Raw genomic sequence first — 69,314 nt, 5'->3', positions numbered from 1 at the left:
TGTGTTTGCTATTGCTTCTGTAAAGCGCTTAGAGGCCTTTTTAATGTATTTCTGCGCTATACAAGCGCCTCATTATTATTATTATTATTATTATTAATATAAAACATGGAAATATTAAGGGGTACAGGAAATACAAACCACCATAACTCAACTTTTACTCATAATAATGAATTCCTTTTGGTATCAACATGTAGCTAATTGATTGTTCTAAATTTTAATATTATTTTAAACAAACTAAACAAGTTTTAAGGTAGATAGACAAATGTGAGAAAAATATTAATTTTCATGTAGTATCAATATGAAGCTTATTCTTTGAGCATGTGCGCAATATTATTGATAAATACAGTGTAGGGGGTCACACAATTTTGGGTGGTGATTTCAACACTGTCCTGAACCCACTGTTCGACAAAATAGGTGGTAATATTCCAAATCGTGCTTGTTCTGATATTATTAAAACAATATTGGATGATTATGAGTTAAATGATATTTGGAGGCTAAGAAATGGTGATAAAAAAAGATTCACCTGGACACAAAAATCTCCTCCAGTTAAGTGCACACTTGACTATTGGTTTATTCCTAATGCTATTGAGCACACAGTGAGAAAAATTGATATCATATCTGCACCTAGATCAGACCATTTAGCTGTATTTTTAACTATTTGTCACAATGATATTGTGAAAGGTAATGGTTATTGGAAACTGAACAATACATGGTTACAAAATGCTGATTACGACCATGGCATTAACAAACTTATTGATGAATGTGTTGTTGATTATGGTGATGTATTGTCCCCTAAACATTTCTGGGACTTATGTAAAACTAAAATCCGGTGTTTTACAATTGATTTTGCAAAAGGCTCACAAAAGCAGAGGATGAGTGCGCTAAAGCAAATTGAATGTAAACTACAAAAGCTTTATGAAAATTGCATCAATCAGACGGATGATGAGAACCTGAAATTGCAGTATAATGCTTGTAAACTGGAGTATGAAGTTATGTACAGTCATTTTATGAAAGGGTTACAAATAAGATCTAAAGAGAAATGGATTGAAGAAGGTGAGAAATGTACTAAATATTTTCTGAATTTGGAGGAAAAAAATGCTTCTAAGAAGTCAATCAACAAACTTCGGTGTAGTAATGGTGTGATGACAACTGATCAATCTGTTATTTTAAATGAAGAGGTTGTCTATTTTTCTGATTTGTTTAAAAGCAAAGTTGATGTGTCTGAAATAGAATTGGATGAGGTTTTTCGAGATACAATTTTTCCTACTCTGACTAATGAACAGAGTGAAAGCTGTGAGGGTATCTTGACAGCAGAAGAATGTGTAGGAGCGCTCAATTCTATGGCAAAAAATAAAAGCCCTGGCTATGATGGTCTCACGGTAGAGTTCTATCGGCACTTTTGGCCAAAGATTGGTCCCATTGTTGTTACAGCGCTTAATGATGCGTATCTTTCTGGGTCACTTACCACCTGTCAGAACCGTGGCATAATCTCCCTCATTCATAAAGGTAAAGGGCTTCCCCGGGATTCCCTTAATAACTGGCGTCCAATTGCTTTGTTGAATATTGATTATAAGATAGCCACTAAAGCATTGGCTGCTCGTATTAAAAACATTCTTCAGTCTGTTGTGGATACTGATCAGAATGGTTCTGTTAAGGGTAGAAGTATACACGAAAATATCCGCCTTATTGAAGATGTTTTAAGATATGTTGATAATAATAATTTACCTGGTGTTATGATGTGTATTGATTTTAAAAAGCATTCGACAGTATAGAACGTGACTTTATATTTTATGCGCTCAGAAAATTGAATTTTGGTTCAATGTTCAGAAAATGGATTTCAGTTATTTTTTCCAATACCACTAATTGTATTATTAATAATGGTCACATCTCAAGTTCCTTTGATGTAAATTGTGGCGTACGTCAGGGTTGTCCGATTTCGCCTTTGATCTTCGTCCTTAGTGTGGAGTTGCTCGCTTGTAAAATTCGTCAATCCAAGCAAATCCAGGGTATTACTTTACCATTTGAGAACTATGAGCGTAAAGAAATTCGCATCTCTACTTTTGCAGATGATACTACCATTTTTGTAAAAGACCCTGAATGTGTTAAAACGGTTATGGATGTATTTGATAACTTTTCAAGATTATCTGGTCTTTCAGTAAATCATGCCAAAAGTGATGCCGTATGGATTGGGTCCTTGAAGAATAATAATTTTGGCATCGGAAATGTTAACTGGAAATTAGTGCCAAATAACACTGTTAAAATCCTTGGTGTGTATTTCTCCCCAAGTATCTCAATAAATCATTTGTCTTGTAATTGGGAGGATAAAATGAATAAGATCGAGTGTTCAATCCGTGCATGGAAGATGCGAGGCCTATCAATGGTTGGTAGAAACGTGATCGTGAAAACATTGTTGGCTTCACAACTTTCATACATTGCTCCAGTTGTAGACCTTCCTGAGAGAGTTGTAAAGAAATTAAACACTATGTTTTTAAAATTTATTTGGAATAGAGTGGAAGCGGTGAAGCGGAACACCATTATTGCAGATTATGAAAGAGGTGGTATAAACATATTTCAGGTTGAGATGTTTTTCAATGCTTTAAAGATGTCTTGGATCAAAAACTAAACAATTCTAGTCCTGCTTGCTGGAAGAACATTCCACTTTACTATGTCAACAAGTTTGGTTTGGGTATGAATGTGTTTAATTGTAATTGTAGCTTCAACCAAATCAACACTGTATGCAAGAATGTTATTGACACCTTTCCTGTTTTTTATAACAACATGTTTAAAGTCTGGTTCAATACTAAATGTACTTCAAATAAAGCTGACATATCTGATTACTACAATCAAATCATTTGGAACAATGATGCTGTAACTGTTAACAAGAAAACACTTTTCTATAGAGACTGGATTGAAGCTGGCTTTATTTTGATAAAAGATCTTTTTGATGATGATGGTTCAATCTACTCACTTGAGTATTTTAGGCACCGCATTCCGCGCACTGGCAACATTCTTTTTCAGTACTTCGCTCTTTGCAATGCTCTGCCGAATGATTGGAAGAATGCACCAATTCTAGACCAAATTAAGACTGAATCAATTATCTTTAATGCAGTCCCTATAGAAGCCTGTTCTTCAAAGTTTTTTAGACATGCCATGGTTGATAAGATTTATGTTCCACCAATTTGTATGAACTATTGGTGTAGAAGATTCCCCAATTACAATTTTGATTGGGAAAAGATTTGGGGTTCAATACCATGTTGTACCAGTGAGGCCAGACTTATTTCACTTAATTGGAAAATTATTCATAACATTTATCCTACAAAAGTTTTATTATGTAAAATGGGGAAAGAAGATACAAATCTGTGCAATTCCTGTAATGCTGTTGATCATCCAGAGCACTTCTTTTTTCATTGTAATAAGACCACTCCTATTTGGGAATTTGCGAACAGGGTTATTACACAAAGGCTTGGTAAGAACTTTAGGCTTTCTGTTGAAAATGTTTTATTTAATTATCATAATGACATTACCAGTGATCGGTCAAAATATATCAATTATGTTATATGTGTTGGCAAAATGTGCATCGGCAAATACAGATACGGGGATCATCCTTGTCTTTTGTTCCTCTTTAGGCAGGAACTTCGTATGAGAAGTTTGGTCTGCGATGACTTTAGCTAGTTGATCGCAGATGAACAGTTACTTGGATGACTTCCGTGTCTGTTCTTGGCTCTGTCATTTTGCTTAAATTATTTGTTTGATTTTCTTATTATATACATGTATGTAAATTTGTTTTATAACATCTACTATTATATATGGATTATGTGCAGTGCAATAACTTTTGTTGTTATAATATTTATAGTGTATTTAATGTGAATAAAAGGCATTTTGCCTGACATACTATGTCAAAAGATAAAAAAAAAAAATATGAAGCTAATTAATTGTTGTATTATTTTAAAGCAAAACAATTATTGGCAACTCATCACATCAGACTGACCGGAAGTAACGTAGAGTGCATGATGAGTTGTCTCCGATCTCTCCTGAGACTTGTGAACAATAGATTGCTTTAATAGTGCATGGCGACCAATAGGAAAGCCGATACTTCCGCAAAGACATCGACATGTGCATTTGCGTTGGTCTCTACAGATAAGAGAGACATTGCGATTTCCAAACGTAGACATCGGACATACGTTGGTCTATTCAAAACCACTCTCCTGTATCGAAGTGAGGTCACGTATTTTATAGCTATTTTTGAAGATATTCCACGTGCAAAATCGACGTAGATACATCGTTGAAACTGCACAAAATTTCACAATATGTTAAAGACAGTTAAAGATAATGAACATACGAACGAAAGTCTAATTATTATTATAATAATAAAGGTACAGCGATGTGTTAAAAATGGACTAAATTTAAACGCAATATTCATACGCAGAGATTGCCCATTGAAATGTGTGTGATACTTTGCGTACAAAAAATGACATTAGAGAGGTTGCGATTTCCAAACGTAGACATCGGACGTACGTTGATCTATTCAAAACCACTCTCCTGTATCGAAGCGAGGTCACGTATTTAGCTATTTTTGAAGATATTCCACGTGCGAAATCGACGTAGATACATCGTTGAAAATGCACAAAATTTGTCCATTTCACAATATGTTAAAGACATTCAAGGATAATGAACATACGAAGGAAAGTCTAATTATTATTATGATCCTTTTTGTTTGTAACAAATCATTATAATAAAGGTACAGCGATGTGTTAAAATGGACTAAATTTAAACGCAATATTCATACGCAGAGATTGTCTATTGAAATGTGTGTGATACTTTGCGTATAAAAAATTAGCTTGCGATTTGACATTTTGGACTCAACGTAGCATTAAAACGTACGTTCCACCATGGTTCTACGTGGAAATAGGCTGATTTTACCTCGAGTCTAGGTAAAGGAAACGTAGAGAACGAGTGTTTCTCTACGAATGTTATAGTCAAAATATCATGTGTTTTTTGTACAGCTGAGGGGTGGTGCAATAACTTTGTGTATCCCCGAGGTGGTGAAGTATTATAGGGGGGGGGGGGGGGGTCAAAGATTGGTTGGCAGGTCAAAGGGGGGGGGGGGCAAGCATTTTTTGCAGGTCGAAAGTTGGGTGGGGGAGGGCAAGGAAAGTTTGGCTCAGATATTTTAGGAACATTAGGAACACGTTCAAATATGCACAATTCCTGATCGGTTATTTATTTATTTATTTATTTATTTATTTATTTATTTATTTATTTATTTATTTATTTATTTATTTATTTATTTATTTATTTATTTACACACAAATTCAAAGTATAGACCTCTGGCAAGGCAACGGTTCACTCACACCTATAAGATTAGTATTTTTGAAAAGAGCTGTATTGTATTCAGTCTATGTTTGCAGACATACACAGGTGATTAGTGCAATCTGCTTGTGTTGGCATGGTTGGGCGATCTATTCAAACATTGTATTCATCTATTGCGATTATTACGTCACTTCTTAACTTATAGAGGCCCTGCATTCTTTTATTGATTGGCTCCAAACAAAGGATTTGAACCGGTGTCCTTCACCGTAGTTATGGCGGAGTACAGTTCAACAAAAGCATGATTGCAATCTACCACGACATTTCGGCTCACACACATAAGAAATGCACTACGATAAAATAGGTTGATGAAAACAGTGCAACAGAGCATTAATGCCCAAAATTGAAAAGCTTTATAATTTATAAACAATATACACTACACATAAAAAATACTACTACAAGGGATTTTCAACATATAAGAATCCAAACAATCAAGTACCAACATGCACAGTTTTGTCCTTATATCACTTTTGGGTTTATAACAAAATGTTTTCAAGCCTCTATCGTGATTGGCAGCTGCATAAGACATCTCTTTGACAGTTGATAATGCCCATCTATTCACCAAGTGGCTATTAACTGATGAGTACTGTCATTATGCTAATATGAAATCATTGTTTATCAACAAAGGCGAGGGACTCGTCTGTCGATATGCTCAAACAAGCCGCTACACTGTTCAATGGCTTTCTTGTACTATATGAAATATGGTGGGCGATTTGAAATGCACGTGCCCTGAGCAAACTACGATGCGTACGCACACTGCAGGGCAAAGAACAATGGAAATTGTCATAATTCGCGCGCATACTGCCGGGCAATGACGTCACATGTCAAGTGGTCTATACCCGATCAATGTTGGAGTTGCCTATAGCCTATATGTTTAAAATTCAAACTGGCTACCGAACTGTCATGTGGTCCAGTGGATTAGTGCGCTGGACTTCTGTATTCTGTATGTAGTAGCGGCGTGGGTTCGAGGCCCACCTGTGCCGAACTGAAATTCCATTTTTAAAAAAAATTTAATATTAGGGAAATGAGACTGGGCGAATTTATGTATGACGTAGAGAGGATTAAGATCCCTTTATTGATCCCTAACCCCACCGACTACCACGGGCTGATTTCATGCAAAACAAATCACCAGATGACTGACTATAGGACATAGCGCCACAACACGAGCGTTGGTAAAGTATGTGGCCTCACTGCAATACATAGCTACGTAAAACGTACGTGTTAACGTACGTAAAAACGTACGTCCTACGTCTACGTTTGGAAAATCGCAACCTCTCTATTGCGATTTCCCATTTTGGATTCCAACGTAGAATAAAACGCAGATGCTACGTTGAAATATGCTGATTTTACCTCATGTTTAAGTCCATGCAACGCACCCAATTTTCAGGACGAAAAAGTCTCGTTTTGAACGTAAGGTCATGATGTATGGATGTAGTGATCTTTAATCTACAAAAATATATGTTTTTGGGCAACTATAATATTTGGGGAGCACAAAAAAATAATTAAGTTTAATCAGCATTTTAAGTCAAAATTTTAGTCAAAATCAAAAGTGGCATATTTGAATTAGGCAGAGACTCAGCTTACTGTTAAATTTTCAATCACTATGCCCTCTATCGACCTAGATTAGATTAGATCAAATATTATAGTATTTATTCCAGCTGACTTGTTCTCCTTCGTGACGAATGACCACAATCCATTTTGGAACCGAGACTAGCAATATTTAACACCGTATTAACGTACGTAAGAACGTACGTGAAAACGTACGTTCCACGTGCTGCGTTTGGAACATCGCATTCTCTCTAGTATGGCAGATTCAAGGTCCGACACAGGTTGGTCTCAAACCCTGCTTGAGGATTGTATCCTGCCTAGAGTCCAGGGAGATCGTGGTGGAATCACAGTATTGGGAGCATTTCGCAGAAGGTCGAAATCACGCCTCTACATGCTAGAAGGACACATGAACCAGGACCAATACCTGCATGATCTTGATTCAGTTATGCTTCCGTTTGCAAGAAGAGGCTACTTCGCAGGTTAGGTAACATGGACAACCAACCAACCAACAACCCTGCAGGAACTTAGACATGCCCTCGTTGCTTGCTGGCGATCTAGATGTTCTACAAGGAACCTTGGCAACCCTGGTCGTTGAAATGCCACGTCGCGTACGTGACATTGAGCTGGCAAGGGGTGGACACACCAAATATTGAGTTGTATTTTCTCAAGCAAATGACCTATCTGAACATGTCACAGTGAGAGATTAAGTTTTTGTTTAAACAATAAAGTTTGCAAGTGTCTTTACGCTCATTTTGTGATACAAAGAGACCGCCAAAAAGTGTTGCAATTGTGTGATCCTTCCATTATAATGCGCTTCCTCAAGTAATTCTTTGTTTAATTAACAAAGTGTGATGTAAACATCGAAGGAAATGTGTATCTTTCAATTAAATTCAACTGAGCACTACTCCAGAACACACCGGTTCCTCATAATGATTGAAAACTGCATTTGCTACAAAAATAAATATGTTCCAAACTTTTGTCCATGACTGCCTATATTACTATACCATGCAGACTACATAAGACGTTTGAGGAAAGTTTTTAATGTCCTTCTTAGCAATAACATAAAAATATGGAAAATTTTGCAACTTCTTACAATATCACATATTCTGCGATAGTCGATAAATATAAATATAAATATCCGACACTTATAATGTGCCTTAACCGGAAGATTCAAAGCGAAGACAAACAAACATATAAACATCATAATAAAAGCAAATTTAGAATACAAAAGAAAATCAGGCAAAAAAAGTGAGTCTTAACAAGACTCACTTATGTATTTCATGACATATGCCAAAATGTTTGGTTCTCGTTTAAAATAACGTTCTAATGTTATCTGCGGTTGAATTGCAGTATAAGGAGAGAATGTGACTAGTTGCCCAAAAAGCGATGCTTTTACAAATATCAGGATTAACGCAGGCAATCCTTACGGTATGTAAAAGACGTTGCTCCCATAACTTAATATCACTTCTCGTTTTTGTCAAAGGGAAAAGAAAGAAGGAAGAAAGAGAGGAAATGAAAAAAAAATCTGTTTGCTCAAGTTTGGCCTGGTTTCAAACCATGGAACCTGTGAGTGCCAAGGGCAAGACTGTGGGTCAGGCTAGCCATGTGTAGTTTGATGGCCCGGCCAGCGTTTTCGTGCGTAATGTGCTTGGATGATTATTGCCCAATCACATTATGAATGATTGCGCTTGCCGTCGATTCATACCGTGGGGGGATTTTGAGGAATTTTGTTAGTTTATAAGGTTAACATGAGCACCACATGTACATTTATTCAAGACCCCCTTCTCAACTGAAACTGGTTTACCTTTTTAAAGGGAGCTTTTATTCATGTTGTTTATCTTGCTCCTTATTTGTGCCTATCTCAATTTCCTTATTGCCAACTTTGGTCTGATTGGATCATAATGTTGTCACATATTACCTATTTTGATATTACTAGAATATCACATTCAGTATCAAAGTAATATTTATCACCACCTTGATCACTTTTCTTGACAAGTGTATTACGTTTGATAAAATCCATGACTTCATTGAAGGTTTCGTCTGATACTGATTCCTGAAACTTCACTGTCATTGTGATGAAATCAAGAACAAGCTTGGTGGCAGGTGTCATCTCATCTTGGGTGAAACAGGTGGTTACATCTGCTGATAGTGTGTAAGAAGATTGAGTATAAGCCATCTGGTACTTGCTGAGAACAGATTTCACATCTGTAGAGGTGATGAAACAGTTTGTCTTCACCTTATACGATTCAGCAGTAGTTGTTGGAGTCTGCTCTTCCACGGCTAGCTGTGGGAATGTCTTTGCAAGCAATGCCATACCGGAGTCTACGATAGAAAGATGAAGGGATATACTGTTTATGGTCTTGCTATAAGATCATAATGTTTCATTCCTTAAACACATATTCAACAACTCTTCCTATACCTTTGTACAAGAGCCAACCGTTGTTAATCCGTTATGAATCAACTGTCCAGTAGCGTATACGCGAACGCAAGGTTACGCGTAGGCGTAACGCATGAGCGCGTAAAATTCGTCATGCCTGGAACGTATCCGTAAACATGTATTTATACATACTCGCTATATAACAGCATGCGTGATTGGTCGATAGGCGCCCAGACAAACAAGTATGTCTATGGATAGGCGGGCATAAACAACGTTTCGTTTATACCCGGCGTTCCGGTCATAAACAAGCCGCGCGAGAACTGATGGACGCTCGCGAGTAGGATATTACGCGTCTATGTTCGCGAGCTATTTACGCAAAGCGCGAGTGATGTACGCGATGTTCGCCCGCGTCCAAGCACGATGGACTGAGCAAGAAAACGTTTTCTTACAATTAGCGATGGAGAAACTGTTAAAAATGTTAAGGAACTGGTAGTTTTAGTTTAAAATGATGGTATTTTTAGTTTTGGAGGGAAATAACAGCAAGCAGAATGTTGCGTATGCATGAACGGGGTTCATTCATATATTTTCATGACTAAACGTTGTTTATGCCCTTGGGCTAAAGCCTTCGGGCATAAACAATCGTTTAGTCATGAAAATATATGAATGCACCCCTAACTCTCTTATGTTGACGGTAGCAGCTAATTATTACCGTTTTATTCTTATTTATTGCCGATATCAACAGAGAAATACCGCGATCGTCTCGAGTGGCAATGACAAATGGACATTCCGAATGAAAGAATCATGTGAATTAGACATCTTTAGCTTGTTTCGTTGTTGAAATGGATTCAATCATGTTTCACCGTTAAAGCTGACCTCGCGAAGTAAACCACTCAGACGACGCGGACGCATCGTTGTTAATCGGTGAAGAACAACGGTGAAACATAATTGAATCCCTAAATGCAACAGCTCTGGAATTGCTTGAAATGCATAATGTCCAGGCATAATGAATTAGTATTTGTCTCATGAAAACATTTTTAAAACATTTTGTATGAAAACAAAACACCACAAAAACATTTAAACATGTAATCAAAATGTTATTGCTAAATATTTTGTCAACATTATGGTAGAACATTTTGCATCAAGTATTCACAATAATTTCCTTTATGTTATTAAAACATTTTATACTCTTTATATAACCTGACATTTCATGTAAAACGTTTTGTGTTTGATGCGTTAACTGATACTCCTTTGTGATTAAATGTTGGTGTTCTTTCTATTACATGCACACTTTCTACACCATGTTAGTGTATTATAATTATATCGGCATAAAATTACTATGTCTTCTCAAAATTTCTCAAAACAGAAAAATCGAGTAACCTTGGGTATTTTACCCACCTGTTTTTAGTATCATTAATATTATCCCTCCAGGTTCCAATAACTCATAGAACGTTTGGACTTTTTCTTCTACTTCACCAACATAATACATGGAATGGACAATGGTGATGAATTGGTACTTCTGCTCTGGTTCCATAGATCTCTCAAACTCTTGGAAGGTTTGGTTATGCCACTTGAATTCAATGCCTGTAATGTCGCTGCTTTTCTAACGCACGGTTTCTTGGTATTTGGAGATCTGCTCGGTGTTTGGTTCAATGACGGTTGCAGATATTCGAGAGAATCTGGTTTCCAATTTCTTCAGCTGTAATGTTTCTTGATAACCTATTGGAAGAAAAATCATATTAGCTGTTAAAGTTCCAAGATATATTTACTCAATTTGACAGAAAATGGATGGTTTTAGTTTAGTTTAGATTTTATTTGTACATATAGGCCCTTGGCCCTTTGCACTACAAATATAATAATTACATATGAGGAAGACATATAAATAACATGAAGAAATAATTACATAAATTCAATCATTTCACGAAGTTTCATAGCGTGAAAAACAAATAATGAGAGACCACTGATGTCAGATGGTGTATCTGAACTCATGAGTGATATGAATTTTGGGGGACTCGGTTCCGATCCATACCTGAATGGGAGATATTTTTGACGAATCTTATCAAAAACTTGCAGACCATGACAAAATGATATTCATCTTCAATATTCCCATCCCTGCACAGATCACAAACCCGGTCCTCCAAATCCAATTTCAGTCTTCTACCTGTTTCAATCTTGAGAATATGACTGGAACACCTTAATTTAGCTAAAAACGCCTATATGAGGCGTGTTTTTACATCAAAAAGATATTTTTCAGGAGTCAATTGACACTTGAAAGTGCAATACGTGCGTAGCTTATCAAGTGAAGTTACATCAGAATACCAGTTTTGTTTTGCAACATCTTCAAGTCTTTGTTTAAATATGTACATAAAAAGACATTTATTTTCAACACCTTGATTGTACCAAACGTGGCCAAAGCCATGCATTAAAAGAATGTTTTTAACATGCATTACCCAGGTTGATTTACCTCTGTCATCAAGATACAATAACATAAGGTAGCATTTTTTTGGATACCTGTTATTGTCCATATTTAGAGTTGGAACCAAAATTTAACACAACGAATCATACAAGTAACATAAATTGGAAGTCTACCACATTCATCAACAGCAGCATTATTGGGAGTGTTTTGAGATATCTGTAAAAAATGTTTACATGCTTTGAAATGAATTTTTTCAATGCAATCATATTTTTTGTAACCCCAGATTTCAGAGCCGTATGTAAGAATAGGCAAAATTGTTGTATCAAATATCTTGAAGTATGAGTCATAAGAAATATTTCCAACGGCAGACATCGTTTTTCTAAGTGCGTTCAACGCCTTACTCGCCTGATCAGCCAATGCTCGTGTCGCTCTGCCCCATGCATTACCAGTACCAGACAATGATACCCAGGTAACGGTACGATTTAACAACATCAAGGCGATTGTTTTGATAAAACCAAGCTTCGTCTCTTCGAATGCGCCCTCCTTTCCGGAAAATCATGATTTGAGTTTTATTGATGTTAACCTTCATTTCCCAGTTCAAACAAAATTCTTGGAGAGAGGCTATGTGTTTCTTGAGTCCACCGACTGTATCAGCCATAATAACAATGTCATCCGCATAATAAAGTGAGTTGATCTCTGTGATATCAGGGTACAATTGAAATCCATGAGCACCGTTATTATCAAGAAAGTTTGACAGTTCAGAAATAAAAAGAGCAAATTGTAATGGGCTAAGTAGACAGCCTTGCTTGAGTCCAGTAGTACATGTTAAAAATTCAGAGATTGTATTTCCTTTGCGAATACAGGCTTTGACGGTTTTGTTTAAGCCTGTCAAAATGTTCTTCATTTTACCTCTGATTCCAACGGAGATTAATTTCGCCATAAGTTTTTCTCTTGAGACGCAGTCAAAAGCTTGTTTGAAGTCAACAAATAAACAATAACATTTCCCTCTTGATCGGAGAAGTTTCTTTTGAATGACACTGTATAATGTGAAAATGTTATGCACAGTCGAATATCCTTTACGGAAGCCAGCTTGATTTTCCGGAATTTTATTATTTTGATCACACCAATCAGCGAGTCTTGTATGCAGAATAGAGGTGAAAATTTTCCCAAATACATCAAGCAATGTTATTGGTCTATAGTTACCAGGTTCTTCCATAGAACCTTTTTTTATGTATGGGTACAATAATTCCTCTACTCCACGCAGTTGGAAAAACACCGTTATTAAACAAATGATTTAACAATGTATGAATAAGTTCTAGAACATCACTAGAAACATGTTTAAAAATTTCACTAGGTAGGCCATCTAGCCCAGGTGCCTTATTTGGCTTCAAAGAAGAAATGGCATTTGTTATTTCTTCCATACTTAAAGGTGAATTCAAATCAATATCACATTCCTGGTCATCATCAACTTGAATCTCCATTAAATCATTGTATGAGTTCTCATTGTTTTCAGCACCATTTAGGTGGATGTCATTTTCAACATGGTCATTGTGACTAAAAAACACACTTGAAATGGTGATACCAATCACCCATACTCAACGAGGATTGAGCAACAGTCTTATGTGGATTCAGGATACTTTTCACAGTATTCCAGAATAGCTTTGGATTAGAAATTACATTCTCTAACTTCTGCAGGAGATTTTATTTGTACTGAAATTTCTTGTTTTTACACAAACTTTTATACACACTTTTAACATGTTTATATCTGGTAAAATCACTCATGTTATTTGTTCTTCTAAATTTACGGAGCAAAGAAAATTTCATAGCTTTCGTTTTCGTACATTCATTATCAAACCATGTATTTTTGTTCAAACCGACTCTCTGAGGGTTTTCTTTATTTACAAGCATGTTTTGAGCAGCAGACTGGAGCGCCTGCGTAATCAATTCAACGGCCAAATCAATATTTGTTACAATACAACCTTTAGCCGCTGCAAGTATTTCTTGACAAATGTTTGACTCAAGATTTCTACTAAATTGAGCACCGTGGTGATCATCCCATTTGTATTTTGTATAGTGATGTGTAGTATTAATGTCCTTGTCCTGATGTGACCTGGCAAGATTATAAACATTAGTCTCAGTAGACCAACAGATTGGTAAATGACACGATTCAACTCTTGCTACTACCTCAAAATAACAAATGTCATTGAACATATTAGTAGATACAATTGCATAATCAATAACACTAGATCCATTCGCACCAATAAAGGTGTATTCACCCATAGCATCGGCTTCACTTCGCCCGTTCAGGATGTGGATATTAAACAGTTTACATCAAGAGAGCAACTTACGGCCGTATGTGTTAACAATAGAATCTTTAGATTCACGGGGTATAGCAAAAACATCTTCATCATAGACATCATTGGTGTCAACAATAAAGTCAATAGAATCATTTTCAATATAATCCAGTTCATGACCTGTACGAGCATTAAAATCACCACAAAGCATAATATTTACATCAGGGTAGTCAACAAGAATAGTGTTCAAAGCATCTTCTAAGGTATCAATACTAGTTTTGGAATTAATTGAATGACGAGTGGAATTTACAGGAGGAATATACACAGTTCCCAAAATGATATCTTTATCTATACCAAAAAAGGTTTTACATAACACAAGAAAAATGCATTCCTCTTGATTAGTAGAAATTCTACTAATACCTTTAGCAATATCATTTTTGACATAAACCATAACACCACCAGATGTACGACCAAAACGAGGTTTCTTACCAGGGGTATCGTATAATGTATAACCAGGCAAAAAAATCACATAATCTTTTACATCAGTGGTCCATGTCTCCACGAAACAAATAATATCATAATTCAAGCAATTTTCAATAAAGTCAGCATTATCAAGTTTTGAGAACAGTCCATCTACATTCCAAGCAATGAAGTTCAGTGTTTTTTTTTCACAAAGCTAGTTTTACCAGTTAAAGGGCCATGGGCAGACCCCTATTTGGAAACGACCTCTTTACTTTCTTCATCATAATGAAATGAAGCAACATTTCCTGCATGATCAGTAACAACTAGTTTTTTGTATTTGATATCAGCTTTCTTGACATCGTTTTTGATTTCATTTCTTTTTTCACGAAGGATTTTATGAACATCACGGGTATTTTTGCAATAATCCTGATTTACATAGATATTTGACCCTTTCAACTTATATGTGTTACTCAAGACCCTTTCTTTATCTTTGTACTTTGAGAACATGACAATAATTGGTTTAGATCCATTCTGAGTAGGCCCATTTGGGATACGGTGAGCGCGTTCAATATCAATGCCAGTTGGATCGATCTTCATTTGGGAACGTATTACATCTCTTACTTTTTCTCACTCGTTTCCCATGATTCATTATTTTGGTCTTGTGGTATACCTGCGAATATAAGATTGTTTCTTTTGTTTCTATCTTCTAGGGAATTAACTTGGTTTTGTAGTGTCTTTGTATTTTCTTGGGCTTTTGCCAGCTCCTCCCTTGTACTGCTCAATTTAGACTCCAGGGCTCCAACTCGATCTGTTAAGCGTTAAACCATAGATGAACTCCTGGATGGGGCAGCTTTAATTAGCATGAGGCCACATTGATATGTAAATAGCGTATTGTTATTTAAATTTGCGCCCAGACGTATTGAGGGCGACAGTCAGGTTATCCAGACGGAGAATGGCTGCATATGCCGGGCATGTCAATTTGCTGAGTGAAGGCTGATAATCACCTTTCTGTATAGGTAATAAGCTAGTATATTTCGTGTACCAGTTGGTTATGACAAAAAATTAGTATCATATTAAATATATTAAATGTATAAACTTTGAAATTTACATGAATTTGAAGAGCAGAGCTTCAAATGTAGCTAAGTCAGGTGATGTGAAATTCTGCTGCGTGACCCCCTCTGCGTGGTAGAATTATATTCATAAAACATTGAATTTAACAGATATCATGGGTAGCCAACCACGATTTATCAGCATTTAAAATATATGTTAATTAACAAAGATAAATAATAAAGAGTACAAATGGCAATTAACTAGTAAACAAGCCTGAAATCTTAAAATGTTGCCACGTGATTTCCCGAACACATGATATGTTAACATGTGACCACTATTCAGATTTACCGTAAATATTTGGAGTATGCTTGCACATCATGCACATACACTGTGCATTTCTTTACTTCCGTATAAAATCAATAATTCGTGCTGGGAGCCAAGTAACATTGTCTGCTCAGAGCAGATTGGTATTTTATTTTACTTGAGAGCATAATAGAAATACATAAAGACGAATAAGGCGCCATGATGGAAGGTCAGGTCGGGTATCAAAGGTTATTATAACTTAAATACTACTTGTATTTCTCACCTTGCCTCTGTCACATATTTCCTTCATATTATTGACAGCAAGTCCTAATTTTGACTTTGCTATTGCAAAATGTCATTTCATATCAAATTAGTAGACTTTCTTTGAAAAAACATATAACTGGTGCCTGATGGGAATACCCGTCCGCCATTTCATTAAACTGGATCGTTTTCGCCTGTTTTGCGCCCAGATGTATTGGGGGCGCGCTATACTCTCATTGAACAGGCAAAGTTCGCAAAACTAACAACGTTGTTATTTGCCAAACTCAATTAACATGATCCAAGGGGTCGAACATGAATTATTCATAACGAGCTATAACGGATCGATAACTGGCCTCACTTTCTAGCTAGTAAAGGCCGGTTTACACGATGCAATTTTCCATGCAATTGCCTGTTGCACAGACCTTGGAAAAAGATTGCACCGTGTATTTTGGATTTGCAAGGAATTAATCCCCCAAGCATCAGGCAAATTAATCCCCCAAGCATCAGGCAAAAAGGTAGAGACATGCTCTACTTTGAAGGTTGTTGCATGCAATCTAACCTCCTTCAGCCAATCAGCTGAATGAACACCAGCTGGTCGCTGCATTCATTTGGGAAATGTAGGGACCAACTTGATTCACCAACATTGTAGGCTACATTGTAGGCCTATGCTGTTGCTGTCAAATAAAACATCATGGCCAATTCCAAAGCAACACCTATGGCACGGAAATTCCTTCTCCGCCTCTTCTTCAGGATAAGTTGTATAGATATACACAGGACGGCGATCTTTTGCTGTCTGGACAGCACAGGTGCCATTTTGATATGATTATGAAAATTTAACCACTAAATATGTTTTGAGTATATCCCCAAATCTATGACCACGCTCATGGAATTGCATGGCCACATATTGCTTCGTGTATTTCGATCAATTGCACAGCTTCATGGTCAGTGAGCACATAATCAAGGGGTGACACTAGATTCACGGTTGTTCTATTATCAACGCAAACCTATGACATATCCCGCTGGCTTGCTACTTAGAAAATGAGGCCAGTTATCGATCGGTTATGAATAATTAATTTCGATCCCTTGATCATGTTAATTAGGGTTGGCAAATAACGACGCCGTTAGTTTTGCGAACTCTGCCTGTTGAATGCGAGTAGCAAGCTTAAAGAGCGCCAGCTAGCAGAGCTGAGAGCAATCCGGTGATGGCGTACTAGTATTTCCCATCAGGCACCAATGATTTGTTTTTTACAGAAAGTCTACTAATTTGATAATGGAATAACCTTTCGCAATAGTAATGTCGAAATTAGAAATTGGTGTCAATAATACGACGGTAGTGTATCACTTGAATTTGATACGATATCCAGCCAGCGATTTAGCGATAAAAAACCTTTGACCACTGACCTGACCTACCGTCACGTGAAGCGCCATATTCGTTTGTTTTTATTTCCTCGTGTGATAATAAATATCATTCAAACTATAGTTGTCGGCCGTAAACGTAGTTTATTACTGGCCTAAGAAGTTTATTTTTAAAAACAAGTAAATAATCATTACTCACCGTTCCATTTGATCTTGTGGATTTCTAAACAAGTAATAAATTGAAACGCCGCCACCGGATTGCTCTCAGGTAGTAAAGCGGGCGCACTTTCAAGCTTTGAAGCTTGCTGTTCACTACCGGTAGTAATATTAATTAAGTGATGTCACTGATGTGCAGAGTTTCTGGAATACCACTTGTATCGTGCATGTATAATTTGAATGCAGCTTGCTGTATTTAATATGTGTAGGCCTATTACAAGAGTTTAGGCCCATCGAAAAAAGCAATTGAATAATTTTGGAGATTATCAGGGGCTGTGCAATAGTTTTGAGTCCTGGGGAGGGTAAAATGGGGGGGTGCGATTTTAAACGCTTTATAAAAGGCTTAGGATAACCTGGGGGGGGTACTTGGATTATTTTTCGCCGGGGATGTGCGGCCCGAGCTTCCGAACCCATAACCATTTCTAAGGGTCACGATTTTACCGAAAATAGGTACCCATATCTAAGGATTGTCAGGAAAGTAAGGACCCATATCTAAGGATTTGAGCTTGAAAATAGTAAAAGCAACATGTTTTTCCCGCATGTTTTTCCTTTTCACACATAGCACGGAAAAAGGGAGACCCATGTATAAGGATTTTTTCTTCAGTAGACCCATGTTTTAGGATTTTTCGTGGGAAACCTTGTACGTGAGTACCCCGGGGGGGGGGGACGCTTATGATATGGAAATTTTATTTTGAACAAAAATTCTTTAATCACTATTGATGATTTCGCCTACCATGGTCAATAATGAGTAAAATATCGGTTTAGTTTGTTTTTTTTAAGTTTTCTTATTGTAGGCCTACATCTACAAATCTGATGTATTTAATCATTATTTGGAATCCCAATAATTTGAATGTCCAACAGGGGGGTGGTCACAATATTTTGGCAGGCTGAGAGGGGGAAGCTATTTAGTTAGTTAGTTAGTTAGTTAGTTAGTTAGTTAGTTAGTTAGTTAGTTAGTTAGTTAGTTAGTTAATTAGTTAATTAGTTAGTTAGTTAGTTAGTTAGTTAGTTAGTGAGTTAGTTAGTTAGTTAGTTAGTTAGTTAGTTAGTTAGTTAGTTAGTTAGTTAGTTATTAATTAATTATAATTATTAAGGCTTGTTCAAGTAACTCGCCTCTACGCACTCACTTGCACCGGCTCAACAAATCAATCAATCAGTTAATCAATCAATCAATCAATCAATCAATCAATCAATTCACAAACAATGAATATGAATAAATTATATGATATTCAATTTCGATCAACAGACGTATCACAACCATCAAACAATGAATAAATGAACTGATCGACCAAGAGCCCTCTTTGAGTGTGAGTGAGTGATTAAACAAAATAAATACATAATTATTTACATTAAAAAACAACAACAAATAAACAAATAAATAAATAAATAAATAAATAAAAAAAATTAACAAATGGTATCGTAGCATTGCATTCACAAAAATAAACATTGCTGACAGGAAGACTCGAACCAACAATCTTGGCATCATCAGTCTGATGCTCTACCACTGACCTACGACGGCGGGTAGTGGTGAGTATCTAGTTTTTAGCCTATACAGTGTTCGTCTGTGATAATGCCGCCTCGTGAAATAAATATGAAATAGACAAGTTATTTTGATATCAATCTTTTTTTTTTTCAATAGAGCCGTAACATTTTGTTTAAAGATCTCAATTTTTATTTTCTTTAGAGCAGGGAAAAACATTTCCCCTTTTCTACAATTTGAATCTACTTCTTTTATTACTGATTTAATGTTACACATTTCACAACAGATATTTAGCTGGCTTAATGGTGTTGCACTGCGCTTTTTAACCGGGAGGTACCGAGATCGATTCCCACCTCTGCCTACAATTTTTTTTCAAGCCTGGGAAATAATAAGTTTATTTGGCTTCACAACGCTAAATTATTCATGACTTGCCCGATCTGGTGGTGTAAAGTGCTCTCCATAACATATGAATATTAAGCAATAACACAGTGGCTAATTTAAATAAGAATGCGGCACATGCAAATGAGGGATTGCCCTCTCCAGGAATTGCTTCATGACATAATCTCACCCACTAAGTAATGGGCCTTGCAATGGAAATTTCATCGTGTAAAGCCACCTTAAACCAGCTGAATTTTTCATAGATTTTGCGTTGCTAATAGAACAACCGTGAATTTAGTGTCACCCCCTTGGTTAAACTCTTCATGGTCAGTAGCCACGCTTTGTTCGTTTGCCACTACGCGGTCCTCTATATCATTCACTCTTTCATTCATAGCAGCCCATTGTTTATTTCCTTTATCAATCCCCTGTAGAACTTTGTCTAACCGGTTGTTAATTTCTTTGATATCGTCTTTAGTTGCATAATCGTTGGTATTGGTCCTAGTATAAGGATGGGATATCTTTATGTTGTTGAACATGTTGAAGAAATTGATTTGAACCTGCCGGCTCATGATATCAATGCTAAATTGCCTATAATTCAATTAAGAACTGTATATCGGATGTGCGTCAAGTTATACTTTTCTGACTCATTATGATGAGAGGAATACATTGGTATAATTTCATGATCACGATCGTGATGAAAACAGCATTATTGTGCGCAGCGCGCAAATATTTTGTATTTTACACTCTTTTGGCCCATGATCGGGGTGAATTTTGGTTGAAAAGGGGTTTCTTGACCCTTTTCTTTTCCTTTGCCCTCTAGATTTTCTCCTTCATTTGTTGTTAGAGGGGCAATTACATTTTATTGCCCCACCCCTCCCCCGCGCTGGCTACGCTACTGCCACGAACCACCCCAATAATGGTCCAGGCAAGTTTTCATCCATTTCGGACACTTATCATTTACAATTGGTACATTCTATACTGTCTGTGATTACAGCATTGGAATCAGCAGTGTAAAGTAGCCACATATATACACCAACTTTCATAGTTCTAGAGGGTGTACTTCCCATAGCAAAAAGAAAAGTTTCCCGGTGACCACCCGATGACCATTCGGTGGTCATCAAAAACCTTTCGGGTACCTTTTCCAGAGTTATCCGAAAGTGCCCGCTGGATACCTTGTGGATACCTAATTAAGTTATCCAAAAGTTTTCGGGTAGACATCCGGAAGTCTCCCAAAAAAAATTTCAAATGAGTTACCCAGAAGGTTCCCAGAAACTTCTTTGCAGGAATTACCCGGTGGTTATCCGCTTTTAATTTGACCTTGAAATAGCATAAAGCATCTTAAGAATGCATTGTGGGTGGGTATATGGTCAAAGGTCACTGAATGAATTCAAAATGGAGTAGCTAGCTGTTGGCAGTTGGAATATAGTTGTGCAGAATATTCAAGTTATTTGTGGTCCAAAATGTATGGATTTACATGTAGGACATTACTAGATGTTTACTAATTAATCTAATCTGGAACATGCTGTGCTTGATTTCATATGACAATGCAGGTAGGAACATTTGAATGAAATGATTTGTATATTGATTCAGTCTTTATACAAGTACATGCACCTAATATGTGACACAATTGAATGTTTTAGTTTATATTTATCTAGTAAATCATACATGATTTTGACAGTAAATTAATGTTAATTAAATTACTAATCATCAGCTAATGTGTCCATTAACTGATAAGTTTGATGTTAAGCTTTTTGTTGCAAATAAATTATAATATTTGATATAAATATTATAGGCTGTGTCAGTGATGTGGTCACATTTAGGTACTGTAATATATGTATATATGGTGATATCATAACAATTTGGTTGTACATTAAGTGAAAGGTATGCACCTTATAAAGGTGTGTACCAAATTAATCAGAAGAATATTTTTGTACAATAACTATAATTAGCATTTTTAAAATATTTTCTGGCAAACATGCTTGCAAATATTTTGTCAACACTGACATTTTTTATCAAAACCTGATATTTTTGCTTGCTACACTTGTACGTTTTGTGGAGACTTTTTATACTTCTGCAAATTAGGCCAGCTCCCCCCCATATCCCCTACCCCTGCGTAAAGGCCTGCCTGTAACCCTCCGCACATCATCGGAAGGAATAAAGCTGGGGTATAGTGTGATGGTATGGATATCAATGAAAACAGGTGATCGCGAAAGTATGGGCACCCATCCCATCCCGCGATCAGCCTTTGCCCTTACCATCTTTGCCTAAATGTCCCATTATTCCTTCAACAACAACATTTTTGAGCCTATAGTTCTAGGCCTACTTTTAGTAAAAAGTAGTTAGAAAAGTATAATTGTAATCATTATCATTAAATATCACATATTTTGCCTTACCTTCACCGCTGCCCACACCAAGCACACTCAATGGCTGATCATCAAGTTTATCACCAAATTTTTCAGATAAAACCTTCACTACATTTGATTCAAATTCTTCTTCTATCCATTTTGCCATAATATCATGACGTCGTGTTTGTTGATAATATTCATTGAGAGCCAATAAATACCAGTCATGGTTACAGTATAATGGTTGTGGGATTTTCTGTTGGAAATTTGATGTAGCCATGTTGCAGTGTAGTAAGGGCCATATGTCCTGTGAGTTAGGACAAAATCTCCCAGGTTGACCAATTCGGCTGTAGTAAGGTTTTACAGGTCATCTTATAATGCTATGATTTAATGACCTCTTGCCCTCTCCACTCACTGTCTGCATCATCCTACAGGGTTGTTTTAATAATAAATTCAATTTTGACAGCAATTTTTCCCAACTTCCCAAAGATTTATATTTCAATGTAATCAAATTTATGGATACAGACTTGATGAATCAGGAATCAAATACTAGTATATGTATTCTAAATGGCGTTTTAGTAGACATAAAAATAAATGTAGTTGATGGTAAGGGGTGCCCATATCAAAAAATGAGACCTTTGCGGATAACTTCCGATAGTCACCGGGTAGACACCGGCAAATATCACATGCAAATTAGATAGGTAGCGGGTGACTACCCGATAAATTTTTCGGAAACCATAGTGGATACCTATCAAGTAATAGGTACCGGAAGACTACCCGATGACTTTTTTGGGAAACTAGCGGGTAACTACCCGATGACTTTTTTTGGGAACTAGCGGATAACTTTTGGTGACGATATACCTGGTGACCTCTTTGGAGACTTCCTGGTGACCTTTTGGAGAATGCAGAAAAACAAATTCATGAGTATGCACAAATTTATTAGGCAATTTAAAGGAGTATTTCGTGATCCTAGCATCCTCTTTTTATGACATTTTTCAGTACATATCCACGAAAAAGCATATTCCCAAAATTTCAGTTGATTCCGATTTTGCGTTTGCGAGTTATGCATGATTATGTGTATTACACTGCTCCATAGACAATACGTTGTAATTTCGTTCTGGTGCACCAGAACGAAATTCAAATTTCGCGATATCTTTGCTAAACGAATTAATCTGCAAGAAATATTTTGTACATAAACATTATGTAGCCAGAGTATTCCAGTGATATAAAAATCTCAACTTTTTTTTGAGAAAAGTGGGGGATGAGGCTGTGGATCACGAAATGCCCTTTTAACTTATTATTTGAATTGTAGTTTTTGGAGAAATACAACTCTGCAGTCATGGCAGTTGAGCTAGTGCTATCTTGCTATAAGAAACTTGAAAGTGTATAATGTAATTGTAGTTATTGTACAAAAATATTCTTCTGATTTAATTTGGTACACACCTTTATTAAGGGACATACCTTTCAATTAATGTACAACCAAATTGTTATGAATATGTTATCAGCATATATGCACGTATTACAGTACCTAAATGTGATTGATCACATATGACACAGCCTATAATTTTTATATAAAAAATTGTAATTTGTTTACAACAAATAGCTTAACATAAAGCTTATCAGTTAATTGATACATCAGCTGATGATTAGTTATTTAATTGCCATTAATTTACTGTCAAAATCATCTATGATATACTAGAAAAATATAAACTAAAACATTCAAATGTGTCATATATTAGGTAATTGTATAAAGACCGCATCAATAATACAAATCATTTAGTACAAAATTTCCTACCTGCATTGTCATATGAAATCAAGTATCCAATGCTTTATAATTCCTACAGCATGTTCCAGATTAATTAGTAAACATCTTGTAATGTCCTACATGTAAATCCATACATTTTGGACCACAAATAACTTGAATATTCTGCACAGCTATATTGCAACTGCTAACAGCTACCTACTCCATTTTGAATTCATTCAGTGACCTTTAACCATATACCCACCCACAATGCATTCTTAAGATGCTTTATGCTATTTCAAGGTCAAATTAAAAGCGGATAACCACCGGGTAACTCCTGCAAAGAATCCAGGTAACTCATTTGAAATATTTGAGTTTTTGGGAGACTTCCGGATGTCTACCCGAAAACTTTTGCATAACATAATTAGGTATCCGCAAGGTATCCGCTAACGGGCACTTTTGGATAACTCTGGAAAAGGTATCCGAAAGGTTTCTGATGACCACCGAATGGTCATCGGGTGGTCACCGGAAAACTTTTCTTTTTGCTATGGGTGGTGCAATAATTATGTGTACACCTGGTCTGGTGAATTATAGGGGCGGGGGGCAAAGGATTTTTTGGCAGACCAAAAGAGGGAAGCATTTTTTGGCAGGACGAAAGGGTCGAAAGGTGGGGGGGGGCAAACGATTTTTGGCACAGATATTTTGGGCACCATTTCTAAATTTATATTACGCCCTAAAAAGGTGTAGGAAAACGTTAGGAACACATTCAAATATGCACAATTTCCTGCTCGCTGCGCTCGCATTATATGATAAAACAATTTAAGGTTTTAAGTTCCCAAAAATCTTTCATGTGTAAGGGGGGGGGGGCAAAGAATTTTTGGCAGGTCAAAATGGGGGTTGGAAAAGGTTTAGTTTGGAACGTCAAATGGGGGGGGGCAAAGATTTTTAGGCACAGACCATTTTGAAAATTCACCACCCCGGGTGTACACATAATTATTACACAGCCCCTAATGAAATATAAAAATGGTAAGAAAGTTTTGATATCTTGACAATTTTTAGTTTTTATTGTTGATGGGATTAGAAACACAAGTTGTGCTAAAGTTATGTCTGAACGATTATGACTTTAGTGCAAAAGGGCAGATTGTATTACTGTTTCAATAGTTAGCTCAATCTATTAGAAAGTTGCCAATATATATGTGCTGCTGGAGCAGCGATCGTCCGGTGTTTTCTCTAATTTGATAGATACTTTTTGACCCCAATATCACCCACATGACCTTGGACCCCGGATGACCTCGGTTTGATGACCTCTGACCTCGACCTTATTCGTGACATGTTCCCTCATTTAACTATTTCAAGCAAATATAGTTTATAACACACCTACCTCTATCTCCCATGTGAATTTTGCGAGATTTGGGACTGAAAAACTGAACATTTGGTATTTAATTCAAATTTATTATTATAAGGGACCGTTCACAAACACTTGTTAGGGGGCCTGATTCTATGCTTTTCTATGGGTTGACCCGTAATTTTCATGTCAAAAAAAGGGGGGCTGAAATTTTTGAGGTCTGAAAAGGGGGCCCCGAAAGACGGTCCCTAATTTTATTTATTTTACCAAGTTTAAGCCTAGAGGGGCAGCAGCATGTTAGCGACATTGTTTCATCCCGTTGACCCTATATGACCCGACCCCGGATAACATCTGTTAATGACGTTTGCCTTTGGATGACTGACTACTCTTACTGTCTTGTTCCATTTGAAAGGGTTACTATATACAGTAATGCAACCCTGGTACAAAACGGTAAAATTCTAGTTGCAGCATGAGAATGAAACTTTGACCCCGGATGACCTCTAATTGGTGACCTTTGTTCTCATATTTAATTAATTAATATATTACGCCCGTAAAGGTATAGGAGACCGTGAGCCAACTATTTTCCCTCGACCTGGCGGTCTCGGGGAAAATAGTAGGCCCACGGTCTCCAGTTCACCTCTGGAGAGCAATAGATTCCACCAGATCCCTCATGAGCAGTAAATATTGTATATGATTGCGCCTTACACTGATGCTTTGCATCAAAGTGTTCTTATCTTATTTAGAATTGCAAATTTTGTTTGCTTTACATGCACTTGCACTGTGAAAGTCACTTTAAGTGAGGGTTAAATGGAGTCAATTCTCGCGCTTCATATAACAATGCGCGTGCCAGTCCAATCTTTGACCTCAAGAGTTGACGTCACCATTCTTGCCAACGTATTCGATTTTCCTGCTAGTATGATGCACGCCTACCTACGCCAAAATTAACTTAGGCTAGCCATATTTTCCTAATCCGTTACCATAAAAACAAAAACAATAAAGTTTGGTGGGATACTATGGGATTTTGATATAGACGTATAACCATCTGTTCACAAAATTATTTCAAAAAAAATAATAAAATGAATACTCCGCCTCCTAAACCAGATCAATTGTACCATCACGATTGGGTACAACGAATTTCGTATATGAATATGATGTATATTCATGATATTCCTTAATACATACATTTGTACATACAAATATTTCATTAAAAACCCTCCCACTCGGTTATTTCTAAAAGGTAGTTAGGCTTTCCAAGCCAGTGCATTGAATTAGCATATTATTCTATTTATTCTAAAAACATTTTAGAAACTAATTTATTCGGCGTATACTGCTGTGAGCATGGTGGGTATGATATTAAAATACTAATGTTAAAAACAGCTCCATGAAGTAGTCCGTGTGATCAAAAGACAGAATAGGGATTTACTAAAATGGTAAATTACTTCTTGAATATGCATTTACATGTATCATCATTATATAAACTACATTTAAACACACAATGACATTAATAAGAAACTAAAATGAAAAAAACAAAACAAAACAAAACATGAATTTTAAATGTCTTAAAATATCCTGAAATGCATTTAGTATTTGAAAGAATGAAGAGGTAAGATTTAAAATACAATAGTGTGATAAAAATACAATATCCCGACCAGGTGGAGCATCGTGTCACACTGGTTAAGGTCTTTGCTTTTGGTGTGAGAGGTCCTAGGTCCAATTCCCTGCAGCCACCCCCCTCCAAAAAAACCGCTCTGCTCGTGGCTGATGACCCATGATAAAAGACCTCGTTACAGTCGGTTCCGATCAGGGTAATAAGCCCCTGTTGGCTATATGCTTGCCTGTCCTTTAAAAAAATTGCCCCGACCAGCTATCACACACACCCACTTTCACCAGGTCACTTCTGGTGCCTGGTCGAAGTTTCGTCAGCTTCATCTCCTAGATTTCAGCTGTTGTTGGATATAGATATGCTTGACATTAAAAATTTAATAAAATACCTACCCTAATATTTTCTCAAGTCTTAGTTATTTGACGATGTTATTTGTTGATTTATTTTATATTACCTATTTTGATATTACTAGAATATCACATGCAGTATCAAAATAATATTTATCACCACCTTGATCACTTTTCTGGACACGCGTATTACGTTTGATAAAATCCATGACTTCATTGAATGTTTTGTCTGATACTGATTCCTGAAACTTCACTGTCATTGTGATGAAATCAAGTACAAGCTTGGTGGCAGGTGTCATTTCATCTTGGGTGAAACATGTCGTTAGATCTGCTGATAGTGTGTAAGAAGATTGAGTATAAGCCATCTGGTACTTGCTGAGAACAGATTTCACATCTGTTGATGTGATAAGACAGTTTGTCTTCGCCTCATTTGATTCAGTAGTTGCTGTTGGAGTCTGCTCTTCCACAGCTAGCTGAGGGAATGTCTTCGCAAGCAATGCCATACCGGAGTCTACGATAGAAAGATGAAGGGATATACTAGCTGTTTGGTCTTGCTATAAGGTTATAATTTTTCATTCCTTAAACACATAAGGGGTGGTGCAATAATTATGTGTACCCCGGGGGTGAATTATAGGGGGGGGGCAAAGATTTTTGGCAAGCCAGAAGGGGGGGCAAGCATTTTTGGCAGGTCAAAAGGGGGGTCAAGCGATTTTTGGCAGGTCAAAAGGGGGGGCAAGCAATTTTTGGCACAGATATTTTGGGTACCGTTTCTACATTACGCCCTAAAAAGGCATAGGAAAACGTTAGGAACACATTCAAATATGCAAAATTTCCTGCACGCTGCGCTCGCATTATATGATAAGACAATTTAAGGTTTTAAATTCGGGTTCCCCAAAATATTGCATGTGTAAGGGGGGGGGCAAAGATTTTTTGGCACGTCAAAAGGGGGGAGCAAAGGTTTTTGGCACGTCGAAAGGGGGGGCAAAGATTTTTTGGCATGAGAATTCACCCCCCGGGGTACACATAATTATTGCACCACCCCTAATGCTGGAATTGCTTGGAATTCATAATGCCCAGGCAAAAGGAATTAATATTTGTCCCTCTTTACATTCCTTGAAGGGTAATTCTTCGCTGACTCCATTAGTAAATTTGCCAAGTACAAAAAACAATATTTGGATGATGGATAATAAATCCTATTCTTAATTCTCGTTACCATACATAACTTTTGGCTTTCCAAATCTATGTATTTCTGAAAACAACCAGGAATCCGCGCAGCAGTTTTTTATGTACAGTTATCTTATAACATTTGACCCCATTCAAACTTTCTTAGTACGCATCACTTTTATGAGCCATATTTTAAGCTCCTCCCATTTTCAAAACAATTGGTACATTGCAAGTGCATTTCAGCTCTGACGAATGCCAATTGCTGACGAAATTTAGGAATACCACCTAAATTCCCAATAAATTTAAAAATAACAGAGCAATGTTGCATAAAGTCCTAAATTGTGTCCCCACAAAGCTCAAATTCAGCCTCCATAAATCCGCCATTTTAGGCAAATGCACTACATTGTGAGAATCATAATGTAAACTCATAGAAAGGACATTTTTATCAAACAATTATTTTACACCATCTCCCGACACACTCCAATTAATACACGATTTATGCAGACCCCTTCCAGACTAGTCTTGGCAGATCGTGCAGAACATGATTCCATACTTCATGTCAAACCTGTACAAACTGACATTTCATGTAAAACGTTTTGTGTTTGATGGGTTACTGATACTCCTTTATGATTAATCACTGTTTTCTCAAAAGTTCTCAAAATAGAAAAATTGTCAACAAAACGCGAGTACCCCTGTGTATTTTACCTACCCGTTACTAGCATTATTAATATTTTCCCGCCAGGTTCCAATAACTCATAGAACGTTTTGACTGCCTCTTCTACTTCACCCATATAATACATGGCATGGACAATGGTGATAAAATGGTACTTCTGCTCTGCTTCTATAGATGTCATAAACTCTTGGAAGGTTTGGTTGTGCCATTTGTGTTTAATCCCTGTAATGTCGCTGCTATTCTGCCGCACGGTTATCTGATATTTGCAGATCTGCTTTGTGTTTGGTTCAATGACGGTTGCAGATATTCGAGAGAATTTGGTTTTCAATTTCTTTAGTTGTAACGTTTCTTGATAACCTATTGGAAGAAAAATCATATTAGCTGTTGAAGTTCCAAGATATACTTACTCAATTCTTGGGAAAACTTGTTTGACAGAACAATTTCACCCACGCATAAGCAGCCATGTTGGTTTTATGAATATGCAAATTACTGTTCCACTAGTTACATTTTTGGAGATTTAATTTCTTGAAAACAATAAAATGAACTCTAATTCATTATGCAGATTAAAATGAGCAAAATGCTAAACTTAATATACTGATATTTTACTTGTACTACGTATGTACCAAGTCTCATCTAGATAGTCCTTGCAATTTAATTTTTGGCCTCGCTTTCAGTTTTCTGCTCGGCCAAATTGGAGTCAGCAGAGCCAAACGCCGCCAACGGCAACGAAGTGGTCAATTACAAAAAACGTCTGTTATACGAGGGGGTATCAAAAAGTTTTAGAAATCGCCCAGAAGTGAAAGAGCTATATCAATGAAATTTTGTCAGTGCAATCACTGGTCCATATGTACACTATGGTGCAAACATGTGACTATCCATCTCAAACCGCTCGTAAAGTCGGCAAATTATATTTAGAGTTACAGTCCAAAATGTGAATAAAGCTTGTATTCATAATGTACCTAATAATTGTCCTACAAGTGTCTCATTTCAGTCCAGTCATTTAATACCAATCTTTAATCCTATTGTTGAAGAGGATAATAAGCTTATACTTATAGTAAATAGCTTTAGTCTTTGTTTGCTTTGGCTAAATCCTGTTCAAGTGGTGAGTTAACCAACAATTAACAATGAGAGGACATTCCTGAACCTCGTTGACTTGGGGATGATTTGAAGTGACCGCCAATTTTGACAATTTGATATTTAATACCAGCAATGTAGAAAAAGAGATATATTGTAGCACCAAAATAATGTACCTTTTTACTGAAGTAGCAAAGTTTAACAAGCCATAACCCCGCTTCTGGATATTGTTTGAAGTCAAATGATATATCATTGTAAAGCTTATGATATATATTTTCTAAATACGCAAGAAAACAAAATTGACCAGAGGCCGACTTTACGAGCGTTTCGATGTGGATGGTCACAAATGGTCTCATAAGTATGTTTACTTTTTTTACAGGCGACGCTAGATGCTAATAACCTGCTGCCCCAGTTACTGCGCATAAACTGCAAGATTGAGAAAATTGAGACAAGCAGCGTTATTAGGGGTGGTGCAATAATTATGTGTACCCCTAAGGGGGGTGAATTCTCAAAATGTTCTGCCAAAAACGCTTGCCCCCCCTTTGGCCATGCCAAAAAACTTTGCCCCCCTTTCGACGTGCCAAAAACCTTTGCCCCCTTTTGACGTGCCAAAAAATCTTGCCCCCCCTTACACATGCAAGATTTTGGGGAACCCGAATTTAAAACCTTAAATTGTCTTATCATACGATGCGAGCGCAGCGAGCAGGAAATTTTGCATATTTGAATGTGTTCCTAACGTTTTCCTATGCCTTTATAGGGCGTAATTTAGAAACGGTACCCAAAATATCTGTGCCAAAAATTGCTTGCTCCCCCTTTCGACCTGCCAAAAATCGCTTGACCCCCCCTCTTATGACCTGCCAAAAATGCTTGCCCCCCCCTTCTGGCCTGCCAAAAATCTTTGCCCCCCTATAATTCACCCCCGGGGGTACACATAATTATTGCACCACCCCTTAAGATCCTGCATTTGAAGCTAGGGTTGCAGTGCCTAGAAAATCGATGATGAAATGAAAGTTATCTTCGCTGGTGATTGTGATATTGTCACTGTTGCTTTTTGGAAAATGAATTTTTATTTCATCACAGATTTTTTGGGCACTGTAACCCTTAAAATGGAACTTAATCATTCTACATGCCTCAATTTTTTCCATTTTGCTGGTTATGCGGTTACATAGGCAGGTACTGACATCTAGCGCCTGTAAAAAAGTAAACATTCTTATGAGACCATTTTGCATCATAGTGTACATCGGGACCAGTGATTGCACTGACAAAATTTCATTGATATAGCTCTTTCACTTCTGGGCGATTTCTAAAACTTTTTGATACCCCTCGTTAATATATGATTGCCTTACCGTCACCGCTGCCTACACCAAGCACACTCAATGTCTGATCATTAAGTTTATCACCAAACCTTTCAGATAAATTCTTCACTACATTTGATTCAAATTCTTCCTCTGTCCATTTTGCAATAATTTCCTGACGTCTTGTTTGTTGATAATATTCATTGAGAGCCAACAAATACCAGTCATGGTTACAGTATAAGGGTTGTGGGGTTTTCTTTTCGAAATTTGGTGTACCCATGTCGCAGTGTAGTATCGATATAGGCCAACAGATCATCTTATAATGGTATGATTTAATGACATTTGCCCTCTCCACTGCATCAACCTACAGGGTGGTTTTAAAAAAGTAAACACAATTTTGCACTGCAAAAAATATTTTACTCAACATTGAGTAAAAAGGTCACAACTCAACAGTTGAGTAAAAAATTACTCAACATTGAGCATATATAGGTCACAACTCAACAAATGAGTAAACAATTACTCAACATTGAGCTCATGGTAAGTAATGTTTTACTCATTTGTTGAGTTGTGACCTATGTGAGCGCAATGTTGAGTAATTTTTTAGTTGAGTTGAGTTGTGACCTTTTTATTCAATGTTGAGTAAAATATTTTTTGCAGTGTGACAGCAACTTTTCCCAACTTCCCAAAGTTATTTCAATGTTTTATATGTCATGTATAATTAAATGCACACCTTAAATTCAGTATGGTTATTTGAATATAAATCCATCTGGTAAACTGGTAATAAGATAAGATAAGACAGGCAAAATAGGTCTACTATACATTTTCTGAATCCTTGTGACTATAGGAATACATTGGAATGGTTTGTAGCACAATTCGAGCAACTTTGACATTTTAACCCTTTCTCAGGTTAGCTACAACAGGACCGTTTAGGATTACACGCCGTCGGGATTACCCGCCCATCCCCTACTGTAGGTCCTAACTTACGCAATATTGAACACGATAATACGATTGATTTTCTGATGCGAAAAAAATTGACGAAAATCATGTTTATCGAACAGGGACTACACACTCAATTTTGTGTTTGACGCTCAACTATTTTTTCCCATTTATGTGTATTGTTTTGATATTATGGGCATGTAGGCCTTTGAATAAAAGAACTTACTTCATAATGAGATTCTAAGATATGTTGATTGAATGAAGACGATTTATTTGTAATTTAAATTGATTTCATGGTAACTAATACTAACTATTATTAGAGTCACGCGGTAGCCGTGACCAGCAAGTTTAAAAAAAAAAAGACTGATAAAGAAGACTAATAACAGATGCTCCCGCGAGACTATATTTACACCTAGACTGCGGAACTCAGTCCTCAATGATAGTCAGTCATTTATCTTTTGGTCGTTATATGACTATCATTTGAGGACTGAGTTGTTATAATATATCTTCCGAGGTGCAATTTCAGACAATAGCTGGGGATTAGTGGGGCAGAGGTTATCTATTGAATCCTTTCATGACCACTGAAGCATAGTCAAGTCTGCCAAGGACACTCGGTACAAATTGAAAGACCATCACAAAAGAATGCATGCATGTCAGGTCATCGACACCAATTTGGTGTTTGTTATGACACAAATTTGGTGTCTGTTATGCACCTCGAAATATGTACCTTAAAGTCTGTATCTAATTTACACCTAACATTAAAACCAGAGAGTAGTTATTCTTGAGAGGGCACCAAGGGGGTGACACTAAATTCACGGTTGTTCTATTAGCAACACAAAACCTATGAAAAATTCCGCTGGTTTACTAGCTAGAAAATGAGGCCAGTTATCGATCCGTTATGAATAATTCATGTTCGACCCTTGGATCATGTTAATTGCTATTGGCAAATAACAACGTTGTTAGTTTTGCGAACTTTGCCTGTTCAATGAGAGTATAGCGCGCCCTCAATACATCTGGGCGCAAACCAGGCGAAAACGATCCAGTTTAATGAAATGGCGGACGGATATTCCCATCAGGCACCAGTGATATGTTTGTTTCAAAGAAAGTCTACTAATTTGATATGAAATGACATTTTGCAATAGCAAAGTCAAAATTAGGACTTGAGGTCAATAACATGAAGGAAATACGTGACAGAGGCAAGGTGTGAAACACAAGTAGTATTTGAAGTTAAAATAACCTTTGATACCCGACCTGACCTTCCATAGCTTTCCATCATGGCGCCTTATTCGTCTTTATGTATTTCTATATGCTCTCAAGTAAAATAAAATACCAATATGCACTAAGCAGACAGAATGTTACTTGGCTCCCAGCATGAATTATTGATTTTATACGGAGGTAAAGAAATACACAGTTGCCTGCAAGCCGTGCACCATACTCCAAATACTTCGGTAAATCTGAATAATGGTCACATGTAGACATATCATGTGTTCGGGAAATCACGTGGCAACATTTTAAGATTTCAGACTTGTTTACTAGTTAAATTGTCATTTGTACTGTTGATTATTTATCTTTGTTAATTAATATATCTTTTAAATGCTGATAAATCGTGGTTGGCTGCCCACATTATATGTTAAATTCAATGTTTTATGAATATAATTCTACTACGCAGCGGGGGTCACACAGCATAATTTCACACGACACGATTTAGCTAGATTGGGAGCTCTGCACTTCAAATTCACGTCAATTTCAAAGTTTAAACACTTAATATATTTAATATAATACTTATTTTTTGTTATAACAAACTGGAACACGAAATGTACTAGCTTATTACCTATACAGAAAGGGGATTTATACACATTCACTCAGCAATTTGACATGCCTGGCGCATCAAGACATTCTCTGTCTGGATAACATGACTGTCGCCCTCAATACGTCTGGGCGCAAATTTAAATAACAATACGCTATTTACATATGAATGCGGCTTCATGCTAATGTCTAGTGCCGCTTCCAGGCCTATTCCGTGAGGGCACTCACCTCATTTGCATGGCAAAATTACCCGTCTCCTCTGCAGCCAATTTGGTTTCGCTCCATCGAAATCAAGCTGGTCACGGAGGAGACTACTTTCCTTGTGTTTGTTCATTTGTGTATGGAGAGCCCTTCTTGGAGTCCGTTTGGACTCAGGCTACGCTCTCAGCTAGAGTCCGACGCTGCATTGTACTAGAAACACCTTCTCTGTGAACTCGCTAGAGCAAGGAAAATAAAAACTGGTTTCATTACTATCTGTTTTTGAGCTTTTTTGCAGGTCTGCGACCATGGTGTTACCACAACTGTCTTTGCGTCATTAACATGTGCTGGAGTCTAGCACAGGTCAACCAAAGTCCCGGATTTTAATAAGACAATAATGATTGACACACACACCAGGAAGTTTCTCATCCAAAAGAATGAGAAAATTTAAATTCTCACCATTTTGGCCGTTTCTCATCAAAATGTCCGTTTTCTCATCCAAAACTTCCTTTAGTGTATTAAGTTAGCTTAGGCCTATTGATCCTAAATTTGCTGGTAGGGTAAAACTCGTTTTAGGGGGTGTTTAAAAAGTTGGCCACACATGCGTATAGGCCTACATTATCATACTTGAGTGCCCCTCCCCGGTGAAATTTGAGACTCATTTGGTCACCGTCCTAAGCGTCCTTGCCCACACGAGTCGCCCAGGAGTAGGCCCTACCCGGCATTATTAATTATTAGTGGTTAGCCTCCCTAAATACAGTCGCGTATCGTGTTGTCAATTATCGTTACTTGTGTCCATGGATATGACCCCATGTATAAGTAGGCCCCTAGTCTTCATAGAATTCACACAGTCTATGCCATGTCATTTACGGATACAAAGAGGATAATAATGTTGAGGGCGCCCACAAAATCTTACACCGTCTTACACAATGTTCCAAGGCAAAGTTCAGTTTAATATTATTTTACTCATCGTAAAAATACAGACGTTTTATTATGTGATGATGTTGTCTGGATGGGTGGACAGTTGTCACACTGTGGAAAAACAACAACCGGGAATCCGCATTCATTTACAAATAGCATTAAATTAGTATCACATAGTGGCCTCCGTGCAGTGGAAAACCTTAATTCTTTCATCAAAAAGAAATGAAAATGACAAAAAAACCGGATCCACCTGTACGCCTATAAAATGGGCACAGAAATTTGTCTCAAATATGAATGAATTTTAAGAAACATACGGGATATGATGAACCAATGACCTGACGCCATGATAGTAGGATCTATTAGTCGTTTTATATACAATGTATATACCGTGTTGTCATAATACCAATATTTGACATAATATATAACGAGTAATATTTAGTATTGTAAATATGCAGTTCATATGCACAAACGAACACTGATCTTTATGATATTCAGGTTGTTGTACATCTCATATAACATGTCATATAGGAGGTTATATGTGTTGACCTTCTCCTATTGTATTTGTTCATTTGTGTATGGAGAGGATTAGCGCCATTAAAACTCCATCAGTATTTGGGCGTAGTTCAGTGAACTCACCAGATTGCTATTCCAAGTACTTTGATAAATACAGATAATATGTATTAATGGGTCGAGGCGATTGCATTGAAAAACTAATAAATTATTCATAACAGTTACGTAATCAATCGATAGTGCGGACACTTTTCATTTACAAACCACCAAAATTCGTAATCTTTTAGCGTTGGAAAAGAAACCACGTGAATAGAGTGTCATAGCCCTGGTATAGGGTATGTAATACGACGTTACTCATTGTTATTCTAATTTAAATATATTTTGTCCTACCACGGGCAAATTCGCATGATAATAGGACAATAAAACATGATTGTGATATGTATGAATGGTTGTTGAATCGATTCAGAGACCTGACTCTCTGTCATCTTCAGCTATCGTAGAACATGACAATTGTCATACCGTCCCGGTAGGTTGATTACAAACACTCTGTAGGTGTGGAAAATTGTTCCGCTAGTATGGAAGGCCAGCAGGAAAAAAATATCCAAATAACATTTATCAAGCATATATAGTACGGAAGCGTCTATGTGACACAACTTGACAAGATAATTATCTTGCCATGTCGACTTATTATCAGCATTATGTCAACATGACGATATAAAATATCTCGCCAAGACAACTGAACAAACAAATCAACATGGCAAGATAAATTGTCATGCTAAGTCGACATACCAAAAATGGATATCGTCTTCGCGAAATACATTATTATGCCAAGTCAATTTAGCAACAAATTAATGTCTACATAGCAGGATATTTTGTCACGTCCAGTTGACTTAACAAACAATATAAGTCAACATGGTAAGATTAAATTATCATACCAAGGAATAGTAATTTTTGACACCGTAGAATTTAAATTATTGAAAAGCATCCTCGGGATGTAGAGGAGGGGGCGGCCCGAAATTAAAGGGAAAATTAAATCTCAAAAGACCGCCGACAACCGCCGCTCAATAGGGATAGAACCACAAACCGCGAAATTTGGATATCCAGCTAGATTGCCCCGCAGGACTCAGGAACCACAAATCTTGAAATATGGATATCCTACAAATTAAAACCACAAACCGCGAAAAACCGCCAACAACTGCCGCTTAATAGAAATATTCAACTATATTGCCCCGCAGGGCTACAAAGAACCACAAACCGTGAAATTTGGAACCATAGAACCATAAACCGCGAAATAGGGATGTCCAACAAGTTTTAACTATAAATTAGCCCTCGATAGAGGGCAAAGCTTGAAGGATTAGGGAAATTATAACCACGAACCGCGAAAGTTGCCTTAACAAACAGTATAAGTCAACATAGTAAGATAAATTACCATACCAAGTAATAGTAATTTTTGACACCGTACAATTACAATTTTTGAAAAGCATCCTCGGGGTGTAGAGGAGGGGCGGCCCGAAAGGGGCGGGCGGGAAAATTAAATCTCAAAAGACCGCCGACAACCACCGCTCAATAGGGATATCCAACTAGATTGTCCCGCAGGGCTACAAAGAACCACAAACCGCGAAATTTGGATATCCAGCTAGATTGCCCCGCAGGAATCAGGAACCACAAATCTTGAAATATGGATATCCTACCCATTAAAACCACAAACCGCGAAAAACCGCCAACAACTGCCGCTCAATAGAAATATCCAACTAGATTGCCCCGCAGGGCTATAAAGAACCCCACACCGCGAAATATGGATGTCCAACAAGTTTTAACTATAAATTAGCCCTCGATAAAGGGCAAGACTTGAAGGAAAAGGAACATTATAACCACGAACCGCGAAAGACCTCCAACAACCACCTCAATAGAGATATTCAACTAGATTGCCTGCAGGGCTACAAAGAACCACAAACGGCGAAATTTGGAAATCCAACTAGATTGCCCCGCAGGGCTACAAAGAACCACACACCGCGAAATATGGATATCCAACAAGCTTAAACAATAAATCAGCCACGATAGAGGACAGGGTTTGAAGAATAAAGGAATACCACGAACCGCGAAAGACCGCCAACAACCGCCGTTCAATAGAGATATCCAACTAGATTGCCTGCAGGGCTACAAAGAACCACAAACGGCGACATTTGGATATCCAACTAGATTGCCCCAGGGCTACAAAGAACCACTTACATTTTAGTTATAGGTATAGCTACATATACTCGTATTTTTTATTATCATAAATCAAGGATAATATTATTCAAACTTCTATTTTTCGCTTTATTCGTCATATGGAGTACTTCGTAACCGGATGACTTTTCAAGCTTGGAGCTACTCGGCTTCATTCATAAAAGAAAGCAAATCTACCAAAAAAACGTTGACAACGTAAAGACAGCAGCAAGTTTAAAAAGCCCCCACCTCGGCTCACTTTTTGAAACTTGGTCCCATTTGTAAAAGATAGATTTAAACTTTGTCATAATTATCAACTTAAAACATTTGCAGAAGTGTTATGTTACGTATCTTTAATTTGCCGATGCGATATTAAGTTGTCAGCATTCTGGAACGATCAGAAAGGTTGTTCTTGGCCAATATCCTATATATGTTTTGTTTTATAATAATTATTAAGTTCATGATCAATGATTGAATTAAACGAATAACAAGTAGGCATGTTAATGGCAATGATGCTATTGCTGTTGATATTCAAAATGGGACCAAGTTTCAAAAAGTGAGCCGAGGTGGGGGCTTTTTAAACTTGCTGCTTTCTTTACGTTGTCAACGTTTTTTTGGTAGATATCAATTTACCTCATACCTGATCGAAAACAAGAAAATATCATAAGTGTACATAAGCTTATACCCATGATAACAAAATATACTTAAGTTAATTGATAGACAAAACAGTCACGTCACGTTGTTACGAGTAATCGATCAGTAACTATATTCAATTCATATAAATGGTGCGGCTGAAATAAGGTGGGTGGTAAATGAATGTAAATCGACAGATAAAGTGTGCATTTTGTGCTTCGGCTACTCAATCACACCCATGGGCTGTATAAGAATAAAATATACATCTCGCTCAAGTGGGCGCTTTCGTGTGACTTTCGTTTGAACACTTATTGACAATAGCCTGCCAGGCCAGTTACCGAATTAAGGTTAGCAACTATTTCAAACTGTTGCGATTTGGTAGTTTACAGCATCTTGCGAACGGTAGTGAGCTTTGGCAAAAATTGCATTGATCATTTCATAGCGAGCGTGTAGAAGAATTCAAATATCACAGATATACTTTTGTAGGTCATGTGGTTCTTGAGTTATGTTGTAAACTAAATAATTTGTAAAATGAAATTATGCAAAACATGAAAGTGTTAGTTTTCAATAATATATCGATGTTTTGGCTGCTTCTACCAACAATACCTAGCCCACCCGTAATGGGGGAACCCTTTTGTTCTGAACAAAGGGTACCTCTCGTGTCCCTCTAGGGTACCATAGCATGTCGGTTAATCAAATCGGCAGAAAGGAACAATGCGTTACCTATTCTATTGTGCCTCAAGTGGCGTAGCCAGCAGGGGGCAGGGGGAAGAGCCTGACAAAAATTGAAAGAAAAAGTCCCCCTCTGACAAAACATGAAAGAGAAAATCTGGAGTGCAAAGGAAAAGAAAAGGGCCAAGGAGCCCCTTTTCCACCAAAGTTACCCCGATCATGGGCCAAAATAGTGTGAAACTGACCCTTGTAAATCCATGGACTCCTCAAACTCCAATATAATTAAAACAACCTTGCTGGAAAGTACACCCTATGCATCTTGGAGGGATATCGTCTCGGACCAAAAAAACGACCCCTTATTGACCTTTGACACAAAATCGGTGAACACCCTAAAGGCACGTGGCAGTAACAATACTTGTGTGCAACTGGCGTCACCCTGCTATGTTGTTTATGGCAGAAGAAGCAGATTGACTTAAAGACGAAAGAAACTGGAAAGAAACATTAGACAGCCGTGACTCCGTAAACGACTGTCTAAAATGTATCTTCTGTTTGGTCTATAACAAATTGTGTATGCGTCACATGCACTGTAAAAGTCACTTTAAGTAAGGGTTATATATGGAGTCAATTCTCGCGGTTCATATTACGAAGCGCGTGCCAGTCCAATTTTTGACCTCAAGAGTTGACATCACCATTCTAGCAAACATTGGATTTTCCTGCTAGTATGATGCACTCCTATCCTTCCTACGCCAAAATTAACTTCGGTTATCCAAATTCTCCTAGTCCGTCAATTAGAAAATCAAATGACCATAAAAACAAAACAGTAAAGTGGGGTACTATGGGATTTTGATATAGACATTTAACCATCTTTTCACACAAAAATACTCCGTCTCCTAATTGTACCATAACGATTGGGTTCCACGAATATCGTATGTACAGTACTGTACGTACAGTTAATATTCATATATTCCTTTATACCATATTAAAAGGTTTGGCTACAAACGATTCTCTTACAAATGCATCTCCGAACAGCTTCCTATGAGCAATCGCCATTTCTCTTTAAATTACAAATCTTGTGCAAAAAGTTACTATTTTCGCCTGTTTTGTCATACGGTTGTAAATTTAATGAACTATGACTTTGCTAAAAGAGCGCTTTCACATTGATATGATAGGATGCTTCAATTTTCACATAAAAAGTATAAAGTATAAAAACACCCTCCCATTCGGCTATTTCTAAAAGGTAATCAGACTTTCCAACCCAGTACATTAAATTAACGTTATTCTATTTTATTCTAAAAACATTTTTAGAAACAAATGTATTTGGCGTATACTGCTGTAACCAGACCTTCCAAGCCAGTGCATTAAATTAGCGTTATTCTTTTTTATTTTAAAAACATTTTTAGAAACAAATTTATTTGGCGTGTACTGCTGTGAACATGATAGTTACTAATGATAAATACAGCTCCATAAAGTATTCGGTGTGATTATAAGATATAATAGTGATCTATATACTAAAATGGTAAATTGATGGTAAATGCTAGTATGCATTCACATGCATCACATGTATGCAGGCCTTTTCGTAAAGAGCAGGGGATCAGCACGGGTCTGTTGTCTGTCACACTCAGCATTGCGGTCAACTTGCGCTGCCATTTGGGGCTTCCCAGCAAACACAAAACGTTTTCGACATCATTCGCAAAAGGTTATAAAAGGTTGTCAGAAACGTTTAAATGTCGGGTTATATAAAGGGTATATTAAGAGTATAAAACGTTTTCATAACCTTACAAAACATTTTTGATAATCTACTGCTCAGCAAACAAAAATGTTTTACAGAAAACGTTTAAATGTCGGGTTATATAAAGGGTATAAAAACGTTTTAATAACATTCCAAAAACATTCTTGAAAACTTGATACAAAACATTCTAAACAGAATGTTATTTTGGGGAGTTGAAAAAAATATTTTGCGAAAAATGTTTGCCCAAAATATTTTCAATAACGTTTTAAAAACGTTTTCATGACCTTTATATAACCCGACATTTAAATGTTATTAAAAGGTTTTGAAAAAAACATTTTAAGAACATTTCTGTGTTTACTGGGTTCAAATATTTTAACATAATGTTATTTAAGTATTGACACAATATTTGGCTAAAATGTTTGCAAAAATAGTTTACAATAACATTTTTGAAAACATTAAAAATATTGTTGTGGTGTGTTTTCATACAAAACGTGTTAAAACGCTATCATGACCTTTATATAACCCGACATTTTAATGTTATTAAAACGTTTTTACCTAAACCAAAAGCCAAAATATAACTTATTTAAAACGTTTTTAAAACGTTTTTGTGTTTGCTGGGTTGGCAGCATATCGACCCGTGGCGCGCTTTGAGGAATCTGAGTATTCAGAAAGCGCGTATAAATGCCGTTTAATTTTATTATTATCATTATATTGGTATATAAACATACAATGACATTATAAAGTTAATAAGAAAAAATTAAAAATATGCATTTTATTATCTCATGATCTCTTGCAATTAGTATTTCAAAACACGAACAAGTAAGATTTAGTGGTCTTCTACACCCAAAAAATAAAACATCATGGCCAATAGACATTGAATCAAAGTTGGAACGAATATCAATGTCAACTGAGGTATTCCAAAGATTAGCTGCTCTGACATAAAATAAATTCTAAAACAAGAGTTGCTCTTGTAATGAGGAACAAGAAAAGAATTAGAAGAATTTCCTCTTGTACTATAACTATGAATAGAATGGGTAAAGCTGAGTCTAGAACAAAGATAATCTAGAGCTTTCCCAGTTAGACACTTGAATAACATAACAAGAATATGATTGTTCCAGCGTTGGTCTAATTTGAGCCACTTAAGATCATTCATCAATGTATCAATAGGGAGTTCTTATGTCAGCAGAAAGAATGAATCTTGTAAGATTGTTCATAAGAACTTCCAACCTACTGAAAAGTGAGAGCAATAAGACCAAACATGGCTACAGTAATTAAAATGCGGCAAAACACGAGATTCACCAAGTTTTCTCAGAAAGTGTTTTGGAAGGTAATATTTAACACGACGAATTACACCACATCTTTTAGAAACATTAGAACCAAGTCATGTTACTGTCAAAAGTAAGACCAAGGTATTTAAAATGATCAACTTCCTCAATGTCTTCACCGTCATATATCAAAGAAATATTATTGAATTTAATAAGATTGTGGGGTGTACCAAAGAGCGTCAACTTAGTTTTGTTTAGATTAAGAGTAAGTATGTTATCTCTAAACCATTTAGCTATTCTACGGAGGTTGTGATTCAGACTATTCTGAAGACTTAAAGCATCTGACAAATTAACAAGCAGAGAGGTATCATCAGCAGATTTTTTATATTATCTATTTTGATATTACTAGAATATCACATTCAGTATCAAAGTAATATTTATCGTCACCTTGATCACCTTTCTTGACGCGTGTATTACGTTTGATAAATTCCATGACTTCACTGAATATGCCATCTGGTACCGATTCCTTGAATTTTACCGTCATGGTTATGAAATCAAGCATTAACTTGGTCTCGGGTGTCATCTCATCTGGGGTGAAACAGTTGGTTAGATCAGCCGATTCTATGTAGGAAGATTGAGTATAAGCCATTTGGTTTTTCTTCAGGACAGATTGGACCTCTGTAGTATTGGTAAAATATTTTGGCTTTATCTCCTCTGGTTCAGTAGTAGTTCGTGGAGTTGGCTCTTCCGCAGATAGATAAAGATGTGGGAATGTCCTCAAAAGCAATCCTCTACCAGAGTGCCCTATGACAGAAAGGTAAGGACAGTACTATGGTCATTTCTATCAGCATGTATTATACCCAGCAAACACCGAACATTATCGGATTATATAAAACATTTAAATAACGTTTTGTTTTTAAAAATTGTGCAAAATTTTAACATGTTGTTTGAAAGGTTACAAACTATTTTGCAAAAAAGTTTGCCAAAAATAATTTACAATAACAGTTAATAAATGTTGCTGCAGTGCTTTGATTCCTTCTTTCATTATTTATTTTTGGCCTCCCAACCCCCTTCCTTTTTTAAAATTTTGTTGCTTTTGTTTTGTTTTGGGTTAGTCAGGTTATGTCGCGGCATTTTTGGAAAAAAATTTGAATAAATATAATTATGTCCCAATTCCACCCACACACACACACACCCCACCCCACCCCCACACACCCCCCACACACCCACGTCACACGTCTTACCTGCTACAGCTACCAAGAATATCATCCCACCAGGTTCCAACAAATTGTACAACTTTTTGACTGTTTCTTCCAAGTCACCTGCATAATAATATATGGCATGGACAATGCTGATGAAATGGTACTTCTGCTCTGCTTCCATAGATGTCACGAACTCATGGAAGGTTTGATTGTGCCACTCATATTCAATCCCAGTAATGTCACTGCCTTTCTGACGTACCATGTCTTGATATTTGGAGATCCGCTTTACGTTTGGTTCAATGACGGTTGCAGATAATCGAGAGAATTTGGTTTTCAATTTCTTCAGCTGTAAAGTTTCTTGATTACCTTTTGGAAACAGAATCACATTGCATGGTGTTAGATTATTAATGTAAACATGGATAAAATAATGGGCATAAATTTACATTTATGCTTTGATTTACAGTTTACACGGAGGTGTAGCATGATGGTTAGTGTCTGAAGGTACTCAAGTTTGGTTTAGGTACGTAGAGAGGTACCACTGAGAATCTTAAAGTGGACACACCACTTCACCAATGACTCATCCAAATACCTAAAAAGGGAACGACAGTGCGTTAGGTCTTCTTTTTTTGTCTTTTGGGGGGAAATGTGTATCTTCAATACGAAAAATATCAATTTTTAATATTTCGCCATAAATTTTGAATTATATCACGAGTTTAAAAACAAATTTGATATCATCAGGACATTCCTCGTTTTCAGAATGCAATTTACTGTTTGTGATTTGCTCTCAGGTCCCACATGGTTGTGTTGTCTCTCTCTTGTCCACTTGTAACAAGTTGAGTCTTGATAACGGCCATTCATACAAATGTTGTTGTTTTTAAGATATGAACCATTCAAGAATATAAAAAAAAGGTATTGGGTTCCAGCATAAGATATTAAACCCACAAAAGAGGAACCTTTGGTCCATTGGTTGTATAAATTAATGAACTTTTGTTTATGTATGAAATGAAAGAAATATATATAGAAACATTTCTTTTTGATTAATTTGCTTGCCGTGAAAGAGGTCTGAAAGAAAAAGTGATGCATAAAAGCCAACATGTAGAAAAGTTTTAGGCCGCAAATATCATAAATGGCTGTATTTCTCAGTGAAAACGAGATAGCAACCAAACCTGCTCTATTCATGCATATAAACTAACCAGCCAATGTTCCAATTTTAAAACAAGATAATTGATCGAGTAGTTTTTGGAATTATACCAAAATGTCTAGGGTGACTTACATTTTTGGAACCATGTAATAATACAACCCTGTCGTTTTTCCGATAAAAAAAATCAACACAGGGTTGATTTTTTTTATAACCCGATGTAGGATCATTTCTATTTTGTTAGCTTTATTTCTTCTTTTGCCTGGGTTATTCATTCAGTAGAGGTCTTATGATATCCTCTGTTCTTCCATGAGGCCCAGGGAATCTTGTTTTGCCTTACCTTCACTGCTACCCACACCAAGCACACGCAATGTCTGATTAGCAAGTTTATCACCAAATCTGTCAGATAAAACCTTCACTACATATGAGTCAAATTCTTCCCCTATCCATTTCGCAAGAATTTCCTGACGTCGTGTCTGCTGACAATATTCATTGAGAGCCATCCAGTAGCAGTCATAGTTACAGAATAATGGCTGTGGCCTTTTCCATTGTAAATTTGGTTCAGCCATGTTGCAGTGTAGCACATGTATGGTATAGTACAGACTAGACTAGTATCACTATGAACCACAATAGCCTCATCACAATGGCATCGTCCAATAACCTCAATATCATAATCATAGTGCAAAATTTGACCTCAAGTTGCAGAGTATGAGTTTTTGTACCCAAATTTGCAAAGGTCATTCAATGAATGTACAAATGTATAGGGGTTTAAGAACTGTACCCCTGATAGATGAGCATGTCGGTCCATATCCAGTCTATACACCAAACATGCTCATCTAATGGACACAGTTCTTTAACCCTAATATACCTGTACATTCACATAATGACTTTTGAATATTTTGGGTATCAAAACTCATACCCAACAATTTAAGGTCAACTTTTATGCTATAAGTGTTGTATGGAGATTACTGAACTATGCCATTGGAATGAGACCATGTATACGCTAATACCCAAAATGATCTCATAGCCAATGAAACAGTTCATGAACATAATTAAGTTCAGTTCAAATTCAGTTTATATCTCAGATCCACAGACGCTTTATGTCAGCAAATGTCACAATTGATGTCTGGACCCTGGGAAATGATAGTGGGCTACATGCCGAAATTAAAGGCACCTATACCCCCAACATGCTATTATAGGCATACACAAATCCACCCCATACACTTGTGAACATGTCCGTGGTCATCAATTTTAGAATGATCTAATATTGATAACTAATGATCATTAATTATCGAGTATCGACTATCGATTACCCCCCACCACCACCCCGGCACCCCCACGATCTGAAACGCTGCTTTCATGAGCAGCATGCTTACTGTGATAATGAACTTCTTATAGGCAGGATTATCTTCGTTTTTTGTTTTTTTTTAATCTAAGGTGTTATCTGTTTATTTTTACACCAATATTATCTATTTAGATATTACCAGAATGTCACATTAACAATCAAAGTAACATTTCTTGATACGTATATTACGTTTGAAGATTTCATCTGCTTCTGATTCGTCATAATTTACTTTCATACCATAAAAACTCGATAGTTAGCATATGTGCTTACTATCGAGCGCTTTTAAAACATGCAAAAATGAAGAGCCCCATCCACAAAAGTGTAAAGGGTTTTGAGCAAATCATCGATGCACATAGTTATATATGAACAAGCAAAGCTGAAAATGTGTCTAAACCCCATTAGCTCAGTTGGTAAAGCAACAGACTTTTGTACAATTTCATGTTTTCAAAAGCGCTCGATAGTAAGCACATTATGCTAACTATCGAGTTTTTACTGTAGTCCTGAAATCAAGCATTTAAACTCTAAAAATAAAAAGGGGGATTGTCACCGTAAGATTTTTTATCAGTCATAACAAACGCGCGTGTTTGCGCCCAAACGACCTAGTAAGCTAATCGTAGATCCATCACATGCGATCATTTTAATGATACAATTTTTACCCCAGCACCTTACCCGGGGGTAGGACCGGTCATCAAAATGCCCATAGAGGGATTGGTGAGACCCGCCATTGGTTTCTACAGTAAAATACATGATTTTCAGTTCGCTCTTGTCAAATTATTAAATGAGCTACTGACTTTTTACTTGTCAGTTGAAATAGTCATTTCCTTATATTTTTAGAAGAAAGATCGGTTAAAATCGCAAGTTCGCAAATTTTAGCCGAAAATCAATTTTGACCAAGTATACTTTTGTACACTGCCAAATTTGCACGGGCAATGCACGCTCTCATTATAACGTCATAGCGACGTTTTCAGGCTTATTTTGGTATCGCTGGGTAGAAGAGACTTATCGCTGTACATTGGCACCAAAATTATAACGATATTATGATATGACGTTCGTAATTGAAATTTAGGGGGTTGTAACAGTCCATGTTACAAAATATGGCTCAGTGGTTCTAGGCTTAACTTTGTCTCAGTTGCCGAAAACCGAAAGGCGGGGGGAAGCAATTTTTGGCAGGCCGGGGGGCGCATGCGATTTTTGGCATACATTCTTGGGGCACCTTTTAAATAAAAGGCTCTAAAAAGTTTAGTATTGAAACGCTTAAATATGCACATGTTCCTGCTCGCTGCACTCGCAACACGTCTAGACCATTTAAGGTTTGCAAATTGGGATCGCAAACATTTGACATGTTCATGAGGGAAAAGATTTTTTTGGCAGAGAAAGCGATTTTTGGTGAGGCGTTTGGAAATTCTCCCCTCATAATTATTGCCCCTGCTATGAGTAGGCGTAAGTAGAGAAATTAGCTACATGCATTTGAAAGGGGCTTTGTCAATACTGCTGTTTTCCTTGTTTTTTCCCAAAATTTTTCATTTCAAAAATAACTAATGACAACTTTTATTGACTTATCCTTTTAATATCCACAGTTTTTTATTTTTATTTTTGCTGCGATCACTGTAATTCTAAGGCTTTTTGGTGGGCATGTGGTGGGGGTCACTCCCATTGTGGCCTGTACATCATCCGCGATAATCAACCTTTGAAAAGCATCCTAAACAAGGATTTAACCCTTGGCTAAAACGATCCCCTAAACAGATAACAGTATTAACACGCGCCTCTTTTCACATGCACACTAAACAGGAATTTTATTCCTTGCATCAAATTTCATACCGTAAAGAAGGATATTTTCGTAAAACCACATGCTTTTTGAAGATCATCACTTCCCCTTTCATATATATATGTGTCCAATTTACATACACTTTCCGCGTATGAGCATTGCAATTTTGCTACCTTTTTTTTCTTCAAATTTTCATGTTTTTGACACCCTAAACACGATACGCGCGTATCGTGCATACCCACGAAAAAAACTACCCTTTTTACGCGTTTTCGCCAGCCCATTCGCGGGCTGGTATCTGTTTCATAGATCGTTGTATGCTCAAGATTATTGTTATTCGATTTGTAAGGAAAAGAAAGTATGTTTTGCCGTTTCAACGAACGAAAACGATTGAGTATTGGCAAAGTTATGTTTGAATTAATTATGACTTTAAAAGTTATCATAGGTTAGGCCTACATCTAACAATAACTTGTTCAGCAATCAGCATTATCAACATGGTCAACAAGGTAATTGAGGTCACATCAGTGGACTGCTGAGCATAGCATGATGTTTGGTTGCCTGTGAGTGCATAATTGATATGTTGATAACAGATCTAATAATGTTGTATAGAATCAAAATCTTCATTATATCATACTCATAGACTTATGATTGAAGTCAAAGTAATTATCTATCCTATCCTAGCTGTATCGTTTTATGGATAAAAATGACTCTAAATGTTATTGATGATATTATTGCTACATTAAATATCAGTTTTGTAAAATCAGATGGAAAATAAAAAAGTTTTTAGAGGCTAGCTATAATATGGGCACAAGCCTAGTATTGAACAATATTTGAATTCATAAAATTACATTCAACAAAGTGATTGAAGACTGAGAAAACACACACACTTACAGAATGGAGTAGGTAAGATGCCATGTCCATAGCTTTGCAGAAGTTTCGGACTAATCAACACCGTGATTTCGAAAAATACAGTTTAAAAGTGAAGATTGTAGTGGGTGATCAGTCCTTTATCATGTGCTTGCCACTATCTACTTTATAGTAAACTATACATTGCGAATTAATATAAAATTAATTTAAAAATAAAATGTGCATGTACGTTGAGTTTATATAGCGAATTAACTGCAGTGTATATCTTGATTTTAATAATAAGCATGGGCAAAAAGCAGAAAAGACAAAAAAACTATTTGGAGTAATGAATTAAAGAGTTGATAGGAGTTATAAGAGTTAATGTTTTTGCTATTTCGGTGTGCATGTTCTCATTGATGGTTTGGTGGACTGTCGTGTAACATGGGTGTGTAGCGCGATCCTAAAAATTCCTTTCACAGTGACCCAAACTAATTACAAGACCTCTTCTGCATTGAGGCTGGCCTTCCCTTTTAAAGGGAATTTTTATTATTATCGTGGATGGTGTACAAACCACATTGGTAGTGACCCCGGGTGTTTTGGACAATGCATCTAAACCTTGAATTTACAATTAATCTGTGCAAACACTATTGAATCATAGATTATCAATGATTGAATCTACACGGAAACAACCATGGCCTCGAGTAATCAAATATAAATGTATAGGGCCTATATGGAGAGAGGTCAGTTTTCCGCACGGTCAACCATAATTAATTTGAACTTGCACTGTGTAGAATCAACGTCCAACGAGCAAAAGAGCTTCTGTGTATTGGTATGTTATTTATGTGTTGTTAAATGGTATTATTTTCTACATATTTATTACAAACTGTTTGATAATATCCTTATAGCTATATTACATACACGCTACAGGCCCGGGCTACAGGTCACAGGTTTTTAGTAATTTAGCTTAATTTGACTGCTTTTAGTTCGTAAAATTTTTATTTATGCCTGAAATGCCCAATTGTGAATGTAAATTCATGTACAATTTTTGTACATATAACAACGGACTGAGGAACGGACTGAATTATATTCAGCTATTGTTTCCATTTTGAACGCTCAACTTGGACAATGTTCTCAATCAACTGATTCGTCGGTCGCAACACATAGTGGCGTAGAGGGATTTTAAAAAATTTCCGTTTCACATATACATGGCGTATAGGTTTAATAGTTTGAACCTTAAACTTCAATTACAAATGAAATCGGGTCACTGAGAGATAACAGTGGAGGAGTATCGACTCCGTTATTAGTAGCATATCCTTCAAAATCGTTTTGATCAGAAACAGGCCCGTACGCAGGGGGGTGCGGGGGGTGCGACGCACCCACCCAAATTTGGAAAAGTATACAAAAAGTCCAAAAATTTCAGAATTTGCGAGCGTAGCGAGCCAAAAAATCAGGGTTTTTACGCTTTTTGGACAAAATGGTCCAAATTTTAGGAAGAAAGTCCACTTTTCACAAAATTTGGAAAAAAGGTCCACTTTTTCAAAATCAGCACCCCCCCAAATGAAATCCTGCGTACGGGCCTGATCAGAAACGTATTTTGTCCTTCACGTACGCCACTATGTGTTGCGACCGACGGATTGTACAATCAAACGTCCAGTTTTTTAAAAATTCGGTGACTTTAGAAGGGGCTGTGTAATAATTATGTGTACCCCGGGAAGTATCAAAATGGTCTACCAAAATCGCTACCCCCCCCTCCTCCCCCGAACATGCCAAACAAGTTTTGCCCCCCCCATTTTTTATGACGTACAACCCCCCCCCCCCCCTTGTGATGTGCCAAATAAATCCCCCCTTAACACAAGATTTTTGGTTTCCAAAATCTTAAAAGCTTAAAATGCCTGACCATAGGCCTATAATGCGAGCGCAGCGAGTAAGACATTTTGCATGTTTGAACGTGTTACGTTCATAACGTTTATTTTGAATATGGGCCAAATCCACGAATAATGGCATACACTGGGAAGATCAGTACAATTAAGGAAAAACTGCTTCTGCTATACGTCTCTGTTATTGTTTTATTGTTGATGTTTTCAAAGCAGACAATCGGTTCTTTACATCAGTGGGATAACTTGGATTGCAATCATATATACATCATTAAATTAACCAACAAATCTATTATTTATTCCAAATCTTGTGATACCTCATGCATATTGCCAGATATTTAATTAGGGTCAACAGATTATAATTTCCTTCCAATTTAGTTCAAATAAAAGCATTGCTGAAAGTCAATATTTAATAATGTTTCTTAATTATAGTAGAAAAATTATGTTATAACCCCAAATTGTTTAAAATTACGTAGAGATGTTGGAAAATTGTGACCGGTGCCGATATTTTCAAAATTTCATAAGTTATCGAAAATGATAATTTATAGAAAATAATACGGGGAAGCACTTTTAGTGTATAACTCTGTAATTTTTCCAATTTAATTATCTTGTATTTAAGGGATGGGGTATGAACGTTTGCACAGTATTTATTGTGGGACATTAGAGCACATCGGACATATCGAATTGCATTCTGAATACGAAGAATGTCCTTCTGATATCAAATAATTTAGATTTTTGAAATTCGCAATGTAATACACATTTTATGGCAAATCATTACAAATTGATATTTTTTATATTTAACAGTACTCAAAGTTAACTTTATAAATCTGATGATTTATACTGAAAGTGTATGTAGGTGGGATGAAAAGCCGACGATCAATTGGAAATTTTGACCTTTCGTATTGAAGATATGGATTTTTTTCCCAAAACACCAACAAAAATTAGGTCTTTTGGGGAAAAAATCCATATCTTCAATATAAAAGGTCAAAATTTTCAATTCATCGTCGGCTTTTCCTCCCAGCTACATACACTTTAAGAATATATCATTAGATTTATACAATTTGCTTAGAGGACTGTTATATATCAAAAATGTGAAAAATATCAAATTTTAATAAATGTGTATTACATTGCGAATTTAAAAAAATCAAAAATATTTGATATCAGAAAGACATTCTTCGTATTCAGAATGCAATTCGATATGTCTGATGTGCTCTCATGTCCCACAAAAATACTGTCGAAACGCTCAAAACGCTCATTCCAGATCCCTTAAACTCCAAACTAAAATGTGTCACAGGGAAAAATACGAGTGTGTTAGTCTTGTCATGATAGTACCCGAAATCTACTGTACTAAACGTGCCCCGTTGTCTGATCAATAAACCTTTGTGAATGTATTATGAATGGTCTTTTGTTCAGATTAGTGAATACAAATTTATATTTGGTTGTGTTTGTAATTGAGGGGACACTGAAATACAGAAATACAACACTTGTATTTTCTTCTCCTATATGTAATCACATTGGTTTATTAAATGAATAGCTATGAATAAACAGTTGTTTAAAAAAATATGTTATACACATTGAAATAAACTAAATTTCAATTTTAATACTATCTTAGATAATCAGTAAATACAATTGAAACACCTGCATGATTAACTCTTTATAGTCTCAGATTGGAATACTATATCCATCACTGTTCTTCAATCATACGGAACGTGTTATCCAAACTCAAACAGTTAAGTTAAAAAAATATATCAAGGTTGGAGGAAATTTGCTAAGTATGCCTTAAAATACTTTAATATGCTTGGTATATTAGGCCTATATTTGTCTTTTATTCATTGATTGGTGAATTATGTTACCATTATTTTGCGTTGCGAAGTAGCTAAACTTTCTTTATATATGGCCTCGTTTGCGCCTGGACGGTTCTATAGATTTTACCAAGCAAATGGCTATACGCCGTAGAAGTGACGTAGTTAATCGGATTAACTACCATAGCAATAGATGAATACAATTTTGACCATATCGCCCTGCACTACAACGTTCGCGCGGTACCGATGCATTGAACCATAGATGTCAAAGAAAGGCTGTTCACTCTTTGAAAAGAGCGGTATTGTATTCAATCTATGTTTGCTGACATACACAGGGGATTAGTGCAATCTGCTTGTAGTGCAGGGCAAACTATTCAAAAATTGTATTCATCTATTGCTATGGTAGTTAATCTGATTATGACGTCACTTCTACGGCGTATTCGCCAGCGAAGTGTTACGTGTAATCCGATTATCACCAAGTCAACTGGATCATGCTTTTGAGTTCTACACCACGATCAAAATGATCGTAACACAAAGTCTATGACATGACTACCAATTCCAAAAGATGCGTGATCCAGTTACCAGGGAGTTATGTAACCACTTCGCTGGCGAATCCCCTCTTACAACCCATCGACAGATCTAATTTCTATAATGAGGTGTCACCGGGCTTGGAACAGATAATAACGTATAGATGAGTTGATCTCAATGTTTATCAACAAAGGCAAGGGAATGGTATATCGATATGCTTGAATGAACCCATGCAACTACTACACTGTTCAATAGCCTTATTGTGATGTAGCGGGAGTTTTAAAAACACAAGCCCTGAACAAAATATGCACGAGCCCTGAACAAAATAAGCATTTTTCATTTTAACCCCTATATTGCGGATTTACACCCCTCCTAGAGTTAAGAGGCTGTCATTTTTTCGGGATGGGGTGGGGTATAGAAGATTTAGACCAAAAATAGAGGAACAATAATATTTGTACACTAACAATAGGGGGTTATAGAATTAATAAGGGATGGTGACGCAAAATTTTCGCGTGCTGGGCACACATTCTTTTAACTTGCGATCGAAATGTGCGCCCAGTTTTTAGTTAATTTATAACGCTCGATTTTTGCGCGCTCCGCGCGCCTTCTTTACACTTACAATCAAAATTCTAATACGCTCCAGGCACTTTCTTCTTCTGATATTCTGATGAGTAATTGATCAGCAAGTGCATCCAATTTAATATTCAAATGAAGCGTTTTAAGTCAGGGGTGATAAAGTAGTGTAGATTGACGGCTAAAGGTTGCTTTAAAGGCCTGAGACACGCAAAAACATAACTTTGGGATACGTGATTATGGTACAATTTTCTCAAATGGGGCATATTTCGGGGTTTTTTCGTGAGAGTCACCTGCCAGGTAAAGCTTTAATATGCTGTTATAGGTCAGTAACCAATTTAATAGCCCTTTGTCCGAAACAATGGTATCAATATTGTTTTATGAATAGTCTGTCAGCCAATCAATTCGGCATCAAAGGTAGAATGCTTATAATAACCTTCATAATGCAATCGGAAGCATTTTTGCCATTGTATAGAGGCCTTGCATGTGACGTATCATCCCGTAAATATGGCGGACTACTCAAATGCATTCAACAAAAGCATGATTGCAATCTACCGCCGTGACAGTTCGTCTCACACACATAACCCTGCACTATACGATCAAATAGGTTGATGACAACATTTGATTGAATGGACTGCACTCCGCCATAACTACGGTGAAAGACACCGGTTCAAATCCTTTGTTTGGAGCCAATCGATAAAAGAATGCAGGGCCTCTATGGTTGCATGATTTCGTACCATGATGTTTATCATAGCTTATTATGTCACAGTAAACATGTTATTCCTCTGTTACAGATTGACAAAGATGGCGGAAAGTGATCAACCCAGCACTCAGGTTCGGGTCATGTTATGGGCTCCTCCACAGTCTCTCTCAACATCATTCCAGAAATGTTTAAGCTTCGTTGATGACATTCAAATCATTAATGAGCCCTATCAATGTGCAGCAGCTAACAACCCTGACCCCGTCATAACATGCACTCCAGATTCAATGCAAGAAGTAGTGCAAGAAGGATACAAGAATCCTCTTGGTGCCTTCATTTCTGGTGTGGAGAGTGTCCAGCTGGAAGAAGATCTTGAGAAGGTGGTATGGGATAACAAATTATGCACGCCATCTTGGGTAAAGAATCTTTTGGAAGGCGAATTTCCAGGAAAGAAGGTGGTCTTTGCCAAAGATATCATTTGTGGAATACGAGATCAGTATCACATGATTCCCGAAGGATACAGACACACTTTCCTGATTAGAAACCCAACGAAGTTGACCCTTTCTCAGCGGAGAATATCAAAGAAGTTGTTTCCTCTACCTGAAGATGAATTCAGTCTGTTAAAGATTCCACTTATTTTCAGAGATTGGTATGAGCCCATGCTGGATTTCATCCAATATTTGAAGGATAAAAACATTGAGAAGAATCCGATCATAATTGACGCAGACGATCTTCAGGATTACCCACAATCCATTGTGCGCCAATATTGCGAAGCACTTGGGATTCCATACAGCGACAGGCTTCTACGTTGGCCTGCAGGGAATGGGTGTGTAAAGAACACTTGGCTGGTTTCTAAACTTGCTCTTCAAGGTAATGAGATCATTGGATTTTACAAGTCAGCACTTGCAAGCACCAAGTTTGAGCCATCTAAACCAGTGCCACCTGCCAATGAAATTCCAAGTGATGTCTTTGAAGTTGTAAAACATGAAGAAGGTTGCTATCAGAAACTTTATGAGATGCGAATCATGCCTAATAAATGCTGAAAATACGTCTAACTTGAATAAAATATATTCTCCGACAATTCAAAAAGTTCAGAGGGGTTCATACACTCTTATTACCAAAACGTGCAATGTAGAACTTTTTCTTAGAGTGTACGATGTCAATATCTAGTTAACCCGTCATCAACCAATTTACATCTATTCAATTCAATATGGGACAAGTGTATCTTTACACTTTGAAAACGTCCAAATAATATTCATGATGGTTTCAATAGATATCGATAGATATTTTGCCAATTTTGCCCGGCAATTTTGTGACCTCTACAAGCAGGGGCATTCGACTTCGGTGTATAGCAGTTGTTAACAATCGATGGTAGCCAAACAAAAACTCATCAAAAAATCAGAAAATCTTATGGCCCAAAAATTAGAAAATATGAAAGCCCCTTTTGGAATAGTATATCCATTGAGCGTGGTAGCTTCTGCCGCACAATCAAACACTCTCAACTTTTGAAGTGAGGGTATGTGTCTGTCAATAGGCCCCCTTTTTGAAGTCGAGTATATACCCGATGACCCACTTTTATACCCGTCATACGCTGTCATACCCGATAGATCCCCCAATATTTTGCCAGGGGGATGGTCCATACAATCATCCCCCCCCCCCCATATGTTGACGCCTGTATGTGGGTTTCTGACCAAATTAACCTCATTGTGGTCATTTTAGCCCCCAAAGTGACCATTTTTGAGCGCTTCGCGCGTATTTGTTCAACTTTTGCACAATATTTCACCAGTTTAACTTCAATATGGCAAACTTGTTCGCACGCTTCGCGCGCATTTGTACAATAATCTTTTTCTGTCGCCAAAAGGTGCTAGATTCACTATACTTCAAAACTTTGTCCAACCCCATCCCCCCCAAGTAAAAAAAAAAATCTACGCCACTGGTTGCCACATTGAATGATATCAACGTAAAAGCGTGTTGAAATTATGGAAAAATTGGTTCAGCACCCCCTCTTTTTAGATTCAGAGCGCACTGGGCATAAATTGGGTCAACAAATCACAACTGCCGTCGGCAAAAATACTTTGGTCGGTACATTTACAAGTTGTCCCCCCCAGGCTCCGAAATCCTGGCTACGCCACTGGTGGTTATGTCCTTGCAGTTGAAATGCTCCATTACATTATTTCACCATGAAACTTGCATGCACACAGGGTGTAGATAATCCCCCTTGTAGCAGAAACTGACACTAACTTGATTCTCATGATTTGTGACTTCAGGGCTCTGTAACTCACCTTTGCACAGTATTTGTTTTCATTTTGTGGGACATGAGAGCACATCAGATACACCAAATTGCAGTGGATACGACAAATGTCCTTCAGATATCAAATAATTTAGATTTGTCTATATCATATACGTTTTATGGTAAATTATTAACCATGCAGAACTGTCTTTAAAAACAGACAACGCCATGGATGAAGATCACGGAAAAATTGACATTTTGAAATTTGACAGTCCTCGAATGACTGAAAGATTTTGGACATATTTGAGTGTATTGCATCAAGGCATGAGCACTTTGCAGAAACTCTAACCCAATTAACAGATGGACTACAGTCAGTCTACTCTGAAGTACAAAGTACTGACGCGGACGCACACATTGTGCCGACTTTGAAGGCATGCATACCTCAGCAGAGACGCAGCACTGCGCACTGTTTACACGCTGTATACGCGAGCATTGTCACTTTGTACTTCAGAGTGGACAAACTGTAGTATAAAATAATCATATATAATCGGAGACTGGATTAATTAAAAAAAATACTAGCTTGCGCGTGACGTCACCTGTCAATCAATCTCAGAAATAATTTGTGTACGTTTGTTTGATGTGACCATTTATTAATTTTTCTAACAAAACGTTATACAATGTTCAATTCTATACCTAAATAATACGAGCAGCTATCACACTAATAAACTGTATGCACACATTTATTTTCTACGCTTCAGACGTCTGTTGTCATTGATCAATATTTGAATCTTTGGAACGGATGAAATATGAGGCATTTACGTAAAATTCTAATTTTTCAAGAACGGTGTGGACGTGTGGTCAATTATTGTCAAAAGTTAAAAAGTGTGTGATAGCTGCTTTATTCTTCAACCAGTTAGTTATGTTTGGTTGGGGCATTAAAATACCCAAATATTTAAGCTTCCGACGATACAGTTCTTTCAGAGACACCCTGTATTACAGACATATACATATGATACATGTACATGCATATACACACCTTATAATAACCCATTTCAAGCAGGACAGTGTCATGTCATAGTCTGCAATACAGCGCATTCCATGGTCTGGTTAGACTTCTCCGTAGTCCACTTGCCCATTTTGCACACTCTGGCTATTACATTTAGGGCCTAAGCATAAAACTCTGATTTATATTGATTTGTGTGCAACTGATAGATTTTCACATCTGTATCTGATCTTTTCAGTCACCGCACTCCCTCTGTTTGTTAGCTTCCCAAGTGGGTTCGCTATCAATACACAGGTAGATTCCAAAATCAGAATTTTTCAGTATTAAAGTGAGCCATTATAATTATGCAAGATAGTGTTGCATTCAATTACTTTTATTGTCACTAATCATCTGATATTTTTAACTCTTTATGACCATTTTACTATTGAATACTTTAATTTTAATAAACATCAGTATAATTTTGAGTTCAACGAAATGGGTTCATCATGACTAATAATAACATATTTTTAATAAATTTCGACTATGGCATAGTCTATGGGCTGGTTTATAAAGCATGTAAAAACTCCAACTGCACCACATTGCAGCTAGGGAATATTCAATATAATGCATACTACTACTAGCTTAGACATAGCTCTGATTATATAATATATCTGTATATATATTGTAAAATTCTCGAGAATAAATCTACATGGTTAAAACTTGGTAGCCCAATTTGGGCCACTTTTCTGCCACTTATGACTGTTTCCTGTCTCATAGAAACCACAGGTGAAGAGAAAAATTGGGCGACTTTTAGGTGATTTGAAATCCACCCACTCCTGCAAGTTCCTGCTCCCTGTGATGCTCCTCTCCATGTGGGTAATTCTACGCCCTCTACATCTCCATGTGAGTAATTCTGTGCCTCTCCAGTACCATAAACGATATCAGAGTTTCACACTCGCAATGCATTGTGGCAAAGTTTTGGTACAATCGAACTCTGACCTTTCGGGAAAATTGCTTTAATCATCAATTATTAATTTATTATTGTAATAATGTTATCAATGAAAAAACATTTTGGATAATTAATTTGTAAAATTACAATATTGTTCTTTTTGTTTTAGCAAAACATTTTAAACGGCATTTTAAAATTAAAATTAAAGAAATTTTCCCGACAAGTCAAGAGTTCAGTCATACAAATTTGGCAAAAACTGTCCCATAAGCATTAGGCATTTAATGCCGATATCACTATTCAGCCCGGCTATTCAGAGATTCAATGATTCTGATGCTGCTGATTAAATATAAGTAACATCAGTTGGCACTGAACTGCTGAAGGTATGGATGTAGACTGCAGTCCACTACAGCAGGAAATTGTGAGAATTTTGTTTTTAAACATATCCTCTCGAAAAAATTTTCACTTCATCCCAATCATATTTACAATAGTAGAAACCATAGTAATGCTGTGAGATGTTAAAAACGATGCGCCATCTATCTGTAGCTGCAATGGGAAGGAACATACAATATTGATAACGTAAGCTTCAGGCTAATGAAAGAAATTACGGCGAGAGAAAATGCAACAAGATATAGATAAGTCTTCTTCCAAGTCAAGGCGGTACATTCAACCATGGTGGCCATCTTGAATGTGGGAAAAAATACTACAATGAATTACTTCATAAACATTTCAAATGTTTTTAATGATTATTCCTCATTCCCCAGGCTCATAAGAAGTTTTGAAATTCAATACTATGATTCAATAATTCAATACTAAGATTGCCGTTCCTGCCATGGCGGTCATCTTGGATGCGCAGGGACGGGAATATTAAGTGGTTGTGCGCAGGGGGGTTAATGAAGCACAAGACAGATAGAGAGAGTGAGGGAGGAATAGAGACGAAATATGAGGAGGGAGACTGGAAGAGGAAGAAAAAGGGTGAAAATAATAATAATCAAGAATTAAGGACAAGCATTGCCATTGGGCTTTACCAGTTGAAATCCACACACCCCCTATAGAAGACATGACCTTAATCTTCTACACAGGGAGTGTGAATTTCAAATGGGGATACATGCTCCATTCGAAATCTACACCTACCCCCATACACCCCACACCCCACCCCATTTTTTGAACAATTCTTAGCTTCCTTATCATTGTAAATACTCATATAAACTGGTCCTTGTATATTATAGAGTGTGACGTTATCGACTTTGTTTGCCATTTATGCTCGTGTTCTGCAAATTGGATCGGGCACCCACTTCAAAAGTTATAATTCGCCAGTGACGCAATAATCGGATTAACTACCATAGCAATAGGTGAAAACATTGTTTGATTATACCGCACTGCACTAGTACGTTCACGTGGTACTTCTGCATTGAACCATATCATGCTGATCACTCGCACCTGTAAGATTAGTATATTGCTATAAGCTGAAGCTTAACTTTATGCTGATTCTATATAGCATTATAAATAAATGGAAACCATTTCATTATTAATCATTATTTAAAACTGACTGAAGCTTATAATTTATTTTATTTTTTATTTTTCAATAGTTTCTGAACACATAATTATCTGTGCTATATCAGCACACCTAAAATCATGCAACTATTCAAATAGTAAGGAAGGCAGTACCTAGTACCTATTTTTTATAAACAAAACTTTATAATGATTTTGCTTGTGTAAATGTCCTTGCCTTAAGTTATTTCTCAAGCACAATAAGCTCCCCTTAAATTGGGAGAGGTGGGTGGGAATTAAAATGGGAATTACAATTTTTCGTCTATCCTGTTTGATAACCAACAATGCATTGAAATCAAATCGCACTCGATGGTGACCTAGCGCCAATCCTAGAGAGGGGAGCTCTCATTAGATGAAGCCGCGACGCTGCCACACAACCACGAAAACGCCCGGGAAAACCATATCAAAAATGAGATCTTTGCGGATAACTTCCGATAATCACCGGCAAATTTCTCACATGTAAATTGTAGGTAGCAGGTGATTACCGGGTATGTTTATTGGACAATGCATCTGAACTTCGAACTTACAATACAAATCTCCTGAATTCTGTGCAAACACTGTTCAATCTACACGTATACAATCATGGTAAAGTAATCAAATCATTTTCATAAGACCCATGTTCCGTACGATAAACCATATTGACTTGAACTTGAACTTTAGAATCAACGCACAGCGAGCAAAAGAGCTTCTATGTATTGGTATGTTATTTATATTTTGGTATATTATTTATATGTTGTTAAATAGTATTATTTGAAAGTATTCTCTTATTATTTTCTACTTATTTATTACAAACTGTTGATAATATCCTTAACATAACCTTTACGTACTACGCTACATACATATCACAGCTAATAAGTTTTCAGTAATTGACAGTTTTGAGTTCGTAAGCAACTTTTTATTTAGCTGTGCTTGAAATACCAAATTCACTATTCGCTGTTGAAGTGGTGATGTAACAGGATTAATTACCATAGCAATAGATGAATACGAGTTTTGAATAGATCATCCTGCATTGAACCATAGATGTCAAAGAAATGCTAATCACTCGCACCTATAACATTAGGGATGTGAAGGAAATCCATCCCATCTTTGCATGGGATTATCCCATGTTATACCATCTTTGTCTATCCCATGCTTGCCTATTTGCTTGCTAGTTAAAAATATAGTAAACCAGGAACTTGTCGCCATGTGTGCACTGGAGCAAGATGGGAGCTGGCTAGCACGAAAAAACATAACTATGACCCTCTACTAAGGTATTGATGAGCCTAAGTACATTCTGCAGTACATTCTGTACTGATCAGCAAGTGCATTCAATTTAATATTAAAATGAAGCGTTTTAAGTCAGGCAGGCGATAAAGTAGTGTATATTGACGGCTAAAGTCTGCTTTAAAGGCTTGAGCCATGCAAAAACGCAACTCGGGATACGTGATTATGGTACCACTCTCTCAACTGTTTTTTTTTATTGAGACAGTCACCTGCCAGGTAAAATAAGCTTTAATATGTTCTTAGATCAGTAGCCAATTTAATAGTCCTTTGTCCAAAACAATGGTATCACTTTTATTAACAGCCTGTCAGCCAAACAATTCGGTATAATCTTCATAATGGACTCATTTTGCCATAGTATGGTTGCATGATTTCGTACCATGACGTTTATAATGTAACGGTAATGTTATTCCTCTGTTACAGATTGACAGAGATGGCAGAAAGTGATCAACCCAGCAATCAGGTTCGGGTCATGTTATGGGCTCCTCCACAGTCTCTCTCAACAGCATTCCAAAAATGTTTAAGCTTCGTTGATGACATTCAAATCATTAATGAGCCCTATCAATGTGCAGCAGCTAACAACCCTGACCCCGTCGTAACATGCACTCCAGATTCAATGCAAGAAGTAGCGCAAGAAGGATTCAAGAATCCTCTTGGTGCCTTCATTTCTGATGTGGAGAGTGTCCAGCTGGAAGAAGATCTTGAGAAGGTGGGATGGGATAACAAATTATGCACGCCATCTTGGGTAAAGAATCTTTTGGAAGGCGAATTTCCAGGAAAGAAGGTGGTCTTTGCCAAAGATATCATTTGTGGAATACGAGATCAGTATCATATGATTCCCGAAGGATACAGACACACTTTCCTGATTAGAAACCCAACGAAGTTGACCCTTTTTCAGCGGAGAATATCAAAGAAGTTGTTTCCTCTACCTGAAGATGAATTCAGTCTGTTAAAGATTCCACTTATTTTCAGAGATTGGTATGAGCCAATGCTGGATTTCATCCAATATTTGAAGGATAAAAACATTGAGAAGAATCCGATCATAATTGACGCAGACGATCTTCAGGATTACCCACAATCCATTGTGCGCCAATATTGCGAAGCACTTGGGATTCCATACAGCGACAGGCTTCTACGTTGGCCTGCAGGGAATGGGTGTGTAAAGAACACTTGGCTGGTTTCTAAACTTGCTCTTCAAGGTAATGAGATCATTGGATTTTACAAGTCAGCACTTGCAAGCACCAAGTTTGAGCCATCTAAACCAGTGCCACCTGCCAATGAAATTCCAAGTGATGTCTTTGAAGTTGTAAAACATGAAGAAGGTTGCTATCAGAAACTTTATGAGATGCGAATCATGCCTAATAAATGCTGAAAATACGTCTAACTTGAATAAAATATATTCTCCGACAATTCAAAAAGTTCAGAGGGGTTCATACACTCTTATTACCAAAACGTGCAATGTAGAACTTTTTTCTTAGAGTGTACGATGTCAATATCTAGTTAACCCGTCATCAACCAATTTACATCTATTCAATTCAATATGGGACAAGTGTATCTTTACACTTTGAAAACGTCCAAATAATATTCGTGATGGTTTCAATAGATATCGATAGATATTTTGCCAATTTTGCCCGGCAATTTTGTGACCTCTACAAGCAGGGGCATTCGACTTCGGTGTATAGCAGTTGTTAACAATCGATGGTAGCCAAACAAAAACTCATCAAAAAATCAGAAAATCTTATGGCCCACAAATTAGAAAATATGAAAGCCCCTTTTGGAATAGTATATCCGTTGAGCGTGGTAGCTTCTGCCGCACAATCAAACACTCTCAACTTTTGAAGTGAGGGTATGTGTCTGTCAATAGGCCCCCTTTTTTCAGTTGAGGATATACCCGATGACCCACTTTTATACCCGTCATACGCTGTCATACCCGATAGATCCCCCCAATATTTTGCCAGGGGGATGGTCCATACAATCATCCCCCCCCCCCCATATGTTGACGCCTGTATGTGGGTTTCTGACCAAATTAACCTCATTGTGGTCATTTTAGCCCCCAAAGTGACCATTTTTGAGCGCTTCGCGCGTATTTGTTCAACTTTTGCACAATATTTCACCAGTTTAACTTCAATATGGCAAACTTGTTCGCACGCTTCGCGCGCATTTGTACAATAATCTTTTCTGTCGCCAAAAGGTGCTAGATTCACTATACTTCAAAACTTTGTCCAACCCCATCCCCCCATGTAAAAAATAAAATCTACGCCACTGGTTGCCACATTGAATGATATCAACGTAAAAGCGTGTTGAAATTATGGAAAAATTGGTTCAGCACCCCCTCTTTTTAGATTCAGAGCGCACTGGGCATAAATTGGGTCAACAAATCACAACTGCCGTCGGCAAAAAATACTTTGGTCGGTACATTTACAAGTTGTCAAATCCTGGCTACGCCACTGGTGGTTATGTCCTTGCAGTTGAAATGCTCCATTACATTATTTCACCATGAAACTTGCATGCACACAGGGTGTAGATAATCCCCTTGTAGCAGAAACTGACACTAACTTGATTCTCATGATTTGTGACTTCAGGGCTCTGTAACTCACCTTTGCACAGTATTTGTTTTCATTTTGTGGGACATGAGAGCACATCAGACACACCAAATTGCAGTGGATACGACAAATGTCCTTCAGATATCAAATAATTTAGATTTGTCTTAACGCGATATCATATACGTTTTATGGTAAATTATTAACCATGCAGAACTGTCTTTAAAAACAGACAACGCCATGGATGAAGATCACGGAAAAATTGACATTTTGAAATTTGACAGTCCTCGAATGACTGAAAGATTTTGGACATATTTGAGTGTATTGCATCAAGGCATGAGCACTTTGCAGAAACTCTAACCCAATTAACAGATGGACTACAGTCAGTCTACTCTGAAGTACAAAGTACTGACGCGGACGCACACATTGTGCCGACTTTGAAGGCATGCATACCTCAGCAGAGACGCAGCACTGCGCACTGTTTACGCGCTGTATACGCGAGCATTGTCACTTTGTACTTCAGAGTGGACAAACTGTAGTATAAAATAATCATATATAATCGGAGACTGGATTAATTTAAAAAAATACTAGCTTGCGCGTGACGTCACCTGTCAATCAATCTCAGAAATAATTTGTGTACGTTTGTTTGATGTGACCATTTATTAATTTTTCTAACAAAACGTTATACAATGTTCAATTCTATACCTAAATAATACGAGCAGCTATCACACTAATAAACTGTATGCACACATTTATTTTCTACGCTTCAGACGTCTGTTGTCATTGATCAATATTTGAATCTTTGGAACGGATGAAATATGAGGCATTTACGTAAAATTCTAATTTTTCAAGAACGGTGTGGACGTGTGGTCAATTATTGTCAAAAGTTAACAAGTGTGTGATAGCTGCTTTATTCTTCAACCAGTTAGTTATGTTTGGTTGGGGCATTAAAATACCCAAATATTTAAGCTTCCGACGATACAGTTCTTTCAGGGACACCCTGTATTACAGACATATACATATGATACATGTACATGCATATATACACACCTTATAATAACCCATTTCAAGCAGGACAGTGTCATGTCATAGTCTGCAATACAGCGCATTCCATGGTCTGGTTAGACTTCTCCGTAGTCCACTTGCCCATTTTGCACACTCTGGCTATTACATTTAGGGCCTAAGCATAAAACTCTGATTTATATTGATTTGTGTGCAACTGATAGATTTTCACATCTGTATCTGATCTTTTCAGTCACCGCACTCCCTCTGTTTGTTAGCTTCCCAAGTGGGTTCGCTATCAATACACAGGTAGATTCCAAAATCAGAATTTTTCAGTATTAAAGTGAGCCATTATAATTATGCAAGATAGTGTTGCATTCAATTACTTTTATTGTCACTAATCATCTGATATTTTAACTCTTTATGACCATTTTACTATTGAATACTTTAATTTTAATAAACATCAGTATAATTTTGAGTTCAACGAAATGGGTTCATCATGACTAATAATAACATATTTTTAATAAATTTCGACTATGGCATAGTCTATGGTCTGGTTTAAAAAGCAAGTAAAAACTCCAACTGCACCACATTGCAGCTAGGGAATATTCAATATAATGCATACTACTACTAGCTTAGACATAGCTCTGATTATATAATATATCTGTATGTATATTGTAAAATTCTCGAGAATAAATCTACATGGTTAAAACTTGGTAGCCCAATTTGGGCCACTTTTCTGCCACTTATGACTGTTTCCTGTCTCATAGAAACCACAGGTGAAGAGAAAAATTGGGCGACGTTTAGGTGATTAGAAATCCACCCACTCCTGCAAGTTCCTGCTCCCTGTGATGCTCCTCTCCATGTGGGTAATTCTACGCCCTCTACATCTCCATGTGAGTAATTCTGTGCCCTCTCCAGTACCATAAACGATATCAGAGTTTCACACTCGCAATGCATTGTGGCAAAGTTTTGGTACAATCGAACTCTGACCTTTCGGGAAAATTGCTTTAATCATCAATTATTAATTTATTATTGTAATAATGTTATCAATGAAAAAACATTTTGGATAATTAATTTGTAAAATTACAATATTGTTCTTTTTGTTTTAGCAAAACATTTTAAGCGGCATTTTAAAATTAAAATTAAAGAAATTTTCCCGACAAGTCAAGAGTTCAGTCATACAAATTTGGCAAAAACTGTCCCATAAGCATTAGGCATTTAATGCCGATATCACTATTCAGCCCGGCTATTCAGAGATTCAATGATTCGGATGCTGCTGATTAAATATAAGTAACATCAGTTGGCACTGAACTGCTGAAGGTATGGATGTAGACTGCAGTCCACTACAGCAGGAAATTGTGAGAATTTTGTTTTAAACATATCCTCTCGAAAAATTTTCACTTCATCCCAATCATATTTACAATAGTAGAAACCATAGTAATGCTGTGAGATGTTAAAACGATGCGCCATCTATCTGTAGCTGCAATGGGAAGGAACATACAATATTGATAACGTAAGCTTCAGGCTAATGAAAGAAATTACGGCGAGAGAAAATGCAACAAGATATAGATAAGTCTTCTTCCAAGTCAAGGCGGTACATTCAACCATGGTGGCCATCTTGAATGTGGGAAAAAATACTACAATGAATTACTTCATAAACATTTCAAATGTTTTTTAATGATTATTCCTCATTCCCCAGGCTCATAAGAAGTTTTGAAATTCAATACTATGATTCAATAATTCAATACTAAGATTGCCGTTCCTGCCATGGCGGTCATCTTGGATGCGCAGGGACGGGAATATTAAGTGGTTGTGCGCAGGGGGGTTAATGAAGCACAAGACAGATAGAGAGAGTGAGGGAGGAATAGAGACGAAATATGAGGAGGGAGACTGGAAGAGGAAGAAAAAGGGTGAAAATAATAATAATCAAGAATTAAGGACAAGCATTGCCATTGGGCTTTACCAGTTGAAATCCACACCCCCCCTATAGAAGACATGACCTTAATCTTCTACACAGGGAGTGTGAATTTCAAATGGGGATACATGCTCCATTCGAAATCTACACCTACCCCCATACACCCCACACCCCCACCCCATTTTTTGAACAATTCTTAGCTTCCTTATCATTGTAAATACTCATATAAACTGGTCCTTGTATATTATAGAGTGTGACGTTATCGACTTTGTTTGCCATTTATGCTCGTGTTCTGCAAATTGGATCGGGCACCCACTTCAAAAGTTATAATTCGCCAGTGACGCAATAATCGGATTAACTACCATAGCAATAGGTGAAAACATTGTTTGATTATACCGCACTGCACTAGTACGTTCACGTGGTACTTCTGCATTGAACCATATCATGCTGATCACTCGCACCTGTAAGATTAGTATATTGCTATAAGCTGAAGCTTAACTTTATGCTGATTCTATATAGCATTATAAATAAATGGAAATCATTTCATTATTAATCATTATTTAAAACTGACTGAAGCTTATAATTTATTTTATTTTTTATTTTTCAATAGTTTCTGAACACATAATTATCTGTGCTATATCAGCACACCTAAAATCATGCAACTATTCAAATAGTAAGGAAGGCAGTACCTAGTACCTATTTTTTATAAACAAAACTTATAATGATTTTGCTTGTGTAAATGTCCTTGCCTTAAGTTATTTCTCAAGCACAATAAGCTCCCCTTAAATTGGGAGAGGTGGGTGGGAATTAAAATGGGAATTACAATTTTTCGTCTATCCTGTTTGATAACCAACAATGCATTGAAATCAAATCGCACTCGATGGTGACCTAGCGCCAATCCTAGAGAGGGGAGCTCTCATTAGATGAAGCCGCGACGCTGCCACACAACCACGAAAACGCCCGGGAAAACCATATCAAAAATGAGATCTTTGTGGATAACTTCCGATAATCACCGGCAAATTTCACATGTAAATTGTAGGTAGCAGGTGATTACCGGGTATGTTTATTGGACAATGCATCTGAACTTCGAACTTACAATACAAATCTCCTGAATTCTGTGCAAACACTGTTCAATCTACACGTATACAATCATGGTAAAGTAATCAAATAATTTTCATATATATAAGACCCATGTTCCGTACGATAAACCATATTGACTTGAACTTGAACTTTAGAATCAACGCACAGCGAGCAAAAGAGCTTCAATGTATTGGTATGTTATTTATATTTTGGTATATTATTTATATGTTGTTAAATAGTATTATTTGAAAGTATTCTCTTATTATTTTCTACTTATTTATTACAAACTGTTGATAATATCCTTAACATAACCTTTACGTACTACGCTACATATCACAGCTAATAAGTTTTCAGTAATTGACAGTTTTGAGTTCGTAAGCAACTTTTTATTTAGCTGTGCTTGAAATACCAAATTCACTATTCGCTGTTGAAGTGGTGATGTAACAGGATTAATTACCATAGCAATAGATGAATACGAGTTTTGAATAGATCACCCTGCATTGAACCATAGATGTCAAAGAAATGCTAATCACTCGCACCTATAACATTAGGGATGTGAAGGAAATCCATCCCATCTTTGCATGGGATTATCCCATGTTATACCATCTTTGTCTATCCCATGCTTGCCTATTTGCTTGCTAGTTAAAAATATAGTAAACCAGGAACTTGTCGCCATGTGTGCACTGGAGCAAGATGGGAGCTGGCTAGCACGAAAAAACATAACTATGACCCTCTACTAAGGTATTGATGAGCCTAAGTACATTCTGCAGTACATTCTGTACTGATCAGCAAGTGCATTCAATTTAATATTAAAATGAAGCGTTTTAAGTCAGGCAGGCGATAAAGTAGTGTATATTGACGGCTAAAGTCTGCTTTAAAGGCTTGAGCCATGCAAAAACGCAACTCGGGATACGTGATTATGGTACCACTCTCTCAACTGTTTTTTTTTATTGAGACAGTCACCTGCCAGGTAAAATAAGCTTTAATATGTTCTTAGATCAGTAGCCAATTTAATAGTCCTTTGTCCAAAACAATGGTATCACTTTTATTAACAGCCTGTCAGCCAAACAATTCGGTATAATCTTCATAATGGACTCATTTTGCCATAGTATGGTTGCATGATTTCGTACCATGACGTTTATAATGTAACGGTAATGTTATTCCTCTGTTACAGATTGACAGAGATGGCAGAAAGTGATCAACCCAGCAATCAGGTTCGGGTCATGTTATGGGCTCCTCCACAGTCTCTCTCAACAGCATTCCAAAAATTTTTAAGCTTCGTTGATGACATTCAAATCATTAATGAGCCCTATCAATGTGCAGCAGCTAACAACCCTGACCCCGTCGTAACATGCACTCCAGATTCAATGCAAGAAGTAGCGCAAGAAGGATTCAAGAATCCTCTTGGTGCCTTCATTTCTGATGTGGAGAGTGTCCAGCTGGAAGAAGATCTTGAGAAGGTGGGATGGGATAACAAATTATGCACGCCATCTTGGGTAAAGAATCTTTTGGAAGGCGAATTTCAAGGAAAGAAGGTGGTCTTTGCCAAAGATATCATTTGTGGAATACGAGATCAGTATCATATGATTCCCGAAGGATACAGACACACTTTCCTGATTAGAAACCCAACGAAGTTGACCCTTTCTCAGCGGAGAATATCAAAGAAGTTGTTTCCTCTACCTGAAGATGAATTCAGTCTGTTAAAGATTCCACTTATTTTCAGAGATTGGTATGAGCCAATGCTGGATTTCATCCAATATTTGAAGGATAAAAACATTGAGAAGAATCCGATCATAATTGACGCAGACGATCTTCAGGATTACCCACAATCCATTGTGCGCCAATATTGCGAAGCACTTGGGATTCCATACAGCGACAGGCTTCTACGTTGGCCTGCAGGGAATGGGTGTGTAAAGAACACTTGGCTGGTTTCTAAACTTGCTCTTCAAGGTAATGAGATCATTGGATTTTACAAGTCAGCACTTGCAAGCACCAAGTTTGAGCCATCTAAACCAGTGCCACCTGCCAATGAAATTCCAAGTGATGTCTTTGAAGTTGTAAAACATGAAGA

General features: G+C 37.0%; 5 protein-coding genes across 5 annotated transcripts; 2 read left to right on the top strand and 3 right to left on the bottom strand.

Annotated features, from left to right (window-relative positions):
* Positions 1-8,833: 8,833 nt before the first annotated feature.
* On the bottom strand, positions 8,834-22,127 carry LOC140167640 (histamine N-methyltransferase-like). The gene is made up of 5 exons (XM_072190935.1): positions 21,899-22,127; positions 14,054-14,179; positions 12,289-12,401; positions 10,688-10,892; positions 8,834-9,237 (listed from the first exon to the last, which is right to left on the bottom strand). The coding sequence occupies exons 1-5, from the start codon at positions 22,125-22,127 to the stop codon at positions 8,834-8,836; spliced, it is 1,077 nt and encodes a 358-aa protein (XP_072047036.1).
* Positions 22,128-26,507: 4,380 nt separating this feature from the next.
* On the bottom strand, positions 26,508-31,476 carry LOC140167279 (histamine N-methyltransferase A-like). Its single transcript, XM_072190612.1, has 3 exons — positions 31,141-31,476; positions 28,757-29,077; positions 26,508-27,394 (listed from the first exon to the last, which is right to left on the bottom strand). The coding sequence occupies exons 1-3, from the start codon at positions 31,403-31,405 to the stop codon at positions 26,991-26,993; spliced, it is 990 nt and encodes a 329-aa protein (XP_072046713.1). The 5' UTR covers positions 31,406-31,476; the 3' UTR covers positions 26,508-26,990.
* A 9,965-nt stretch (positions 31,477-41,441) lies between these two features.
* Positions 41,442-44,838, bottom strand: LOC140167278 (histamine N-methyltransferase-like). Its single transcript, XM_072190611.1, has 3 exons — positions 44,645-44,838; positions 43,209-43,532; positions 41,442-42,768 (listed from the first exon to the last, which is right to left on the bottom strand). Exons 1-3 carry the CDS (start codon positions 44,805-44,807, stop codon positions 42,356-42,358), a joined length of 900 nt encoding a protein of 299 aa, XP_072046712.1. The 5' UTR covers positions 44,808-44,838; the 3' UTR covers positions 41,442-42,355.
* A 4,131-nt stretch (positions 44,839-48,969) lies between these two features.
* LOC140167276 (uncharacterized) lies at positions 48,970-54,823 on the top strand. The gene is made up of 2 exons (XM_072190610.1): positions 48,970-49,086; positions 53,829-54,823. Exon 2 carries the CDS (start codon positions 53,839-53,841, stop codon positions 54,775-54,777), a length of 939 nt encoding a protein of 312 aa, XP_072046711.1. The 5' UTR covers positions 48,970-49,086; positions 53,829-53,838; the 3' UTR covers positions 54,778-54,823.
* A 6,313-nt stretch (positions 54,824-61,136) lies between these two features.
* LOC140167638 (uncharacterized) lies at positions 61,137-62,075 on the top strand. The gene has a single exon (XM_072190934.1). The coding sequence runs from the start codon at positions 61,137-61,139 to the stop codon at positions 62,073-62,075; it is 939 nt and encodes a 312-aa protein (XP_072047035.1).
* The last annotated feature ends 7,239 nt before the right edge of the window (positions 62,076-69,314 follow it).

The sequence above is a fragment of the Amphiura filiformis genome, chromosome 13, assembly GCF_039555335.1.
Source record: "Amphiura filiformis chromosome 13, Afil_fr2py, whole genome shotgun sequence".
In the NCBI taxonomy this organism is placed as follows: domain Eukaryota; kingdom Metazoa; phylum Echinodermata; class Ophiuroidea; order Amphilepidida; family Amphiuridae; genus Amphiura; species Amphiura filiformis.
The sequence above is the reverse complement of the archived record's forward strand: the minus strand, read 5'-3'. Positions and strand labels throughout refer to the sequence as shown.

Coding starts and splice junctions, on each gene's coding strand:
- LOC140167278 (XM_072190611.1), bottom strand. CDS start 44,807: ATGGCTCTCAATGAATATTGTCAGCAGACACGACGTCAGGAAATTCTT. Junction 43,533..44,644: donor TGGTGTGGGTAGCAGTGAAG/GTAAGGCAAAAC, acceptor TGTTTCCAAAAG/GTAATCAAGAAACTTTACAG. Junction 42,769..43,208: donor ATTCTTGGTAGCTGTAGCAG/GTAAGACGTGTG, acceptor TTTCTGTCATAG/GGCACTCTGGTAGAGGATTG.
- LOC140167640 (XM_072190935.1), bottom strand. CDS start 22,127: ATGGCTACATCAAATTTCCAACAGAAAATCCCACAACCATTATACTGT. Junction 14,180..21,898: donor TGGTGTGGGCAGCGGTGAAG/GTAAGGCAAAAT, acceptor ATGCTCGTACAG/GTCATGAACTGGATTATATT. Junction 12,402..14,053: donor TATTGTTAACACATACGGCC/GTAAGTTGCTCT, acceptor CTGATATCACAG/AGATCAACTCACTTTATTAT.
- LOC140167638 (XM_072190934.1), top strand. CDS start 61,137: ATGGCAGAAAGTGATCAACCCAGCAATCAGGTTCGGGTCATGTTATGG.
- LOC140167279 (XM_072190612.1), bottom strand. CDS start 31,405: ATGATCTGTTGGCCTATATCGATACTACACTGCGACATGGGTACACCA. Junction 29,078..31,140: donor TGGTGTAGGCAGCGGTGACG/GTAAGGCAATCA, acceptor TTCTTCCAATAG/GTTATCAAGAAACGTTACAA. Junction 27,395..28,756: donor ATTAATAATGCTAGTAACGG/GTAGGTAAAATA, acceptor TTTCTATCGTAG/ACTCCGGTATGGCATTGCTT.
- LOC140167276 (XM_072190610.1), top strand. CDS start 53,839: ATGGCGGAAAGTGATCAACCCAGCACTCAGGTTCGGGTCATGTTATGG.